At 33.8% G+C, this 72,089-nt stretch overlaps 5 protein-coding genes across 12 annotated transcripts; 3 read left to right on the forward strand and 2 right to left on the reverse strand.

Moving 5' to 3' along the window:
* Positions 1-3,046: 3,046 nt before the first annotated feature.
* On the forward strand, positions 3,047-6,171 carry LOC115710231 (probable inactive poly [ADP-ribose] polymerase SRO5). Its single transcript, XM_030638579.2, has 5 exons — positions 3,047-4,126; positions 4,550-4,791; positions 4,890-5,026; positions 5,145-5,240; positions 5,923-6,171. Exons 1-5 carry the CDS (start codon positions 3,600-3,602, stop codon positions 5,989-5,991), a joined length of 1,071 nt encoding a protein of 356 aa, XP_030494439.2. The 5' UTR covers positions 3,047-3,599; the 3' UTR covers positions 5,992-6,171.
* Positions 6,172-19,041: 12,870 nt separating this feature from the next.
* Positions 19,042-28,973, reverse strand: LOC115709708 (E3 ubiquitin-protein ligase BRE1-like 2). The gene is made up of 20 exons (XM_030637878.2): positions 28,953-28,973; positions 28,628-28,775; positions 27,270-27,431; positions 27,068-27,155; positions 26,720-26,950; positions 26,354-26,521; positions 25,878-26,071; positions 25,666-25,749; positions 25,270-25,389; positions 25,006-25,192; positions 24,735-24,895; positions 24,033-24,104; positions 22,119-22,195; positions 21,342-21,536; positions 20,677-20,749; positions 20,509-20,595; positions 20,281-20,418; positions 20,008-20,210; positions 19,635-19,797; positions 19,042-19,549 (listed from the first exon to the last, which is right to left on the reverse strand). The coding sequence occupies exons 2-20, from the start codon at positions 28,682-28,684 to the stop codon at positions 19,418-19,420; spliced, it is 2,592 nt and encodes an 863-aa protein (XP_030493738.2). The 5' UTR covers positions 28,685-28,775; positions 28,953-28,973; the 3' UTR covers positions 19,042-19,417.
* Positions 28,974-31,995: 3,022 nt separating this feature from the next.
* Positions 31,996-37,508, reverse strand: LOC115710191 (leucine-rich repeat extensin-like protein 5). Of its 8 annotated transcripts, none has more exons than XM_030638536.2 (9): positions 37,242-37,508; positions 35,818-36,142; positions 35,420-35,545; positions 35,249-35,288; positions 35,087-35,169; positions 34,218-34,295; positions 34,047-34,100; positions 33,748-33,882; positions 31,996-33,605 (listed from the first exon to the last, which is right to left on the reverse strand). In XM_030638536.2, exons 2-9 carry the CDS (start codon positions 36,073-36,075, stop codon positions 32,226-32,228), a joined length of 2,154 nt encoding a protein of 717 aa, XP_030494396.1. In that variant the 5' UTR covers positions 36,076-36,142; positions 37,242-37,508; the 3' UTR covers positions 31,996-32,225. The 8 variants fall into 8 exon arrangements, with proteins under 8 accessions (XP_030494396.1, XP_060967989.1, XP_060967988.1 ...); XM_061112006.1 differs by having other exon boundaries at positions 35,818-36,139; positions 37,242-37,505; XM_061112005.1 differs by having other exon boundaries at positions 34,209-34,295; positions 35,818-36,082; positions 37,242-37,503.
* A 9,057-nt stretch (positions 37,509-46,565) lies between these two features.
* On the forward strand, positions 46,566-50,660 carry LOC115710192 (uncharacterized). Its single transcript, XM_030638537.2, has 12 exons — positions 46,566-46,693; positions 47,546-47,882; positions 47,992-48,072; positions 48,272-48,367; positions 48,480-48,563; positions 48,652-48,721; positions 48,837-48,919; positions 49,392-49,471; positions 49,757-49,855; positions 49,947-50,049; positions 50,214-50,303; positions 50,398-50,660. Exons 2-12 carry the CDS (start codon positions 47,661-47,663, stop codon positions 50,434-50,436), a joined length of 1,047 nt encoding a protein of 348 aa, XP_030494397.2. The 5' UTR covers positions 46,566-46,693; positions 47,546-47,660; the 3' UTR covers positions 50,437-50,660.
* A 4,853-nt stretch (positions 50,661-55,513) lies between these two features.
* Positions 55,514-55,876, forward strand: LOC133036122 (uncharacterized mitochondrial protein AtMg00240-like). Its single transcript, XM_061112614.1, has one exon. The coding sequence runs from the start codon at positions 55,514-55,516 to the stop codon at positions 55,874-55,876; it is 363 nt and encodes a 120-aa protein (XP_060968597.1).
* Positions 55,877-72,089: the final 16,213 nt, after the last annotated feature.

A 72,089-nucleotide genomic window follows, 5' to 3' on the forward strand; every position in this document is an offset into this window, starting at 1 on the left:
GCTTAAAAAAATGTAACCATGATGGCTACAATAAAAATGTAACCATTGAAACCTCTTCCATATATATATATATATATATATATATATGGCTTTACTCTGTTTATATTAATGTCCATTAGTTTGTATTGAATTGTTTATCAAAGTTAAATTATTGATCAACAGTTTCAATAATCATAACAAAATTTGTTGAATTGATTTGATTTGATGACTTAGTATGGTTGTTTGTTCTATTATACTAATTACAATAAAGATTAACAAGAGCATAAATACTTATTATGTATAGTACAGTGAATTAATTAAGTATTTTCTTACTATTTCACAATTTTATTGTTAAGTCCATAGAAAATTAAAAACTCCTTCAATAATGAATTTTTTTTAATTTTTTTTTCCTTTTCATTTAATAATTCTTCTCTTTTAATTATCAAAATTATATGTTTCTTTTTAATTTTGAAAACTTCTTACATTGTTTTATTTAATTTAGCATTAATTTATATAAATTTATATCAACAATATTTAATTTTTATTTTATAAATTTATTATTATTGCTTTTAATATATTTTATTAACATTTTGAGTTTAATTTTTATTTCTCAAAACTTTATAAAACAATATATATATATATTTTTTTTAATTTTTTTTTTCAATATATTACAGAATTATACATTCTCTTTCTTCAAATTATTATTATTCTTTCTACAATTATCACTCTATATTAAGTATTATTTATTTTAAAATTACATATGACATTTGAAAAAAAATCATAACTAAAATCTAAAATAAAACTAACTATACGTGGCTAGGCACGTAACTTATGCCTAGTATATATATGTGTATTCATAACTATATATAGGAAAAATATTTTTTTTTATAAAAAAAAATTATTATGAATCAAACATTATGAATTGAACAAAAAAAAAAAAAATAGGTGTGAGATTATGTAGAAAAAGAAACAAGTGTGAGATTATGAATCAAATTTTTTCATAATGCATTATTTTTATATTCCAATCATATAAAGTTGATGTCATCATTGTAGTTCCTATTGATATCCTCAAATTTCTAAACTTAACACTCAATTTATCGTTCTGTTAGTTGATCAATAAAGTGCCGCATGTAAATATAGTATTGGCCAAACTAATAATTCTTTTAGAAAAAATAATTTTAAAAAACAAAAATAAATTAAAATAAATTCATATTATTCAAAAAAAATATATTATATACATATTAAATGAAATAAAAATTAATTTTTCCAGCTTCTTCCAGCCATATTATATATATATATATATCTTTAGAGATTAACAATAAAAAAAATTATACGAAAATTAACAATAACAATAAACTTTGATTCTCGATTCAAATGCTATTTTTCAATTCTATTTTCATATATTCAAAATTCTCATTTCATAAACTTTCTACTAATATTTTTCAATCAATACAACGAAAAGGCAAACTTTAATTCTCGTATGAAAAATCAAACTCTCAATCCCAATAATCAATAGAAACAACATCAAATTTCAAGTTCTTAAAATCTATAAAAATAAATATAAAAAAAATACAGATCTCATAAACACAAACTCAAACATTAGAACCTCAATAAAATACTAAAACTCAAACATTAAAAACACATACAATAAAATTCGAACCCAAAACTTAATACACACATCAAAAAAATAATTAAACCATGAATGAAGATTTATGCTACTATTTTTTAAATTCTGGTATTTATTAGCAACAAATTTAATATTTTAAGTATTTATGTCACAAAATTTTTAATATATAGTAAAGTTAAAATTTTAATATAATTTTACTACGTAATTATTATTAATTAAAATACACAATTTATTTTTTATATATAATTTAAAATATTTTAGGAAAATTCTACAATACACCCCTTTAAAATAGATATATTGATGCACCCTTATCTATTTTAGCACCCGAAATAATTTTTTAGTCAAATTTTTTCTTATGGTCATGTACGTTATAGTTATTTAAGACATTCTGTAAAATTTTAAGAAATTTGGAAAAGTTTAACGCGACAAAAAATACGTTCAAGTAGTGTGTTGCACGTGTGATTATTTTATTATGCGTGTAAAAAATAGACTGTTTGAACATTGTTTTCTATATTGTAAATTATTTTGAATTTCTTAAAATTTTGTAGGTTATCTTAAATATGTATAACGTACATGAATATGAAAAAAAAAATTAGACTAAAAAAATTTTTAAATGTCAAAACAAATCAAAAGTGCATTAATATATTCTTTATAAGGAGTACATTATAGAATCGCCTAATATATATTCACTGCGAAGCGCAGAATGTGTAGTAGTACAAAATAAGAATTGATACTTCATACAAGTAGCTCATCCATGCTATTTGCCTTGCCTTTGACTCTCTCCTACTTTTTCCTTCTCTCTCTGTCACGTGTATTACCCTATTATTATTACCCACCATGCTTAATAATTCTTTTACCAATTTTCGGGCTTATAACATCCACTCACAGCACACGTTTTGGGCACCTCCTGTTTTGCCCTTGTCCTTATCTTATCTTCTCAGATCATATGTTATGCCTACTCATTTTTATTACTTTTTACTATCAATAATAAAACAAAACAAATTAAATTAAATAAAATTACCCTTTGCTTCTTACTTATCCATTCAGATCTAAACAAACTCTTATTTAATTAGTAAGGTGATACAATCAAAGCACTTTTAAATTAGAGTGAATCACCCAACCCATGAACAAATAAACATAAAAATAATTTCAATATTACATATCTGAGTAATGATCTGTCTATTAATATCAACCCACCTGTTTTCAAAAAAAAAAAATATATATCAACCGACCACACGACTCCTCGTTATACTATAATAATAACAACAAAACAAGAGAGGTCGGCAGTGACATTGTTTAGAAGGCTAGTTTAGTAATTTCACAACAGGAAACCTTTCTTGGGAATTGGGTAACCGCCTTTGAAGGCCCAGCGCTGGGCCCGGTCCGGCCCATCCCAGCCCAAATTTATTATTTAAAGAAAAGCCCAATGAACAAAACGACTGGCCCTTCAAAACTATTAGCGCCCGCACCGCCATTTACATGAGGCGGTTCCGTTAGTTTTTTTGTTAAGTAAACCTGTAACCGCTTTTTCTTCTTCTTCTTTCTTCTTCTACCCACCTCTCTCTCCTCCCTCTTCTCCAAGTAACTCTCTATATACATATATACGCATATATACATATATACACACAAAAATACTACTAACTCTCATCACCCTTTCTGTTTTGAGTTTTTTTCTTTTTTGAAATTTGGAGCTTTTTCGTTGTCAATCTTATAGAAAGTAGGAAATCTTAGTTACCCAATAATGTGCATGAATAATTAGTATTTTCGTATACACAAATTATTGAACTAATGTTTTGCTTTACGAATTCTCAGCCTCATCATCATCTTCATCATAATCCCTGTAAATTCTCTTCTTCTTCTTCGATGTATACCAATTCGTCGACCTTAATTCAACTGACTGTTTTTTTCTTTTGTTAAATTCTGATAGAATAGATACTTTTTTTTTTCTTCTTCTGTAAATCAAATTAGCTTTTTCGATACTTTTTAGTTAGTTATGGACTTTAATTCATCAAAACATGAGATTGTCGTTGATGATCGATTTTCCGAAGAGGGTAGTGGAGATTCAGCATCGGAGACAATTCAAGATCACGAGTCATCGTCCCTTTCCGATTGCGAAAGTGGGATCTCCGGTGTTGATTCGGAGCGAACCGGGTTCATCAATGGAGATGGGTTGGTTCGGTTATTAGAAGGAGACAGAGTACATGGTATCATTAAGAAGAGATTCGTCTCGAGTTTGGGTTCGATTGGAGCGAAAACTACAATCGTAGCGATTCACAGAAACACCCATTCGAGCATTGTGGGAGAAGCTCGGCTACATTCGTTTCAGATATTCTCGAAAGCCATGGCAAGCAAATGTGGAGGTAATGCCAATGTCAAGTTCGGTTGGTACCAACCTTCTTCTAAAGATGAAATCTCGAAGATCTTCTCACATGGCTTCGCTCAATTCCACAATCCTCAACATAACTATGGATTGTACGGTCACGGTCTCTATCTTTCTCCAGATGATTATCCATTCGAAAGGTAAGCAAGAAAGCAAAGCACTATTTCCTTTTTTTCTTTTAATTATTATTTTGGTAAAATGGTACGAATTCTTTTAATTATTATTATTATTTCTATTTTTAAATTAATTCTTATTAAAAATTCATGAACAAAATATGGGTAACTATTGTTTATTAAAAACAATTAAAAAAAACTTTTTCATGATGTTTCAGAAAGAAAAAAAAATTCTTGCTCATCAAGTTTATTGCGTGGTTCATTGTAGACTAAGTTTAATAACAATAAATAAAATATAAATAAAAGCTTTGATTGATTTTGTCAACTTATTTTGGTCTAATTCGGCAGAGAATATCATTATCGCGTTGACCATTTTGGGTCTCAATTGACATTTTTTTTATTAATAACTAGTTATGAAATTATGTATGAACGTGTTGTAATTTGATACAGTGTGGAAGGTTCATGCGTTGATGAAGACGGCATACGACATCTTTTGTTGTGTCGTGTAATACTTGGCAAATCTGAGGAGGTGCGTTTAGGTTCTCAACAGTTCCTTCCGAGTTCTGATGAGTTTGACTCGGGTGTAGACAATCTCTCTTCACCTAAAAAGTACATTATATGGAATACCCACATGAACACTTGTGTTTTGCCTGAATATGTCATTAGTTTCAGAGCTCCCATTTCCTCTAAAGGTTGGTAGTTTCACATTATGTCATTATCTTTAAATTACTTCACGTGGGTTGGTGTTTATTTTGGTTTTTCTGAATTGGGCTTCTGTTATTTTTTGTAGTTTCTGATAGGACCCAAGAGTCTTTTAAGAGACCCACTTCACCTTGGATGCCATTCCCAACTTTGATATCAGTACTTTCCAAGTTCTTACCTCCACGGCCTATTGCTTTAATCTCCAAGTACCATAGGGATTATAAAGTAAGTACTCTTTTGCTTATTTTGTTATATTTGTATGTCTTTTTAGTAGTAATCATTGTTTGCTTAGTGTGCTTGAACTTGATATCTTATTCATAACCTTTTCTTTGTTCTTTTTCAGGACAAGAAGATAGCTAGGAATGAACTAATACAACGTGTGAGAACAATAGCAGGAGATGAGTTGTTGACTAAAGTGATAAAAACCTTCAGATCAAAGGTATGAAATATGCTCTGTTTAAAGGCATGCCGAGTAATATTATTATAAGGAAATAATAAAGTTGTTGAAAACATTGTCACTATATTTTATTTGTATAGAATCTCTATACATATTTAATGTTTGGTTTTCCTTACACTTCCACTCAAATAGTTGGTCACGTACACAAATTTGAGGATATTCAGGGAACTAAAAAGATACACAAGTGATGTTATTTAACTTTGTTTATAGCACTATGAGAGGCAGCCAGTCTTAAGTCAACTTTATCATAGGCCTTTTTTGACATATATGGAATCCCCTTTTTCTTTTGAAATACTTTGATGCTCGGATTAACATTTATGCTTTCGGTTCTGTTGTTGTGGCCGGTGTGTAAAGTTGGTTACTTACTCATCAAGATAACAGAGTTCTACTTTGTTCAAAAATCCCATGACGTAGGAAGATTGAATTACTATGGAAGACGTGTGTATCTAGAGGAATATAATCGCTTAACATCTTAAGGAATAACATTAATAATATGTATTAGAACAAAGTATTTTTTGTCTAGTTGGTTTTTTCTCCTCTTTCCTTTATTCCAAGCCATGTTTTGATATTGATGTCATGATTTTCTTTTTCAATCTCTTGTTGAAGGATTGTCACTTTGTGAGTCTCGTATTAATTAGTTATGTGTTATGTTTTGTTTATGCAGCAACCAAGAGTACAGCAGCAGAGTAATGTGGTTGAGCACAATCAGAGCAAGAATAATTTGGGCAAGTAAAGTGAGAAAGAGGGGGTCCACCAGATGCTAAGAGACAAATTGAATGGCTCAAAGTATTTTGGCATCTTAGAAAGGTTTACTTGGTTAATAATATTGAAAAGAAAGCTTAATATGTTCTGTTGTAGTCTTCTCTTGAAAGTGAAAATGAAAAATAAAACATTTGTTGGTTGGTTCTTGATATACTAGTTTGTATTAGTTGGGTGGAATCAGTCTCTACCCTCTTCTAGAGCTAAGTACCTTTTAGGTATTGCTCTTTATTTTTCTCCCCTTAATCCCTTTAACTTGCTATTGCTACTTCTCAAGTGAACGAAGCTAAAGAAAAAAAAGAAGCGGGGAAAAATGGAACAAAAGATAATAAAAAAGTTTGTTAAAAAAGAAAAAAATAATATAAGGTGAAAAAAGTTGGAGTGTGCAAAAAGTCATTCAATCCAATCACAATAGATCGATTTAATTTTAATCGATCCAATAGAATCGGATATCTAATTATAATTGAATTGGATCGGATGTAAATTTTGAAAATTCAATCCGATCGATTGTTGGATCGGACAATTCAATAAATAATCGACCAAACCGATCTAATTATCATTCAATGTTCATCCAATTATATTTATATATTTTTAAAATATATTTATAATTTAATATATTTAATATATCTTATTTAAAAATATATATTAATTGATTTAACATATATTTAACATATAAGATTAAAGAAAAAAAGTCTTAGATTTAAAATATTAATTCTTATTTTTCTAAACGCTAATAAAATTGTTGTCAATACGTATTGAATAAAATTTATTTTTTAACAATTTTATTATGAGATCATGAAAATTAAATTGAACTAAACTAATATTTATTATAAATGTTGGATTATTAAATTTCAAATTATGTTTTTTATATATAAATTTTTTTTAATGAAATTAACTTAAATGGTAATTAAAATGGATTGGATAGATTTAATTCAACCCAATAAAAAATCAGTCACTGCATTCAATGAGTGGAACCGATCTAATCTAATACATTCATTGGATCATGAAAAATCGTATTTTTGCAAATGTCAGTTGTATATGAGAAAATATAAAAACTGTAAGCGTTTGCAGAAGCAGAAAGTAATTCTGCTACAGCAAAACAGAACAGGCAGAATATAAAAATATTTGTAGAAAAATAAATAACTTGACACAAGAGATTTATACAGTCCACGGGGCCACGCCCAGAGAATGAAATCAATTAATAAAGTATCAAAATTACAAAGACAATTGACTTAAACAAGTTTAGACTCCCTCTAAAGTATTGCCGCAATCCTTTGTAATCCACTTTATGAATCTGACTTCTTGAAACACCTTCAAGCCCGAACTCCCTTCGTCTTTGAAGTGTGAGTGCTTACTTCCTCCCGAAGTAAGGCTTCAACAAGTCTTCTCCCGAAGACCAAGTGCTTACTTCCTCCCGAAGTAAGGCTTTATCAAGTCTTCTCCCGAAGACCAATCTCTTGTTCAGTCAAGTAGTTCTTCACAACCTCTAGGATAGAGTAAGAACAGAAATAGAACAACTAGAACCTAGATGAACAACTAGGCTCTCACAAAACAAAGAAACACTCTTCTTTCTAAAAGATAAATGCAAAAAATGAATAATGGAATAGTTGATTCGAATGGCTGCTCTCTAGGCTCTATTTATAGAACATAGAAACCTTATAGACAACCACGAGTTCGAATCTACAGCTGTACAAAAACTTTCCTAAGAAAACACGATCTGCTACAACAGATTCGGATGCTGACGCAGCAGATCACACCAGAATCGGGAAACTTGTCAAAATCGGGTTCGATCTTCTATCAATGCTTGATTCCTGCCAAAAACAGATTAGATATTCTGATTGTATCAAGATACAATCGAAATCAATAAGGAAAAGGAAATAATCAAAGTTTCCCTAAAAAAAGACAACTTTCCAAAAGAGAATTTCTTCTCTTTTAAGAAGTTTTCAACAAAGGAAAGTTCAGCTGAAAGTGTAACTTTCCTAACAAGGAAAAGAGCAACTAAAAACCGAATTTATAAGGTAAGAATCCGAATATGAATGCACAACAATCTTACCATAAAAGGAAAAATTATTTTGTCAACTAACTTGCCAAAAAAGGACTTTACAGATTAGATCGGATCAGATCAAATAACTCAATTCGATTGGATTGGATCGGATGATAAAATTTAATATCCAATAAATAGTTAGATTAGATCGGTTGGGTCCAAGCGTAGCTTAGTTCAACCTATGGGCATTGTGCCTTTATTTGAATATGAGAAAGGATGAACGGCACCCACGAAGTGTTGTATCGTTTGATGTTGTTAGGCATAATAGTGTGTTGCTTATTACAAATTTCTTGCATAAGTGAAGGTTTTGACATATTTTAAATTTGATGTTTTAGACAACTAAATGATCCTAAAAAAGAATAATAATAACTATTTATTTTTAAAGAAAAATATTAATCTTAATAAAGAATAGCGGTCAGCAGTCAACAACGACAACAAATCAAAAGGACAACTGACCACTTTAATAATATAGTCATGAATAAAATACTATGCTTGGATAAGCATGAGCACTATTAGAAGATTGCTTAGCAAAACAAAGATAAACATTCTCCAAAGAAAACAATAAAGACCTACAATCATAAATGAGTAAGCCAAAACTACAAAAACATTTCAAAAGAACTATGAATAGCTTTAACAACAACCTAACAATTTGTTTCTACTATTGCATGAAAATTTAGATTGTTATCAACCAACTCAACACCTCGATCCTTCACTCCAAGAGCTTCAACCATCTCCACCTGTGATAGAGCTCCAATAGAATCTCGATCTACAAAAGAGTAATTATGCTTGCCCTCATAATGAAATGTTGTAGCATTTGTATTAACTTTAATCATATTATTCATTAGCTCATACTAGTGCTTACAGTTATCTAAAGAAGTTTGTGACGAGCGACACACCATTAATCAAAGAAGCTTAAAATAGAAACAATACTACACATAGTCGGTTGCTAATTTTTCCACACCAGCTCATTCCTGAGTATCTATCAAACTGGTGTACTCAAAATATCTTGATTCATGACTTCTCCTTTTTTTCGAACCTTCACTTCGACTAGGATTCTTACCATACCTCTTGTTCCTAGAATGACTCACATATGATTCCAAAACTTCTGTTTGTTAACTTGTTTGTTCGGGGGCAACACTACATTCGATTCGTTCCACCCCAAAGCCCGAAAAATTGGTATGTGTAGTTGTCTATCCTAAGACAGCAGGTCCATACACTGTTATACACTTACGAACGGAGCAATAGTCGAAGCAGAGAATTGAGGAGCTTGAGTTGAACTACTAACAGTTGTTGATGGTGTTAGAGGCACTCCAAAAGCATGGATATAAGCTTCTTCTAAGTTTATGAAGCCTTGGGCCATGAATAAGAAATCAAACAAGGTGTCAAGCCTCTCTATTTGCAATTCTCCTTATAACAGGGATCTAGTAGATATCCATGAAGTTAATGCCACCAAATTCATATTATCATTGACCTTCTTCTTGGCTGTTGGATCCATCATCCTTTGGATGTAATTATTGAGGCTTTCTCCCATTTGTTGTTTGATATTGGTCAATGAATTGATCTCCATGTCATAATCCTTTGTGGCTATGAATTGCTTTTTGAACATGGAGTTTAAATCATTCTAGCTACGGATGGATCCGGGAGATAATTTTTTTTACCAATCTTCAGCAGATTTTGACGAAGTTAATAAGAAATAGAGGTATTTTGCATCATCGCTTGCTTTTTCCACTTGCATCAATCGAATATATTTAGATAGATGGGCCTTGGGCTCCGCCCTGGCTTCATATAGTTCCTTCTGAGGCATTCTAAAATATTTTGACAAGGGTACCTCTATTATTTTTCTTACACATGGTTTTGGATCTTCTTCTTTTGAGTCATATACGGCCCCACTTTGATTTCGGGCTAGACGTTCCATGACATTAGTCATTCAACTATTTGGTCTTCTAGAGGCTTAGTGTTTTTCTTGGAATTCATGCCCATGAACTTTGTCAATAATGTGATTTCTGAGATCGTTTCCATGAGGTCTTTCCTTCTCGCCTCTAGCTCAATCTTTCTTTCCGTTTAACTGTTTCCGGAGGTCCTATGTTGATATATAGTCTTCTGGAATTGGGTGAACTTTGTCTACCCCATCGCTCTAGTTAACAAAATTACTAGGGAAATTTTTTCCATCCCCAAACGTTAGGCCTTTGTACCTGAGCATCAAGCCTGTCGTTTCGTGCAACTCTGCCTCGCAAATCAATCAGGCGGCCTGGCTCTGGAGCATTGGCAACCTTTTTTTTCCTAGGAGGTTGGTTGGTTGTGTTCTTGTTGTGCCTTGGACAATTTTGAGCATTCTTTTTTGTGGGTTCTCTCATGATACCTTTCTTTGTCACTTGTGGGATCAAAAGTTCCAAGATCTGTAGGATTAGCCTTTATTTGTGGTATCATTTTTTGGAGTAGGTTCATTCAAAATTTTTCTTCAGGAGCCTCGTTTCTTGGTTCAATCCTGTCCTCCAATCTTGCTAAAGTTTCTCGCATTTTACGAGAGAATTCTTCATGTTCTGTCAATTTTTTTTTATTTATTTCATCAAGTTCTTTGGCCATTCAAATGACTTCGGATCTGACTCATAATAATCCACTTCACTATTTTTATTTTTATACTCAACATAATGACAAGTATGTTGATGAAAACCCCATCAAAGAAGAAGGTGACCAAGAAGATCAAGACGATGATCCTAATGATGATGGTTACGACAAACTGGTGTACTCAAAATATCTTGATTCATGACTTCTCCTTTTTTCAAAGCTTCACTTCGACTAGGATTCTTACCATACCTCTTGTTCCTGGAATGACTCACATATGATTCCAAAACTTTTGTTTGTTAACTTGTTGTTTGGGGCAACACTACATTCGATTCGTTCCACCCCAAAGCCCGAAAAATTGGTATGTGTAGTTGTCTATCCTAAGACAGCAGGTCCATACATTGTTATACACTTACGAACGGAGCAATAGTCGAAGCAGAGGATTGAGGAGCTTAAGTTGAACTACTGGCAGTTGTTGATGGTGTTAGAGGCACTCCAAAAGCATGGATATAAGCTTCTTCTAAGTTTATGAAGCCTTGGGCCATGAATAAGAAATCAGACAAGGTGTCAAGCCTCATTATTTGTAATTCTCCTTATAATAGGGATCCAGTAGATATCCATGAAGTTAATGCCACCAAATTCATATTATCATTGACCTTCTTCATAGCTATTGGATCCATCATCCTTTGGATGTAATTATTGAGGCTTTCTCCCAGTTGTTGTTTGATATTAGTCAATGAACTGATCTCCATGTCATAATCCTTTGTGGCTATGAATTGCTTTTCGAACATGGAGTTTAAATCATTCTAGCTACGGATGGATCCGGGAGATAAATTTTTTTACCAATCTTCAGCAGATTTTGACGAAGTTAATAAAAAATAGAGGCATTTTGCATCATCGCTTGCTTTTGCCACTTGCATCAATCGAATATATTTAGATAGATAGGCCCTGGGCTCCGTCCTGCCTTCATATAGTTCCTTCTGAGGCATTCTAAAATATTTTGACAAGGGTACCTCTATTATTTTTCTTACACATGGTTTTGGATCTTCTTCTTTTGAGTCATATACGGCCCCACTTTGATTTCGGGCTAGACGTTCCATGACATTAGTCATTCAACTATTTGGTCTTCTAGAGGCTTAGTGTTTTTGTCTTGGAATTCGTGTCCATGAACTTTGCCATTAATGTGATTTCTGAGATTGTTTCCATGAGGTCTTTCCTTCTCGCCTCTAGCTCGATCTTTCTTTCCATTTAAGTGTTCCCGGAGGTCCTATGTTGATATATAGTCTTCTGGAATTGGGTGAACTTTGTCTACCCCATCGCTCTAGTTAACAAAATTACTAGGGCAATTTTTCCATCCCCAAACGTTAGGCCTTTGTACCTGAGCATCAAGCCTATCGTTTCGTGCAACTCTACCTCGCAAATCAATCAGGCGGCATGGCTCTAAAGCATTGGCAACCTTTTTTTTCCTAGGAGGTTGGTTGGTTGTGTTCTTGTTGTTCCTTGGAGAATTTTGAGCATTCTTTTTTGTGGGTTCTCTCATGATACCTTTCTTTGTCCCTTGTGGTTTGGAGTAGGTTCATTCAAAAAAAATTCTTCAGGAGCCTCGTTTCTTGGTTCAATCCTGGCCTCCAATCTTGCTAAAGTTTCTCGCATTTGACGAGAGAATTCTTCATGTTCTGTCAATTTTTTTTTTATTTCAGCAAGTTCTTTGGCCATTCAAATGACTTCGGATCTCACTCATAATAATCCACTTCACTATTTTTGTCGTAACCATCATCATCAGGATCATCTTCTTGATCTTCTTGGTCACCTTCTTCTTTGATGGGGTTTTCATCAACATACTGGTCATTATGTTGAGTTTTCTTGGCAGGATAGCTAGTTACCTTCGATGTATCTCCACCAATGCCTGCTTTTGCATGTGCAGTTGGAGTGTTTACATCATCCATGGGAGTGTCCCCATCACAAAGGCCAAATTTACCGATATTGGTTTTAGTGGCTACCATTGTTTTAGTACACAACTTTGGTATCAAGTCTTCCTCAACTCTCAATGAAAGCACCAAAATATTTATCGAGTTTTTTGAAAATCGATTATAATTATACTAAAGCTAAAGAAATAAATCAAAATAAAGAACAAGACAAGAGATTTTTACGTGGTTCAAGTATTAACGAGCTCTAGTCCACGAATCAATATTATTCAGCTAGAAAAGCCTTTGAGTATTACATAAGTGTTTGCCAAGTTTACGAACCCTGAGATTTGTCTTACCTTGTAAGAATTGAGATTCAAACCCTTTACATGAATGGGATTTTCATATATTTATAGGCTTAGGGTTCTTGTATGTAAACATTATCTACTAATGGGGTAAATACAAATAACATATTGACTTTGAGTCTATCTAGTGAAACCCAACCCATGAAGTGTTGATCTTTTACTGACGTGGATGCCACGTCATATTGATAGTTGTCAAAACGTGTCCTATCTTCGTGGATAATAAAGACACATAAATGTTTGATTGGCAATTTACTTATTTTCTCATTCAAAATACCTAATTTTTCTCAAATATAATCTCATAAATAAAGTCTTGAATTGTGGGATTTAATAATAAATGTACAAGATACTAAGCTTGAGGAAATAAAGTCTTGAATTGTTGAATGGAAATTACAGCTCCAAAATCAACTAAAACTAGCCATCCTAGAATAACATTGTAGGTCGTAGCACAACCTGCTACCAAAAATGTGTAGTATTTGAAGGTTGAGATTATATTGCTTTCAGCTAAACCACCATTTAGCGTAGCTGGAAGTTGATTCATGTCTGAGCTGATTCTTGCCTCCGTTGCCACATTTGCCACTTTTTTTTAGTTTGGCGAACTTTAGAACAATGATTCTCCAACCAAACTAAGGCTCACCTACTACAATTGAAGGGCATGTTCTCTCATCTTCGGAAAGGAAACCTGTCAATTGCTGAATATGTCGAAAAGGCCCAGGCCACCGCTAATGCTCTGGCCATAGCATGATCGCATGTCACTACTCAAGATCTGGTTCTACAACTCTTGAATGGTCTTGGACCAGAATTTGATCTAGTTGTATCAGGAATTACTTCTCGTAGTGACCATCTTACCTTTGAGGAAGTTCAGGCCCTCTTGCTATCACATGAAACAAGGTTAGAACATCACAGCAATGTGATAGACTTGTCTCTCAAGATGCAAGCCAACTTGAGTGTTAACCCATCAAGAAATGGAAGATATAATGGATCTGCTAGTGGACAAAATAACGGTGTGGGTCGTGATTCTGGTCAATTTTTTGGGCGTGGTGCTGGATCAATATTATTGTGTCAAGTGTGCCTTCGGTTTGGACACACAACCATTGTTTGCCACTACCGATTCTACAAAAACTTTGTCACTCCCAAGTATGGTAGTTCTTCTTCCTTTCAAGCCTTTTTAACTGAAATTGATTCTCCTTTTTACCACTACCATGCTCCCTGACATTGGTGATGATCTCTGGTATGTGGACACCGGAGCTACGAACCATGTCAGTTGTGGCACAACTAATTTGGAATCTACTACACCCTACCACGGTACTGAAACACTGGTTGTTGGTAATGGTAAGCAATTACTAATTTTGTATATTGGTCAATCTACTATTTCCTCCTCAATAGATTCCTCTCCTTTACAATTAAAAAACATTTAACATGTGCCTTCCATTAAGAAAAATCTTGTTATTGTTTTCCAACTCACCACTGATAATGATGTCTATCTTGAATTCTATATATCCTGTTGTTTTGTAAAGGACAAGATAACAGGGACCTCTTAAAGGTAAAGTAAAAGATGATTTATACCAGCTTGGGGATGTGTCCAGTCCAGCTTTACAATGTCATCTTACCACCACTTCTAGGGAATACAATTCTTGTTGTAATTGTTCTTGCTATTGTTATTCTAGTGTAATATTAGAATCTTGTAATCTTCAAGAAATAAATAAAAGAACTTTTGATTTGTGTGATGTTTCTCCACAAGTTTTTTCTGTCTCTAATTTAATGACATTGATTTTTAGAACTCTAAAATTGCCATCATACTGAAAATACTTTGGTCAAATTGTTACCACATATTCCTGGCTCAATAAATGCATTACAGTTTTGTAATGCTAGTCACCAAGGAAAAAGTCACAAGCTCCCATTTTCTATGTCACACAATAGGGCCACTCAACCTTTAGCACTCATTCATACTGATCTAAATACTATTTCCATGTTGTGTCTAAAGATGGATTAAAATACTATGTCCATTTCCTTAATGACTATAGAAGGTACTGCTGGATTTTCCCCTTTACACAAAAAAACCAAGCCTTTGAAGTGTTCATAAAATTTAAGTCTTGTTGAAAAATAATTTAATTTTCCAATCAAAAGTGTTCATGCCGATTGGGGAAGTGAATATAGACCTTTTGCACGCTTCTTAGCAGATCAAGGAATTCATTTTTAGCATCATTGCCCAAGAACAAGTGAACAAAATGGTCGTGCTGAGCGCGAACCCAGACATATTACAAAAATGAGTCTCACTTTATTGGCTCGTGTCGGTTTAAGTATGGACTACTGGTGGTATGCCATGGCTTATGATGTCTTCACTATCAACAAACTTCCCACACTTGTTCTTGGCAATATTAGTCCATATGAATGTTTGTTTGGAAAAAACCTGATTATAACCACTTGAAATCCTTTGGTTGCAGCTGTTATCCACATTTGCGACTCTATAATGCTCATAAACTTGAACTGAAGTCTCAACAATGCTTGTTCTTGGGGTATTCCTCTCATCACAAGGGTTATTTGTGTGAACACCCTAATGGCAGAGTTTATATATCAAGACATGTCACATTCAATGAGGGACATTTTCCTGCATTCTCAAGCAGCAACAGCTTCTCACAAAACTAGGTAAACCCGTTATCTCAATCCCCTAGCTTCAGTTTTCAAACTATTGTTGCTCCTACATATACTAACTCTGGTTTTGTGCATCCTAATGCTACAAATAATGATGTGGTTCACGAGGACAATGGTTTATCAATTCCTACTGTTACACACCATACAATGACCATACCTACTATAGCTCCCACTACTTTAAACACTGACACCCATACCCCACCTATACCTATAGCACCACCAAATACCAATTCAATACTTGCTACAACCATAAACACATTAGCCAATGACACGCGTACTCCACCTACACCTATAGCACCACCAAATACCAATTCAATACCTGCTACAACCATAAATACATTAGCCCATGACACTCGTACCCCTACTCCACCTATAAAACCAACAAACACCAATTCCATAGTTGCCAATGTCATAATCTCATCAAACATTGATACACATGCCATTCCCATAACTGTTTCAGTCAATACAACTACTCCAACACCCGTTGCACAAACCAGCAATCCAGCCACAAGTCTAATACTTGCTGCTGAAACCAGTTTCCCTGTGCCAATCTCTTTCAATGATAGCACCTCCATACATGTCCCATCCACTGCTGTCAATATTGAAGCTGCCAACACATCTACTACTACTATTCAAGCTTCAGCAAGAACACATACTATGCAGACCAGATAACTAAGTGGGATAAGGAAACCTAAAGCCTATAAATAATGCCACAAAATATCCCTTACTCGAGTCTTTCATTCCCTCTGAACCTAAGAACAGAGCTGCTGCTCTCAAAAATCCAAGTGGTTCAAGGCTATGAACCAGGAATTTGAGGCATTGAAAAAGGCAGGAACTTGGACTCTGTTCCCTTATTCTCCACACATGACTGTCATTGGAAATAAGTGGATACACAAAGTTAAACTAAATGCAAATGGCACTCTTGACAGACTCAAATCAAGGCTTGTTGCTAAAGGATATTTACAAACACCAGGGATAGATTATGAAGAAACTTTCTCCCCTGTTGTTAAACCTGGCACAGTAAGAATCATTCTCACTTTAGTTGTGTCTCTTAATTGGTCTGTGAAGCAATTAGATGTCTCAAATGCTTTCCTCAATGGGAAACTACATGAGACAGTGTTTATGAGTCAACCAGAAGGATTTGTGGATCCCACAAAACCATCTCATGTGTGTCAACTCCACAAAGCTCTTTATGGCCTAAAGTAGGCTCTTCGTGCATGGAATCAAACATTAAAAGATAAACTTCTGGAATGGGGGTTCTCTGCATCAAAGTCTGATACTTCATTGTTCATCTATAGCTCAAGTAACAACCTAATCATCCTACTTGTCTATGTTGATGATTTCTAGTAACAGGACCCAATACTCTTCTCATTACTCAGCTTATTTCTGATCTCAACAAATCCTTTTCTCTAAAGGGTTTAGGTCCAGTTCATTATTTTCTTGGAGTAGAGATATATCGTGATTCCTCTGGCATGTATCTCTCACAAACCAAATATATCACATACTTGCTTGTTCGACTTAACATGGAAGGAGCCAAACCAAGCTCCTCTGTCAAACTATCCCTTACTAAAGGAGAACCATTTCATGATCATACTCTTTATAGAAGTACTTTGGGTGCTTTACAATATCTCACTCTAACAAGACCAGATGTTGAATTCATCATAAACAAATTGAGTCAATTCATACATGCTCCTACTACTATCCATTGGGAAGCTTACAAGCGACTCATGAGGTATCTCAAAGGCACTGTTCATCACGGCTTACATCTCACACCAACCTCTGCTTTGAGCTTAGAAGGCTACTCGGACGCTGATTGGGCTTCTGGTATTGATGACAAACAAAGTACAGGGGGTTATGTGATGTTTTTTTGGAAGAAATCTTGTGTCATGGTCTGCCAAGAAGCAGCAGGTTGTTGCACGGTCCAGCAGTGAGAGTGAGTTCAGGGCCTTGGCAAATGATGTTGCTGAAATGAAATGGTTAGTATCTCTCCTATCTGAGTTTCACATCTCTTCTCACCAATGTCCAATATTGTGGGTTGACAATCAAAGTGTCGCTGCCACTGCTGCTAACCCGGTGTTCCATGCTCGGTCCAAATATATCGAAATTGATCTACATTTTGTATCTCATAATGACAAAGCAATTATCCATTCGGTATGTTCCAGTTATAGACCAAGTTTTCAATGCTTTAACAAAACCTCTTTCAACAGATCGATATCACTATCTTCGGTCCAAACTCAAGATGTCTGACACAACTTTTCGTTTGATAGGGGATGTTAACAACCTAATTACTAATGATATCACTTAACTGCTTTTGTTAATTAGCTGTTAGCTATTACTATTGCTTAACTACTTTCTGTTACATTTTGGATTGTATTTCTTGGTCTATAAATAAAAGGTTTGCTACCCTTTTTCAGGTATACTTTTAGCTCTATTTTTGTGCCCTGTTTTTCTTCATCTGCTTTTAGCTTCTTTCTTGGTTTTACCTTCCACAATACATGTATTAAAATTTAGAATAAAATTATTAATTTTATACAAATAAATTTATAAACTATGTTATATTTTATTAATATATAATTATTCCCACACGATACCAGCTGGTTTTTTACTTGAAGTGCAACTAAAGGTAGAATAGGTCGTGGCACTTTTATTTTTCTCAACTGGACTACATTTGGCTAGCTAGCATGAACAACAAAAAAACTAAATAATATAGGCAGTTATGCGCAGGATTACTACATTTACATGGACGTTGATGCTAATCACCTATCTTTCCAATTGGTCGAGTCGTACCACCATCGTCCCTTCACTTTAGGGCTGAGAAAAAGGGTCCACACCATTCTTGGGCTTTTATAAGAGGCTCGAGATATTTCAAGGCTTGCCACAAGAGAAAACTTCGTGCAGTATGGACTATATTCGTCCGGAGAAGCAAAACAAAGATGTTACAGAAGGTAAGGAAGTCTCTTATGAGTGGATTATGCCAAATAAAAGGAAAGTTGTTTGAAATAACTCAAGATCAGCTCCACCTGCTCTAGCTATTCAAATTAGGGAATTTGTTGAGGAAGCTATCTGTCATGTTGTACCCATTGTTGCAAGAAAAAGGAAGGGGGTTGCCGAAGAGATGTCTGCAGGAGACTTAATTATTTTATAACAAATTAAAAGTTATTCTTAAATAAAATATTTTTAAATAAAAATTTTACTGTATTGTGATTCTTCCTGTTGTGTCTTTTGGAACCTTTTCAATAAGTATATTTTTTAGTACGTAAATGCAACAAGTTATTTTAAACTTATTGTGATTCATTTATGTTTAGATGAGTGTTAAAAAAAATTATGAGCATAAACTACTTTGTCAAAATAACATGCTGAAAAATCGATACATCTATTCAACACCTCCCAAAAGTTATACAACAAATCTAAAAAAAAAAATAGAATCATAAAGAAATTATTTGCACCAATTACTCTATAAATCTTTTAAGGGTTAAGCTGAAAAAACCAATCAACTGACATTGGACAAAATCCTGAGTTCATTTATTTGAAGTTAGGTGGGCAATTTCACCTATAAGAGAATTCTCTTAGATGATTGTGTATTATAGTAAGGAAGCAAAATGATGTTTTGGTTGTGAAAAACACCAGCCTTTTTCTCCTAGAAAATTACCACAAACCAAGAAAACAAAATAAATTTTTGAGCATTGCTACAAGACACCCTATGGTGTCCCAAAATGCTATGACATGGCACACCGTCATCGGGTGTCCCTTAGCAATTCTCTAAATTTATTTAGATAAATACCAACACAGATATGCAGAGTCTCCGAAGCAGTTGGCTAGGAAATATGAAACTAAACTGCAGTCAACCCCGCCTTAATCTACAAGACAAGGGTATGATCATATTTTCACAAAACGAATGTCGTTTTGACCGAATGCAGTTCCACAGGCAGGACACTTTCGATGGCGAATCTCCAAATTCTTTTGGATACAAAGATTGCAAAACAGATGAAAGCACTTCACAATCACAACCTGAAGATTGATTGGAACTGTGTTAGCATACTAAAAAAGACCAAACAAGAGACAAAAAAATGATGGGGTCAACAACAACTCTCACCTCCTTCGGCCTATCACGACATACAAGACACTGTAAGATAGACTTGCAAAACTTGATTTCCTCTTGAAGTTTCTGTACTGCTGCCTCTCCTGTTTCAGAACTCATCTCCTCAACACTAGCTTTCAATTCCTCAAACTCTTCCTGGAGGAGATTCCGGGAGTTTCTGCACGATAATAACTAGTGAGTTAGTGAGCACAAAAACCTTACTTCGGAAGTGTTACCAAGGAAATCAACCCAATGGAAGATTCAAAGAAAACAAAACTTAATGTTCACGTGTGAAAAACCATAAAATAAGGATCTCAAATTGGCAAGAGTTGCCAATATCTTCCCAAGTACAGCCATTGAATTCTAATGAAATGTATCAGAATACCACCTTTCATTGTCTAGTTCACTTTGGACACTGTCGATTTCCCGCAGAAGTTGTTCATATTCCTTTTCAGAAGATGACAGAGTAAGTTTAGAGCATTTCGCCTCCTTCTCAGCATCAGCTAATTCCCACTTGGCAGTTTCTAGGTTGACTTTAATATGTCTCTCTTCTTCAGTAACTTTAATCGCTTCACTCAGAAGAACCTTGACCTGCATTCAAACAATTGTTAAAAATGACTAATAGATGCAAAATTTGTCCACAAGACAAGTGAAACTATACCTGCTCTTCACCCTGAACAATTCTCGTCCGCAAGGACTCTATTAATGTATTCATTTGTTGAAGCTGTTTAGTCAATGCCTGTTTCTCAGAGTGTAAAAGACTATGTGCTTGTCTCGTCTTCACACTTTCAGAAACAAGCTGCACAAATAACACGAAAGAATTAGACCAAATATCCAATTGTATTGAAGAGGGTGGCAACGAAATATGGAGTCAAACAATGACAATAACCTTAATGTTATAGTCATCCCTCTCGGCCACTTGCTCCAACAGATGCTGATGCTGCGTCTGCATGTCTTCATATGCTTGGCCAATGGTCTGGAGCATAATGTGAAGTACTTTAATATAATTATAGTTCAAGACCAGGAGGATAATATGAAACTGAAGAATATCAAGTACCTCAATTTCAGATATATAAGCATCTGCTTCAGCATCTTTAATTTTAATGGCCTCTTCAAGCTCCAGAACATCCCTACAATGCAATGTGAAAAACATTACAAAGTAATACAAATATGTCATCATACATAATATTCTTCTTTTGTAATAAAAAAGAAACCACATGAGTTATTGACAAGATAAGTTCTCTCACATTAAAACAATATAAAAGAGAAACACTAACTCTTACAGCTCAATGCATTAACTCAAAATTTTGAAATAAGAGAAAAAAAGAGCTACATTATTAACAAGAGCTTCTGATAAGAAGTTCTCAACTCCAAAAGTAAAAACAGAACTTTGATATATACATATTAGCAGCCAATGAAAAGATATTGTCAACTCTTGTCACAACAAATAACATCCCTGTGTGAGAGAGGGAAATGAAAATCATAAGTACACTACAAATCTACCATAATTTCCTCTTAGAATCATCAGGTGTTATACACCATGTCTTATGCACCAATTTCAATTGCACCATCTTCTAATGGACATTTATGTAACGTAAAACCTAAAATTAATATGGCAGACCCACTTGTGCACCCAGTAAAAGTGAATAACGTTCTTAGTTTTTTTTTTTTTTTTGCTCTAGGACAATTTATGTAACAAAATCCTTTGCTTTAAGAACACACCTCTCTGAAGAATCCAGTTTGGCACGCAAGTCAGTTAGCTCAGCTTCAGCAGCTGACAGCCTTAATTGACAAGCAGCTGCAGCTTCATAGGCAGCTTTCACTCTCAACTCTAAACTATGTTCATCCAAAGCATTTTTCAGTACTTCAGCTTGAGCGTGAGCCCTACGTTCTGATTCTTTGATCTCCATCAGGTCACTGAAATTAAGTTTACAAAGTCTGTAAGAGTTGATATAACAAAACAAAGAATACTTGATAAAGAAGACAAAAGACACCAGGAATGGGAAAACTAAACTAAAAAAACAAGAAAGAAAAACCAAAAAATAAAAAAGATGGGACAGAACTCATGAAGTATGTAATTCAAAGTTTATGTTTAGTGAAGCCACAAGCCAAGAAATAACATTTCAAAATACGATATGCACAATGAGTGTTTTCTTAAGATGTTTTCAAAATACAACATGTACCCTGTTATATGCCAACCTAGATGCTTAGCTTACAAATTCCAAGTACTATAAAAAGCCCTTAGATCTGCAGATCTTCAGTTTAAAAGTGATCATTTTGTGAGCACAAATATGATCCATAGACTTGCTGGAGTTTTAATTCACTAATACCAGCATATTAATGATTCACAAAAGCCTGCTTTGCTTCAAGATTAATATTCAAAATCCATACCACCCTAAAATTGCAGAGAAACTAGTAAGCAGGTAATCAGTACATATAAGCCTCGATCAGTGACCACAAAACAAACCATCAATCTCTTCATCATCCAATATCTATTACCTGTTGTCATTACTTTCCTGTCCATACATGTCCAAGAAAAGTTGCACCTCTTGTTGCTCCTTCTGCAACTCCTCAATCTGCAAAATATATTCACACATCAATGGCTGGCTCATAAAGTTCAGATTTACAGTGCATAACAACCGAAAACCTTCTGCTACAATTTTCACAAAGTTCAGTGATTAGCCAAAAATTTATGTGATATGCATAAAAGATGTTTAAACACATAAAGGTTGTTTTAGAGGGGAGGAACGCGTACAAAGGGGGGGAGCATTGCGGATCGATGAAAATGAACAGTGAGAAGAGAAATAAGAAGAGGAACAAAGAGGAACACGACTACAGTGGAGAATGAAACAGAGAAGACAGCTAGCAGATTTATAACTGACCAAAATATTTGTCTTTGCTTTGAAAGAAATTTAACTTAAATTCTTAAGAGGACAGTTTTGTTATCGCTATCGATAGAAGAATTCATTCTTACCATTTGATTTTAGTGTAATAGTCATAGTAAATTAATTTTATTGATAAATCATTAATTTCAATAAATATTAAATACAACTTTCCATACACGTGAAAAACACGAAATCCCTATCAAACTGACTCGCGATATTGAGAAAATACCATGTTGATCCCGAATTATACTAAGCACACTCATTTTACACAATCAAAATGCACACAATGATGTGACATACATTTTAAACCGTTATTAAGGTTAATGCATGTTACATCATTGTTTGCATTATGAGTGTTTTCAGTATGTAAAATGAATGTCTATTTAGTATTACTCTTAGGTGGCGTTTGGTTGGAGGTAATGAAATGCAATGGAATGGAAAGAAAACAATTTTCATTCCATTTCTTTGTTTGGTTGCATTTTAAAGTATTGGAATGGCAAATGGAATGCTCTTTCTACCATTTTGGTGGAATGACTATTCCATTTTAAAAAGGAAGGAAAGACCATTCTAATGTAACGAGAGAAAATATTTAATGATTTTTTATCAATTTTTTATGCATTTTAAATTTTATTCCATTCCATTCCTATTCCTATTCCCATTCTCATTCCCATTCCTATTCCTATATTTTCATTCCTCCCAATTTAACGTCACTTTAGGTCTCTCATGTTTCAGCATACTTGACCCTTTGCTTTAATAAATCTAACAACATTTAATCTACTTAATTTTGGTCATACTATTTTCAATAGGTTATTTTTCCCTTATTGTTATTTTTTAGTTTAGTTATTTTTTAAATAATGATATCTTTAAGAAAATGTATGACACTTCTTTTTTTTTTTTTTGATAAAACAAAGGTGAAATGGTCTTATTTTTTTTTCAATAAGATATTTTTGCCCTTGTTTTATTATAATAAATACATTTAGTTATTTTTAAACTAATATCTTATATATATACATATATATTTTCAAATTCTAACATGTAACTTTATATAAAAATGAATTAAGTTTCAACATATAAATAAATAAATATATTTTATTAATTGAAATAAAACAAAGGTAAAAAGGCTAATTATTAAAAAAAAGTTTGACCAAAATCAGATGTAGGATTAATTTTGGTACATCATATAGAATTGAAGGATAGCATACTGGATTTTTTAAAAACAGAGTCACGTCTATAATCAGTTTAAACATGGGGACTAAAATGGTATTTTCCCATATACGTATGTTAATATTAACAATTGAAGTGCAAGACTACAATTCATTTACAATAAAGCTGAACCATATAAAAATACTAAACAAATTGGGAATGAAATAAAATGACAAGACATCATTCAGTACATAAATTGATATATAACAATTAAAATACTACATTGAACAAGGAAAGAAGAGGAAAAAAGAAAACATCCATGGAGCAGAGGAAATGGAAGAAACAAAAGGATGAAATGCATCAGTTAAATGAGCACAAATCTTACCATTTCCTTCAGATCCTTCACCTCTATCACTTGTTCAGCACATTTTTCTGCTAAACTCTTTTGTTCAATTGTCTATAAGATACAAAAAATAAAAGAATCAACAACTGAATATATAAAAAGTAGAGGACCAAATTGGCAATGTTTGCAAGATCTCATACACATGGAATGTGATATACATGAGAATTGGGGCTGGAATCCTATAATATTACTCTACTTCAAAATAATATTACTTCGAAATTCAAACAAAAATTTAAATTTTAACTTCAGTTTTTATCAACTGATTCGTTCATGTACATGTTTCCAAATGAACAAGAGGCGGAAAGAGGAGTTCAAACAAGAGAGATTATGGCAGTTTTTTCCATTCATTCTTTAATTTTCATTAAAAGGAAACTGTAGTCATAGTCCGTGGACAATAATAAGATTAAGAAATCAAACTTAAATGAAGAAGTGGCCAAGAGTCAGGTGGTAAGAGGTGTGAAAAGAAATCAGATATAGACTAATCAGTTTTCTATAACACACTGATTTCAAATGAGTTCGAAAAAGAAATCAGCCAGACTCTGCTTGTAGAAGTAACCATTTAGCAATTCCCCCTACACTCAGCTCAAGGTTGTAAATCTTCCTTAAATTACCACTTTCATGGCCAAAACAAAATATGCAACTAACAAAGGTGAATAATAAAAACAGTGGAGACTTCAACCACACCTTCTTACTGAGCAAAAGTTTCAAAGATTGGGCTTTCTCACGTAGAGAAAGTGTTTCATCAGCTGTCTCCTGCCATCGTTTCAACTGAACTTCCATCATTTTCATTTCCCTGGACAAAGCTGAGGCCATGACATGGAACTCTGCTTTGATATCTTTTCTACCTGCAGAAGGGAGACCATTTACAAACCAACAGTTGAAGTAAATCTTTTTTCAAACAGTTGAAGTAAATGACCACTAAAAAGAACAAAGCTCAAAAGATATAATATTTGACCTAAATCCTGGATAGTTTCTTCCATTTTAACTTCAAGATCATTCTTTTCATTAATACTCTTCTGTAGCTGGAGCTCAAGTTCTTCAGTTCTGGAATCAGCAATCTCAACAGCATTCCTCGCTGCATCTGCTGATTCTACTTTAGCATTCAGCTCCTTATCCCTTCTGATGACAAGAGACCTGTCAACCTGAAACTGTACTTTCAGAAGATGCCGAAATATAGAAGTTGGATAACCTACAAGGAATTAAAAGAAAGCAATCTAACCTGCAAAGCATCAATCATAGCTCTGTATCGCTCAACTTCAGCATTCCAATGTTGGAGTTGATCATTTAACAAAGTATAAAGTCGAGATGAATGTATGTATTTGTCATCCTTCAATTCACTCTGCAAGAAAGAACATATCATAGATAGATACAATTCTTTATGTGATAAAACGAAATCTAGAAAAAGACCAATAGTTGTTATGGGTAGAAAAAATACAGATTTGTCAAGAAAAAAATACAGATTGAAACAACTAACTATCGTGGTCCAGGATCAACAAAATAACAGTTTGGTGTGTTAAAAAAACAATTATCCATAGAATTATAAGAGAAAAGAATACAGGTCTCTGAGAAAGCATCAATAGCAATAGCAAGCTCAACAACATTAAAGAGTACTGACCTGGAGAGCCTCCACCTGTTTTGACAATGTTAGATTTTCGTCCTGTGCTTCAGTAAGCTCAAAAAGACGGTTTGTTGCTAGCATCTGTATTAGATATTCAAATACTGTTATAATATTAACTGTATATTAGTTGTAAGAATTAGGGTAAATTGCATTTTAGTAGTTTCCTATTTGTATTTAGTAGTTTCCTATTTAGTCTACCACATGTATACCTTTGTTTCCTCAATCGAAATCTTCAAATCACGCAAACTTATTGTCCTCTCGGCAGACTTCTCAGGTGACAAGTGTCCATTTACTGCTCCTGAAGGAAGAATAGGAATCCCAGATGCAGCATCCTTTTGCATTTTCAGATTAATTAATTTTCTTCTACTTTCTTCAAGTTCAGCCATAGTATCATCAAGCTCACCTTTTATCAATAACAGAAAAAGTATACATCCAACAGATTTAAAAATCAATAACAGAAAAAGTATACATCCAACAGATTTAAAAAGTATGTCAGAAAAATAACAATAACAATAACAGTTGAGGAACAATTCCTTTTCATGAATTTAATAGTCTCTGGGTAATTCTAATTAGCTGACAAATGCATGGCCATAATAGAGTTGGCATATATGATCCATCCATATAAACTGCTAACAATGTACATATTTATAAAATTGCACTCTAATTTGATAACCATCTTAATTACCTGCGAGACGTTTAATTTCAGATTGATCAGTCGATTGATTGCTTTTATAAGTTGCAATCTGTTCTATGTATACTTTATGCTTTGAATGAAGAGCATCAATCACGGAACGCAAATTATTAGCCTCCTCTTTCATCATATCATCAATCTTAGATAGCACACTGATGGCATCTAAATTAAAAAATAAACCAAAAGAAGCACCATTTAATAAAAATGCACAAACATGCTTACTGTTCATCAGTGGAAGATAAGAGGTTTATTTATTTCTTGATAAAACTCATAAAAGATAAGAGAAAATAACAAACTCAGTATATGAGATTAATATGAGAAAATGGACTACAATTGAACCTCATTATGATATATCCTGACCTTTTGGAAATAAAACTCCTCCTAGAGCCTGATATAAGCTCTCAGTTTTCGCCATTTGAGCGTTAACACTACCTTCCACGCGTGTCAACAATGCCCGAGTAGACGCATGGCGAAAAGAAAGGGCTTCTTCAATATATTTTATAATACCATCATTGTCATTAGCTTCAATGGAATCTTTTTGCAAGAGCCTACACAGAAACATCTCCTCCACAGGACCTGATGGAATTGAACCTAACGTGTACACCATCATGTCAATCCATCTTGTGTGATGTAGAGAAATTAAAGCTCAAATTAATCAAAATATTTGAGCAGAGAATAACTATTTACATAAACATGAGATACGGATACCTCTAGAAATATCAACACAATCCAAGGTCTGTAAAGCATTTTGATCTCCACCAACGCATGCTCCGAGAAGGATTAAATCATCAACCAGCTAAATATAAATTTTTACATATACTTTTCAGAAAATTTTAAAAAATATATATCATATTTTGACTGGAAATTGGGACTACTAGAACAACACGCGCTAAATAATACATCCAATAACCTGATTCCATAGTTGATTCACTGCAATCAACATGTCATCATAAGAACCTTGCTTTTCTTGTGATTTTTTTATTTTTTCTTCAAGATCATGCAACTCTTGCTTTTGTTTCTCTATCTGCTGATGGAGTTTCTGATTTTGGTAATGAAGAGCTTCTGCATCAACCTAGACAAAAAGAAAAAGCCGAATCCTTCAAATAATTTTCCTCCCATACTGAAGTGATTATAAGCAGAGCAAGTCAGATCAATGCCTACGTATAACTCCAATTTCACTCCACCGAAGGCAATCACAGCAATCCATGTTCATGTATGTACATAGAAAGAATTAAAACAATACTGAAATTCACACCTTTATGTGAATTTCTACTAAAGTTGGGGGGTCTCCTAAAACAGAATTGCAGTCATGTCATTTCATTCAAACAATCAATTTTCAAGATTACTAGTGGAATCTATGCCAGTGTATTACATGTAATCAAATTCATTTATTTCTTATATTTCCAAGTGTCACACTAGATACGCATAGTGTCACAATTTCTTGAGCCTTGTGATTCAACTAAGATATATTCTAAAACTCACTTAACATATGTTATATTTATTTGTGTTTATCAAGCCTAAAAAAATTTGCTTTTGATCTAAACCATTCTAGCCTTGCCTAGAATTGGATTTGATCATCAAATTCTGTTTCCATTCTTCTCAATTCTCTCAAATAAGCATAGCCCCATTCTAAATGAGTCAGTATTCAGTTATGTTAAGTAATCTAAAGTGAGTAGAAGTTCTTCCCATTTCCAAAACCTCTATTCTAAACCAAATTAGAATTCAAAGTGAGTATATGGATTTGTTTCATGCATTGAGAAATACCAAAATGAAGTCTCTGCACCCATTCATCTTAAAATACAAAACACCTGAATTTCATATATATGACAATATATATGATTGGAAATTCGCTCTATACAAAAATTATATTCCTAAATGTCGTTCATTTTCATTTCTTAATATTTCCAAAATTCACTTTGATGCATGTTCTGCAAACATTTCAAAACTTGCATATCTAATAACTACCAAAACTTCAGCAAAAGAATAACTAACTACCAAAATTTGATGGAAACCCTAAATGGTTTCTCTCACTATATCTGGAAAAACTGTTATTAGAACACTTTGAAATCCCTAATTACATCAAACAAATCCCCACTAACAATCCCTATATAAGATGAACAAGCATAAACAGAGTAATAATGCGACGAAATTCAAACTTTTTGAAACAAAATACTCACAAATTGTAACACTTTAAGCAATTCAATAACTTCGATAAAAAGAATAATAAGGAAGATTTTGTAAGTGTCAATGATTGATGAAGAAATTGACCTGAAGCGGTTCATGATTTTGAGAGAAAATATCCTTATTAATCCCATTACCCTCCATTATCTGACTCTTCTTCCTTGTAGACTAATCGAAGTGTATGAGCAATAGCATCAGTTGATTTTGGTCTTTTTCTTTTCTTTTCTTCTCGTTTCTGTATTAATTACAGAATAATTAAATAAGAAATAATTATAATGGAAAATAAATGAAAAAAAAAAAAAACATCCAAATTTTTGAAATAATAAATAAATCATTTCAAAAAAATAATAATAAATAAATAAATAAAATATAATGTCAAGTAAGGGAAGAATAAAAGTAAAGAGAGAATTACGCATTAATTAGAAACGTTTTTAGTAAAATCCTCATTTTTTAAGAAATAACGTATACAGCTTTCAAGAAGTGCTTTTTAAGAAATAACAGCGTTTTTCTTTTTTACTGAAGAGTGGTTTTCATTCTTGAGAATAGTGGTGGGGGTGTTCGCGGTCTCGGTGGTGCGGTTTTTAACTATTTTTTTAAAATCAATTCGCACATGTGGTGTTTTTAATTTCTCAAAACTAAAAAACTGTAAAAACCACACCGCAAAAAATGGTGCGCTTTGGTTTCTGCGATTTCTGTAATTTGGACTATTACCAAATAATTAAATTATCACAAATACAATCAAACTTGAGCAACACATGTTAAAAATATCATAAGACTTGAAAATAAATATAAAAAAAAAATTCAAGTTTCAACAATACAATAATTAGTGGGTTTTGGGTTGGGTCTTCACATATTGGACCTAAATATATGTAAAAGTTGGTATTTTTATATGCGGTGCAGTATGGTTTGAACCGCATATTAACAATTTAAAACCACAAACCGCACTGCACCACGCGGTTTAGGAAAAATTCAAACTACAACCGTACCGCAAAGAATTTTAAACTGCATTTTTTTTACGATGCGGTGCTGTGCGGACGGTTTGAGCGGTTTGATAAACATCCTTACTCCGAATCCTAGCAAGATTTTTCTTCTTTTTTAGCCTTAGTCGGAGAAAGGTTGCAAGATTCCAGTGCAGTCTTCTGATTGACTCTAAGATAACTAATTCCATTTTGTGTACATAAGTGAAAGACAGAGGTTACTACTTTTAAGTCATACAAGGTTGGTCGGCCTAGCAAAACGTTAAAAGCAGGAGGAATGTCTACTACCAGAAATTGTGCCACGATCGTTGTTGTAGCTGGAGATTTCCCTACTGTGAGTGGTAGGAAGCATGTTCCAAGTGGTGCAATGCTCTGGTCAAAGAATCCGTAAACTAATTGCGTATAGGAAACTGAATCTTTGAGTTGAAGACCCATTTTCTCATAAGTAGACTTGAACAAGATGTTAGATGAGGCCCCATTATCAATCATTGTTCGTGTCACTATTTTGTTTGCAATATGCACGTCCACTACAAAAGGGATCGTTCTATGGGTAGATCACATTATTAGAATTTTCATCACTGAAAGTTATGATTGGATCTTCCCTACGTGGTTGTTTGGGTTTTTTCTCTTCTACAGTCAGAACTTCCTCGCCTTGCTTATACTGAAGAGTTCGAGCATACTTTTCTCTTGCATTTTTAGAATCTCCAACAATATACGAGCCCTTTATAATAACTAATAAATGCCCGTCCACAGATAGAGGCATTAAGTGGTTTTGGTTATTATCGGGTTAGGTGACCCTTTGATCTTGGTCAGCCTTTACATACCTTTGAATGTGTGGATTATTCTTTCTAATGTGAAATTCAATCGCTTCTTTTAAGTTTTTGCACTCATTGGTATCATGGGCAAAGTCTTTATGAAAATGGCAGTACTTTGAATGATCTCTTTTGCTTACATCCTTCTTCATTGGTGGAGGTCTTTTGCAAGGCACTACTGATTCTGTGGCCATAAGGATAACTTCTATATCTTCGGTGAGGATAGAAAAGTTGTGAACTTTGGAGCTTTCTCACGAGGATATTGGTGTTCGGGAATGTTATTAAACTTTATATTTTTTTCCGTTTCCTTTGATTGTTTCCACCATTTGACCTTTTCCCACCCTAATTATTTCTAGCTTGGCTTGGAACAGACATACCAGAGGCCACGTTGGGAATTTGTTTTTGGCTAGTTAAATTTACTCTTCGAGCAACTGTCCAGACTACTTCTAATTTTATGAATCCATCTGTCCGGCCTAAAAATTCTGCTATTGACCCCACTGTCAGCCTCTATCTTTCCATAAATCTCCTAATGGTAAAACTCCTCCAAGTATGGTTGCTAATCTTCCTTCCTCGGTCAACCACTTTACCCTTATGACCTCGGTCATAAATTGACTAATATAGTCTCTGAGAGGTTCATCTGGTAGTTGTCTAACTCCAATCAAACCTTCCAAGTGAACAGGGAATTGCCTAGAAGATGAGAATTGTGCATAGAATTATGATATGAAGGTGTCCCATGAATTAAACTTTCATGGAATTATAATTTATGTTTGTATTTTTTTTAGTATATTAGTATCTGTTTATGAATTTTAAGTTATATTTTAAATAATAATTAGTTTATTGAATAAAAATTAATGTAATTTTTTTAATTTTTATTATAAATTTATTTTTTATTAAGGGATTCCCTGCCCCATCCCGGATGGGGAATAAGCAAGGATAGGGATTAAAATTCTTAATGGGGATGGGGATGCAGGGAGCACTTCCCGCCAATTGCCCGCCCCATGTGCATCCCTACCCTACTTTGTAGTTGCTTTTATGTTATCTTATAGTTGTTTTTTTTATTGTTGTTGTTTAGGTGCTCTATAATTATTTTTTAGTTGCTTTAGTTATTTTTTTTTTTTTTGTTTTATTGAAACATAGTATTTTTGTAATTTTGAAACTTTAAAACATTATTTTAAAAACTAAAAGAAAAGGAAAAAAACAAAGTATGAGGTATGCTTTTAAAAACCCCAAAAAAATTTCTCCGTATTTTTGTAAATTTCCATATTTTAAAAGATGGACATTTAGGTAGTTTGTAGATATAGAGCCATTTTGCATCTCTCTCCATCTACAAAAGCATAAAAAAAGTCTGAAAATATGCCATAAAAAGTGATTAAACCTAAAACTACCATATTTTTCAAACAAAGATTAATTTTAAATTCTACTAAATAGAACTAATGATGAAATTAAAAAAAAAAATAGAGGTTCGGAACCTAAGTAAAAAAGTTGGTGCAGGTTGGACATTTTTGTTTCAAATAAGCCTAACAATGTTCAAGCTTAAGTAGTAATTGATAATTTTGTAAATGAAATTTGTTTAAGCACATCTCTAAATGATCCAAAGTAATAATATGTCCACATACATTTAAGTAAGTAATCAGAATTCAGAAAAGATGATTTTGGTCAGGCAGCAAGTCAAATGGTAATAGAGCCTAATGGATTCAAAGACTAGACCAGTAAATTACAATAAGGTGAATATGCTCTTGAAAAGAAAACAAAAAACATTTACTCCAGGAATTGCATTACAATTTATCAACCAGTAACTATCATATCAGTGTTTAGAAAGCATCACATAAGGTACTGTTGGACTAATCTAATTTTCTCATTCAAACAAGACCATTAAATCTCATTGTCCTGGTTTTTTCACCTTCTAGGGAATCCTCCCTGGTGTTGTGGTGTAATTGACATTGATGTCGGTGAGAATGGATCATAAAGTTGATGTTCTCCAGGAGCTTGAGCTGATCTACCAGAAGCAAAGGAGTGACTTGCTCGAACAGGATAATTCTGATGCTGGCCATGATTTCCTGGCCTGGGAGGGAAAGGACCAGGAAAACTAGGAATTTGGGGAGACGGGTTGAAGTTCCACGGCCCAGGTCCCCCTGGCATCATTTGATTCCTAGGTGCAAGGGCACTTCCATCTGGAAATGTTGGAAGCCTGGAAGGAACTGAAATCCCAGTTGGATCTCTGACAAAGGGACTGCCAGAAATATGAGATTGAGGTTGGCCAGTGTGGTTGCCAGGTGGCCTTGCGAACCCGTGGTTGCCAGGTTGAGACAAATTAGGCATTGGCATTCGTAAAGGCTGGGATGCTGGACTTGGTAATATTGAATTGGCAGGTGGAGCATTTTGAGAGAAATGAGTGTTCGGTCTGAGTCCTGCCTGAGAGGGTGGATTTTGTGGACGGTGAGGTTGAAAAGTAAAACTACCAGAACTTGGACCTGTTTGCAATTGTGGTTTTGCAGGAGTAAAATTTGCTGCATTTACAGAATTTATAATTCCTGATTGCATAGATGGGCCTGGTGGAGGATTTGATGCAGATCCTAAAGTAGGGTTCCCAAGAGAACCATACATAGGTGCAGGTGCATGTGGTGAAACTACAGGATGCAAATGTGTTGGAACCATCCTTGGAGCCATATTGCCAAAACCTGCAGGTGGTGGAATATTGGCAGGTTGAGACCCCTGTGGTAATGAAGGCATTGACGGCCTGGTGAAGCTCATTGGTGAAAGTTGGCTTCCTGTAGATGGATATGGAACCAAAGCATTACTTGCTGGAACTGAGGAAAACTGTGGAGCCATCAAAGAAGGATTTCTCGGCTCAAAAGGACCAGGACCTGTCTGAACCATGTATTGATGTTGTAAAACTTGTGCTGGTGGCCGTGATTCATGGGAAACAAGATTTGGGTTTTGGGGAATGGAGTTGAATCCACCTTGAACTGGTGGCCGGCCAAACAGTGAAGGCATGTTTGAATGCATGTGAGCAGGGGTGTTCAGACCAAGAGCCGAAGAATTTGGTGGATTGAAGCCGGAAGGTGGATGTAACACCATGTTAGGTGGTGGGCCTCCAGGAAACCATTGACCAGGGTACTGAAACTGTCCTTGTGGAGGCATTGATGTAGGTCCTTGCATCGATTGCATTGCAGAATTAAGAACTGGGTTAGAAGTGGCCACATCCTGGCCTAAAGAAACATGGGCATCAGCTGCAGAAGCTGAGTTAGAGGCTGCAGATGCAGAAGCCAAGTTACCCTAAACAAAAGAAAAGTATAGTCCCAATCAATCCAACTATAACAGGAGTAATGATAGTGAAACTATATAACAGAATGGTTAAGATGACTGGAAGCTAAAACACAGCAGATCAGTTGTAAAATAACAACTGAGGTGAACTCACTTTTACTGAGGTGATTAGGAGCTCAATGACAGTAACAGCAGCATCTACTTTCTCAAACGTGTCAGCTGATATATGGACGTATAAGTCTTCGTAGGTATTGTGGACTTCATTCCCATCAGACTGTTTAATCTCAATCTGCATATAGTAATCGAAAATATTATGGATAAAGCAAGTGCTAACACCAGAATGAAACACACAATAAAAACAAGATGCTCCTGTAAAATGATTGAGTGAAGATAGTAAGAAATGATGACTAATCTCTAATAATTTTATATTTTCTGCTTTTGTAAAAAAGATACCTTCTGTTCATTATCTACGTTGGTTCTGTAGACTTGAATCTTAGCTCCAGTTTCCTGATTCCCAACCCAAAGATGTAATGGAGATAATTTATCAGTATATATATACTAGTGAAATAATGAAATTTCTAATAAAAGCTCCTCTTTTAATACTCAAAAACTTACTTTTCTTACCTTTTCCAATCGTTTTAAGTTCTCACCTCCAGGCCCAAATATTAGCCAAACAAAATTATAACCAGGATATTCTTTAACCTGAGAAACAGTGTAAATAGCATGGAAGCATCAGAAGATAATACCAATTCTCCATTAAGGAAAAAAAAAACAGGATACTTGATAATCCAACAGTTTACATATGCATCTTATTGTATCCAATCCAGAATATTCATTAATCTTAAACAGCTGGAAAACATAAGAATGGGAAAATTCTGATAGAAACTTAATTATTTTAAGAGACATTCAGAAAGAAACTTATATGGAAAAAAAAAAATCCCTCTTTACGTGCTTTAACAACATATTGACATCGTACTAATAATAGATATATTATGGCATAAGGTTGTAAACTTGTAAATCTATGATAGTTTCTAGGATGATAAAACCAATAAATACAATCTAATTGGAGTTCTTTATCCCCTTGTATTATCCTTTTACCCTTCCCACATTTTACTACTTCACTATCAGTCACCCATAAGTATTTAGCCTTCCTTTCAGATGCCTAGTTTTTAATATTTTCCTTCACTGCAATGAAAACGTCTTTGCTTACAACTATTATGCAGCTTAAGATTGATTGTAAGGTAATCAGACCATTATTTTCACTTTTTTATTTTTTTAAAAAAGAGCTAGGCTCCTCACCTAACCTACAGTATTTGTGGACTTAGAAATATTTTATAAGTGTCCAAGTGGGACTCGAACCTCATACCTCGTGGGATCAAATCAAATTACATATTTTTGTTTTATGTGGAATTTCTAATAAATATGAATCCTTAAAAACAAGCCATGAACTCAAGTTAGAAAAACTCGTAGAAAGTTGGAGAAGCGATACTTACAGGTATGGACACTCTGGCCTCTTTCATCAACGGTTTATAATCAGATGGAGCCTTGTAACTTGGATTTAATTTTAATATTTCACCTGGAAATCATCAACAAAAAACATAAGCCATGCCAGAGACAATATATCCTCCATCAATCAAAGAAAAGCGTAAACATACCTATTGCCTCCCGCTTTTCAAGCTCCAATTCTTCTAACTTCTATGTCCACAAACAGTAATTTAAGGTCAGATTCAGAAGACTTTAATATATATACACACACGTATTTTTTCCGTGACAATTGAAGAATGTCAAACAAATTAAGCCAGAAAACTGTTAAATATAATCTTTACCTCAATGGCATTTTGATGACTGGACAACTCATGATTTGGACTTTCAGAATCTAGCACTGAGTTGCCACTGAGCCCGGTCTCTGATATTCCAGATTTGAGTTGCTGTGTAATTTGATCAACCCGAGTCTGGAAAAATTTGTGCCACCACACAGGTAGTAATATCACTTAGTGGCACCTGGAAGGGGAAGCTTCTATGTGAACCATTCACACAGAAGAATACGGAAAGGGAAATTTCAATTTGTTTTTTCTTTTGGGGAGTGGGTAGCAATTCTCTAGATTTATTGTTATAAAGCCCAAGAGCAAGGACTGATACATATAACCCTATTATAAAAATCTTCAAATTCAATTTGAAGAACTATGAAGCACAACTTGCAAAGTACAATTAAGTAAGAACATACCTGAAAAGCAAAAGCTCTCACCCTCCTAACAGAAGCATCCTGAGTCAGATCAGGTCCCCACTTTGTTTTCCTTGGAGTCAGTTTGGTACTTTCTCCATTCAAAGTATCAGTGCCCCCAGGATTTTTAACTCCTCGGAATATGGGAACCAATGAACCAGACAACTTGTTTTTTGGTATGACAAAACCAGCCTTTGAAGCAAACATAGGAACTTTTTGGCTAGTACCTGTTGATGTCGATGAAACAGCTGCTCCAGACATCGTACTACTGTAATTTTCAACTGCAGATGTTAGGTCAATCCTTTAACTCGTTCAATTCCTCATTCTACTGAAAACAAGAGTGAAAAATACATCGAAGATTGTTACTCGTTAAGACTATTACTGAAAGAATGAACATTCAAATATCATTTATCACTTAAACTAGTGGAGAAAAGCCAAACAAACAACCATAAAATCAGCAATTTGTTAAACAAAAATACAGATACATAGACTAAGTGAAGCCAATGAATTGGTTAACTGATGTGATACCACTAGAGAATAAGGTACACTTAATGAACTATATTGAAATCCAAGGAATTGAACATTTCCTACTTAAGCTGATGAGGTGAAAAAATGCAAGCTCAGGACACATTTCATCTTTATATAAGAACATTGCTCTATCTATTCCCAGAAAGAACAATAGAAAGGGTGTGGAAAATTATATACCACTTCCAAGAAAGCCATTTAATAATGTTGTGCTTGGGGTCATGAAATAATATCTTATTCCACCACCTATAGTCGCCCCCTTTAATTTTAATATTGCAAATATTTAATATCTTTCCGAAAGATTCACCATGATAGAAGCCCTTCTCTCTTGCAAATATTTATTGGTATGCAAGGGAACAATATCCAATACAATGTTCAGTGCTAGATAATCATAACTTAGAAGCAAAAAACACAAAGATGAAAATAAAATACAACGAAAAAAGACATGGCCATCAAGTTTAATAACTACATATTTATACTATCAGGTATTCCACCACTTGGGTATATGATCATTTAAATATATATATATATCTATATCTATATCAAATTCAGTACATGGATGAAATATGCTATGAAATAGCCTTAGATGATAAAACTAACTAACCCCAAAAACGCATCCCAAAAGATTTGCCTCATAGAATAAATACATAAATCCAACTTCAATCCTAACATTGAAGAAATGGGAGTAACAATCAAAAAAGCTCAAACGATAAAACTTCAGCATAGAAGTCAAACAATGCTAGTTTTCCCATAATCATAAACAAGAAACTGATTCGAAAACTCAAGAATCTATCTTTTTCATGATAAGACTTCAGTCTTCCCAGAAACCAGGGGAGAAACTACGAAGGGTCCAATGAGGGCATTTATAAAACATATAAACAAATTAAAACTAGCAAAGATACCTGATAGCGATGAAAGAATAAAGAAACTGCGAAGTGGGTTGGTTGGCCGGAGGACCCAGCTGTGGAGCAGCGGAAGAGAGAGAGAGAGAGAGTTTTTATTTAAGGTTTTTGAGTGAATTTGGGAAACAAAAGCATTAGGTTTAGTTCAGACACAATCAATCGAGGAAGAAGAAGAAGAGTAATAATGAGAAGAGATGCCATATGCACACTGGTTTTCTCTATGTTTTCATTTCCATTTACAATTTTGTTTTGTTGGGCAAAATGGTCATAATAAAGTTTCTAAAATGGAAGATTTTAGATTTATTTCACAGTTTTTTCTTCATGAAAAATAATGAAATTTAGGATTTTTGCAATTAATTAAGAAAATATGGATTTTTTTTAATTATTTAGTTTGTAAATGTTATTTTAAAATTGTAATAATATAGTTATAATTTTGAAAATTTTAGTTGCAATTTTTTTTGAGAGAATTTTAGTTGCAAATTAATAAATTAGAAAAATATATATTTGAGCCCTTTCACTAGTTTTTCTATTTTATTTATCAATATCTTTATATATTTTTTTTTTTTTTGGTGAAAGAGAGGTGCGTAGCACCCATTCATTAAACAAAAACAAGCAGATACAAATAAAACAACCAGTAACAAAGGGCGGCTCTGACCAAGAGACTCCCCAAACTCAAGAACTACAAACTAAAAACCCAAAAACTAACAACAAACAGCACTAAACCAGTACATGCAGAAGGATAAAAAATTGAAAAGAACCCGCAGGAACTTCCAAGCACCAGCAACATTCTAAAAGAAAATCCAACATTGTGGAGCTTGAGAAGACCTGCCAAAGAAAGAAAAAACTAGCCAGCATCTGGAATCCATTCCTTATAGTCATCGAACACCGACGGATCCATAAACTTCACATCAATATCCCCAACAGCTGCATTGAGATTAGCCCATTTAGCCGCGTTGTGAGCCATGAAGTTCTCCTTCCTATTGATATGTTTGAGTTTCCAACGCCGCAGCTGTGTAGAGTAGCTTCGAAACTGAGCAGAAGTGCCCTCAAGATCAATGCATCGCTGGACACCTTGTGTTTCCAAAATGTTGGAAATAGCGCATACATTGTCCGAGAAGAAATTAACACAAGTGAGTTCCAAACGCACAGCATGCTGGACTGCTCGTACCAGTATCAAAGCCTCAGCCAATGCTGAATTTGTTGCTGAAAATCGATCTGCAATAACGCTCCATATCCGATTTTTTGAGTCCCTGAAAACTGCTGCACCAACAGAGTGATCAATTCCGATAGAGACATCAGTACAACATGTCATCCACCCCTCCAAAGGAGTAAGAATAGTAGCTTGCTTTAGGGGGCGATCTATTTTGCAAGCCAAATGATCATTTAGCCGCCTACAAGCCTGTTGAATAGCCACCATAATCGGTCCCAACTGACCATTATGAATAAGTTCATTCCGCATCTTCCAAATCACCTCAAAAATGCATAAAGCCCCTGTCATGAACTCAATGAAACTGAGATTGTGGGGTCTATTCCTTATACATCCAAACCAGTCCATCCATTCCTCCCAATTCTGAGAAGGACATAAATTTGTTCTAATGCCCCAATGGCTACCAAACCAAGCAGCTGAAGCATAATCGCAGTTCCAAAACAAATGGAAGGATGATTCCCTCTCCTTGTTACAAATTGGGCAGAGTGTTGATTGAAGATTCAGAGCCATTGCAATTCTTTCTCGTGTAGGAAGAGCGTTAGTAATGATTTGCCACCACAAAAATTTCAGTCTCGCATGAAGAGAATTATTCCAAATGATTTTCCAAATTTCACTAGGAGGGGCAGCATATCTGCGCCTAGTGATTATGTGGTAAGCAGATTTAATGGAAAATAAGCCATTTGCCTCACCTAACCATCTCCACGAGTCCCCTTACTGTGAATTTGGAAGACCAATGTTTAGAATATGTCTCGCATCATCATGGTGGAACCATTGCCTGACCCTTCTTTCATTCCAAGAATGATTCTCGTTTAAGAAATACTCCACCAAGTTGGCCCCCTGTGTAGCATCCCTTATAGGTTCAGGTTGACTGTTGCCGGTTGGGACCCAAGGGTCAAACCAAATTGATGTAGACCTTCCATCTCCAATTCTACGGCATATCCCTTCTCTCAAAAAGGGACGAGTTTTGAGGATGGCTTTCCACAACCTCGAATCCGATCCCTTACTTTGTGCATCCCAAAAACTATTTCCCCTTAGATATTTACGTTCCATAGTCCGAGCCCACAAACTTGTAGTCTCGGTTACCATTTTCCAGCCCCAACTCATAAGGAAAGCCTTATTAATGTCCTTAGTTTGTCTGAATCCCAGGCCTCCATGAAGCTTAGACTTACACAGATTGCCCCATTCAATGGTGTGGATCGATTTCTTCTTCTCTGAATCACCCCACCAGAAACTTCTCAAACTACGGTCGATAGTACCCGCGATATGAGAAGGGATTACCTTTGCTGAGGCAGTATAAACAGCGAGTGAGTTTCCAACAGATTGGACCAAACACGCTCTCCCTGCTTTTGACAACAACCGAGCCTTCCACCCTTCTATACGATGCCGGACCTTATCAATCAAGAATTTCAAATTTGCAGCCCTTTTGCGAGTTTTAAGGAGTGGCAGGCCAAGATAGAGAGCGTCCTCTTTCATCTTCTTCATTCCCAGTTTACCAGCAATTGCATCCGCGCGAGATCGAGGGACTCCTTTCGAAAAATGGATAGTAGACTTTTGGAAATTGACAGATTGGCCAGACCAGGAACAATAGATCTGAAGGCACTGAAGGAATGCATCTGCTTCCTTTAATGAGGCCTGGCCGAATAACATTACGTCATCCGCAAACATGAGATGAGTGATTGGAGTTGCCGATCTTGAAGTTTTGAACCCTCGAATCTTTCCCAAGAGATTAAATTCAATGATCACCCGGGATAGAAGGTCAGCTGCTAGGATGAACAAGGCAGGTGAGAGCGGGTCTCCCTGCCTTAGACCACAGGAAGAAGCAAAACGACCTTGTTTAACACCATTAACCATCAGATTTAGTCTTTTAATTTGAATACAGCTTCTTATCCATTCCCGAAGAGGACTTTTCACACCATGAAAGGAAAGAGCTTCCTCCACAAAATCCCAATCCATTTTGTCATATGCCTTTTCCATATCTAGTTTTATCATCATGAATCCTTTTGATCCCTTTTTCTTTGCCATGGAATGAACAATTTCATGAGCCATCGCTATATTTTCCGAGATGGAGCGACCCTTGATAAAAGCAGTTTGAACAGGAGAGATTATCTGTGGCAGAATAGGTCGTAGTCGCAAAGCCACAATCTTAGAAATGCATTTATACACCACATTACAAAGTGCAATGGGCCTGAAGTCATTCGCCGTCACTGGATTGGCCTTCTTCGGAATTAGCACTAAATTTGTATCATTGATAAATTCTGGTAACTTTGCCGTGGTGAAGAAGTGGTGTATCATAGCCATCATATCACTTTTGATTGTGTCCCAATGAGACTTGAAGAAAGCTGCAGGGAGACCATCCGGTCCCGGGGCTTTATCTGAACCCATCGCCATAAGTGCACTATGGACTTCCTCTTCATTTGGCATGAGATAAAGATCCTCCTCCAGTTGAACATCTGACCCCGTGAAGTGCCATACAAAATTCACCATACTTGTACGATTCAAAGCTTTGGAAAATGTCTTGTTAAATTTCTCAATGAAGATTGCAGCAATATCCTTAGGATCCTCATGGTTCTCCCCCTGATCATCTTTCAAATATTCAATATAATTCCTTCTCCGTCGAGTAACCGTACTTGCCATAAAAAACTTTGTTGCCCGATCTCCTTCTTTCAGCCACGCCACTCTCGACTTCTGTCTCCAAAAAATTTCCTCTCTAGCCAAAGCCTCATTAAGAGCCGCTCTAGCCTCAGTATGAGCAATTTCATCAACTGAACGGTTACTTTCAATCTCCTTGAGTCTGCATCGTGCCTCAGAAATTTGGGAAGATAGTTTCCTAAAGTGTGACTTATTCCACTTCCTTAGATGGTCTTTAGTCGTTTTGAGTTTTCGATATATATTCACCATTGGATTTACATGTGTTGACTCCATCCACGCCTTCTTGACCACCCAGAAAACTCTAGGATCCCGTTCCCACATCAGTTCGTATTTGAATTGGGGTTTAGTGCAATGTCTTCCTCCATTTGTATCCAACAGTATGGGGTTGTGATCAGAACTTGTAGATGTAAGGTGACTAACAATGGCATTTGGCCATGCGAGTCTCCATTCCACCGAAGCCAGTGCCCTGTCAAGTCTGGCTCTTTTCAAACAAATGCCCCCAGTTGAACTCGATCCCTTTTTAAACCATGTAAATTTGACTCCAAGAAAACCAAGGTCAATGAGCCCTGATCTATGCACCGATCTTCTGAGATCAAACGAGTACTTAGCAATGTTACTCCTCCTCGAGTAGTTTAGACATTCTGAATCCTCCATTGTTCCGTTAAGATCGCCCATCAGCACAAGAGGGAGTTTGCAATTGCAAACATAATCTCCCAGCTCCTTCCAAAATCTTTCTTTCTCGGCATAAACAGGCGGTCCATAAATTCCCATAAACATCCATGGCTTATCCGGGGGGTCCGAAGAAATACAGGCAGTAATTTTATACTTGTCAGCGCTTTCAATGTTGCACCCCACGCCATTCTTCCAACACAAAGCAAGGCCTCCCGCCGTACCTATTGGAGGGACATAATAGAAAGATTGGAAGTGAATTCTCACCAAAATAGATTTTAATTTAGCCTCCGTTAATCTGACTTCTGATAAAACCAGTAGCTCGGGATTCGACCTCCGGATTAGCTCCTTCAGTTGTCGAACTGTCGCTGCGTTCCCGAGACCACGACAGTTCCAAGCAATAGCCTTCATAATGCTTCGGGAGACTTTTCCGGGCAAGTCTCCGCAGCCCCAAAACGAAAAACCTGGTTTGAGTTGATCTCTTCTTCTCCATTCGACTCTTTCACTTCCTCAATTACACAAGAAGAACTTGGTTTCGAACTGCAATCAACAACGACAAAGTGGTTGTTTAAGTCTATCTTGAGATCAAAGATGTTCTTCTCCCAGCACGATTTGATGGATGTATGTCTTTTTCTCAAAGCATTAGCTTCCTTGCTTTTGAAAGATTTGAATTTAGGTCCTTGAATGGCGGCTGATTTGGGCGGTCTACCTCTACGTTTTGGCAAGTTGACATTACACTGTATCTCCGATTTCAGATCAAGCTTGCTTGACTCTTTAGTACTTGGTCGTCCTCTTTTCCTTCTCGGAGTAGAATTGCCTGAGGATCCCGGGGAGAAGGTGCAATCTTGGATCAAGGTGGGAGGATCCTTTATTTCTTCAGAAGTCGTGTTGGGATGCAGGATAGGTGAATCAGCCTTCAGTATCTCAATTTCTTGATTTTCAGAATTCCCTTCAGTATTTTTTAAAGGTTTTGGTTCAAAGCATATTCCTTCAAGGGCTTTTCTCTTCTTAGGCCCAAGGTCATGCTCCATGGATCTAAAGTATTCAATGCCCAAGAGTGGGTTAAATAGAGAAGCTTCCCTCATATATTTATCCACTGTACCAAGGCCCGTTAAAGTTTTAAAGCCCAAATTCCACAACTCATTGGATGGCCATGGGATCGAATGGGCCTGGCTACCCAAAAGGGTGGAATAAGGCCCCAAATCTTTTGAATGGTTTTTACCCCACTTGTATTTCCCTCCAACTCCTTCTTCGGCAGAAAGGTAAGACTCAGAAGTCTTTGGGACAGCCACAGTGTTTGTCTTACCAATCATGGTAATATCAGGTATATCAGCAACGCCTTCATCACTGGGTTGATTATTTTCTATGGTTGTCTGCATGGTTGAGGATGAGTCATTTTCATTATTGTCCACTAGTGCGCTCAAATGGGGAGGGAGGACATGTACTTTCGGTACTATCAAATTGGCAGTATCCTGAAGAGGGCAAACTTCTCCAACACCGGGTAGAGTAACCATCGGGAATCTGCTTACCCTTTCTTCCTCCGTCGCCGGAAGTTCTTCGACAACTTGTTCTACGAGTCTCCTCTTCCCCGTAAGTTGGCGTCGATTCTCTCTGGCTTCCCAAGCATCAACAATCTCCATTGATTTTTTCATTTTCCATTGTTGCTTGAATTTATCATCAACTGTGAGTCTCTTTTGTATTATCCACTCTTGAAACCACACAGGCAGAGCCGTGGAAAACGGACATTTAGCAGGTTCTTCATGTCTCATCCAATTCCCAAACATGGGAAAGAAAACACCATTTGGGTCTTTGATGACCGTAGGGGGTTTGAAACAGAATTTTTGATCATGCGATATAACTCCGCATTTCAGACAGAGTTTAGGCAGTTTCTCATACTTATACTGGATCCATAAATCTTTTATGGCCGCCCTTTTCATATAGAATCCAGAGAATATCGGTTTGTCGATATCGATCGTTGCCCGAAATCGAACTGTGCCCATACCGAAAGACCCGTTCTCAAAGTCTATATACCTTGGCAGCTTGTAGTTAGGGGAGACTTTAGCAACTAGCTCTTCAAGGTTGGTTTTATTCCAGTAGAAAGGTGGAATACCACTTAGCCTTACCCAGAACGGAGACTTATCAAAGATGACCTCCGAAGGGGCGAGCCAAGAGGGCCAAGGCATGACTACTAGTAATGCACCGCAAACGATCCACGGTCGTCTTTGCAGAACGTTCCACGCATCCTCCTTAGTCGCAAAAGAGAAATGGAGTATACCTTCAGCATCTTCCTTCCAACTCCAGCCTTTGAAGGAGGCCCAGGCTTTCTTCAAAGTATTGGCAATGGCATTTCTCCCAAGTTTTCCTTTACATACAAGTTTTCCCAGCAACACTTTGCCTTGGGGTTCCTGATTGTCAACTTCTCCCGGATCCAGTCTATAGGTGAGATCAGTGGTGGTCACCTGAACAGCCTCCTCAAAGAGATGACTTAGACTATTATCAGCCATATTGTTGCACTACACCAGTACACAGAGGAACAACTAAGAACACGAAGAGACAAAGAATACTTCACCTCTTGAAAGTTAACAGTCCAAGATTGCTGGATGCAATGTTGGTAATACCCGATACTGGGACTCTCCTAGAGAGAAATCATATCTTATTAATTGAAGTATTTGATAAGGAAACTGAGTCCAACTATAATTTTGTTGTTGTTGTTTCTATTTTAGAAATTTAAGAAAGAAAACTTAACAGGTCGGTATTAAATTGTTAAATTAATGTTAATATCAAAAGTGCTTATCTAACGGCATTTCTTGGTTTAACAGAATATACTTAAATTTTGCAGATATACCAATTCTGTCATTGACCCACTTTTTAGCTTTATAAATGGAGATGTTCATATAATATTAATACTTTACAGAATATTTATAGATATAAACTTACATTACAATGCTATGTTAAAAAAAGAACTAAATAGAATAATCTACTACTCCAATAATAAATTTATTTACAATTTTATAATTACACTAATATTATTTTTAATACATTATTAAATAATATTTCAACTATAAATATTTAATTTTTTCAAACAAAAAATTTGTAATCTTTAAAAATAAAATACATTCAAAATCTTAAAAAGACCAAAATCTTAAATGAAATTAGGAATACGTGGCTCGGCACGTACATTTACCTAGTATATATATATATATATATATTTTTGAGATAAAATACTTCAAAATGTATTTTTAAAATTATAATTTTCTCAAATTTAATATATTTTATTAATTTTTAAGCTATAATAGTTTTCAAAGGAAATATAATATAAATATTTACACATAACTTTACATATATAAAAAGAAAAATTTAAATTAATAAAATATGTTTATAGCAATATAAATATAGCACATAAATAATAAATTTTGAAATAACTTTAAAATAGAAAAGAAATTTAAAACATCTAATATATCTAATTTTTTGTTTGAGAAATGTTAAAGGGCACTAATGGTTCCTAACACTCTTGTGATGTAACTTAATATCGGGTTTCACTTAAATAAATATTATAAAAAATCGCTAATAAATTATAGGGCGACACTTTAATATCATGGGTAAGCATTTCCAATGAAGGCAACATTTATAGTTGATAAAATACGCACATCATCTTAAAACATTTTTTTTTTATTTTATCTCTCATCCACATAAGATTTGTCACATTTTCTTTAAAAAAAAATAATTAATGGTTGATAACTCCAAAAATTGTCCACCATAGTTCCACATCACATTAAATTAATGATTTTTTTAGGTAAGAAAATAACTCTTTTTGAATAAAAGATTGAAAGAAAAGTCATATGACCATTGTCTGTATTAAGCAACACTTCACATAAAATTAGTCTTAAAAATTAGAACACAATACATGTGTCAAGACCACTTTAATGAGCAACCTCCATTGAAGATTTTAGTTTAGTTGTTTAAATATTCTAGAAATTTTCTATTTTAATGCATCAATACCATTTGAGTGCACTTGTAAATTTGTAATTTTTTATTATTAGAAAATAAATTTTACAATTATTATTTCACCCATTTTGTATTTATTTTTTCTATTTTTGTAACTTTTTGTAATTTTGTATTTTTTTTTAAAGTAGTGAAATCACTCATGAATTAATAATGCAGCAATTCACAATTAGTGGTAGAACTTTTTCAAACTAGCATAGTTCATCGTCTAACCGAAGGGCATGCTTTACCAAACCATAAGTTGCAGAATTCTTATTGCAAGTCACATGGGACAAAACTGCCTCTAGAAATTTAAATAATAAAGTTATATCATCCTCAAACAGCACCTTAGCACATTAAAGGACACCCTTTCTTTATTGATTGTGGTCACCAAATAAAGCAAATCTAAATAAACCTCTTTAATTGAGATGTTGCACGAATGAGCTCAATTGAATCCTACCAAGAGAGCCAAAATTTAAGCTTGTAATATTGAAATACTACCTAAAAACTAAAAAATAACACAAAAAATTAATAGGTATTAAAAAGAGAATGACAAAAATAGCGGCAAACTTAAATTTTATTCCATTCCTATTTCAATTCTTATTCTCATTCTTATATTTTTATTCCTCCAAAACAAACACCACTTAAATCTCAATATCTTAAACAGTACCATAATTGCTAATCAAATCAAACACCAATAAAGAGTATCAAACAAATCAATCCCAATAAAGAAATTTCCTATAATAATTTTAAACCATGAAATTGGTGGTATTTTTGATAATTCCACCTCTAAACTCAACCTAAGCCCAATCCAGCAGCCCAATTTCTATTATGTGGCCCATGTTCCCCATATGGAGCTAAACTCTCATAGAGAAGCAAAACCTCTTGTCTCTGTATCGCCGTCTTCCTCTCTCTTGCTCCCCTCGTCTTGCAGAGAAGACCAGAGGTATGTTTAGCTCTACTCGTATGTGTTCACCTTGAGTTTGGTATATCTTCTTTAACTGTGATCGCACTCTAATGTGTCATAACTTTGATTTTTTTTTCTTTCTTTTTTTCGTTGTTTCGATTTATTTTGAACTGTTTATTGGGGTTTATGACGCTGTGAAGTAGAGGGTTTTATCTCTCTCTCTCTCTCTCTCTCTCTCTCTCTCTCTCTCTCCCTCTTTTGTTTTTTATACTTTGTTCAAGTTTTGTTGTAATTTTTTTTTTGAGTTTTGAAGATTTAGCTTCTACAACAACAGTAATTTTGAAATCAAATCAGTACTTTGTGGTTGTTCAAAAAAAAAAAAAAATAGTCAGTAATTTGTAGGTTCATGGTAATGAATTCAATTCTTTATCTTTTGAATTTTATTATTGTGTGGATGATAACAAGTGCTTTTATCAGACTCGTCATTTTCATTTGAAATTGTAACTGAAACTGAAACTAAAAATCAATAGATTTCGACCCAACAGATAAACAAAAAAAGATGATATATGTGTTTTTTGACCCATTGCTAAGATTTGAAATCTTTGTTTTCTTTCTACATCTGATTTGATTCTTACTCACAGTAGGCATTAATTAATATTCTCCATCTGTTTTAGAACTTTTCAAATCTGATTATTTTGTTTTAGACCTGAAATTCCCGAGTTTCTTCTCTGTTTCGGGTCTTGTTCTTATGTTCCTCCTTGAAATTACATATAGCCTTCACCTTATTACCCACCTAATTTATTATATAAGAAAGTACTTAATTATACATTAGTTAACTTATATGTGTTATTCTGTTAATTATTAATTAGTTCATATATTTTTCTTTGGAAGGCTACATAGCGTAAAAGTCCACGTTTCCTTAGGCTTAAAACCCTAAACCCTGCTCTTTTCCACCCCACGCTGCAAAACCCTACGTCTTGATATCTTCTTAACACTTCGGGAAACAATGGTTGTGAAGAGAAAGAGGAATGATTCTGGAGGTGGAGATGAAGAGGAACTCGAGGCAAAGCAGTTTACAAAGAAAGAGATACTACCATCTACGATAAAAAACAAGGATAAGAGATCAGAGGTTCACGCCAAGCTTAAGCAGCAGAAGAAACTTGAGAAGCGAAAGAAAGTTAAGGCTCGTGATGCTGCCATTTCCCGTGCTTTGGAGCTGGGCGAGGAGGTTTGTTGTATTTATATATTTTTGAGATATGTACCTATGGGTTGGTTGCTTAGCCTTATTAATGTAATTTTTTTTACTCTTTTGAATTGTTTCAATTTGATTTTTTCAGCCTCCAGCGAAGAAGATCCCTCGGACTATTGAGAACACAAGGGAAGTTGATGAGACAGTATGCATGGCAGATGATGAAGAGGTTAACCCTTTTTCTTATTATGGTTTTATGCTTTTTATCTGTTTGTGGGAAAATTCAAGTCATAAGTTTAATCGGTTGAAACTGCACAAAAGTTAGAGATGAAATAATATTTTGATCATTTTCTTTTGAACAAGTTTTTGTTGGCTTTACTTTGTCTATTTTAAAATTGGTGAAGAGAATCGATTGAATCCATTTGCAGTTATATGCTGGAATTGATGCCGATGAGTTTAGTTCAACTTTAAAGCGTGAAACTACTCCAAAGATATTAATCACCACATGTCGTTTCCATTCTTCGGTATCCCTTGCTTTTTTTTTTTTTTTGTCCGTTTCTTACCATACTTTGATTTTGTTTGTTGCTCTTATTCTCTAATATGTTTAGGTTTTATTGGTATATGTTTGGTTTGTAGAGAGGTCCTGCTTTCATATCTGAACTACTCTCGGTGATTCCAAATGCACATTATTACAAGAGAGGAACCTATGACTTGAAAAAGGTGTTGATCTCTATATCTTCTTGAATGTGATGAACGACGAGTTAAAAAGATATTTACATTAATATTTCTTTGTACATTTGGGTTGCAGATTGTAGAATATGCTAATAAGAAGGAATTCACTTCTATTATCGTTGTCCATACCAATCGAAGGGAGCCGGGTTGGTAGTGTTGTCTAAATTGTTTGATGTTCATATTTACCATCTAGTTTTGAGGGTCATCTTATAATACTTTTATTGTCAAGATCTAACAGTCGTTTCTCTTGATCATCTATAGATGCTCTCCTATTCATTAACTTACCCGAAGGTCCTACTGCTCATTTCAAACTATCCAATCTTGTTTTACGCAAGGATATCAAGGTACTAACTACCATGTTTTACGTATAGAACAGAAACATTCCATTATTTTTAGGCACTAGTACATGAAATAAATATGCACAAATCAATATATTCATTTGAGACCAGCAAAAATAACGATGCACTTCAATTTGGTCGGGTAGCATGAAGTTACACTTACATGATTACATTGATGAATGCATAAGAGCAGTGGAAACTTTGTCTAAATTTTATACATATTTCATCGTTTACTGCTTGAGCTTTAAGCTGTGTTATGATTAATGAGAACCAGATTTAATGGTTAGTCATATGGCCATTCTATTAAAATTGGAAGAACATTTGAGATTTAAGGATTTTAAGCTCTCATACCATTGTTGGTTTCCCATGTTAAGCTCAATTTTCTTTTCTTTATACTGCTGGAAGGTAATTTATGAAGGAACAACAACGAACTAGTATTACTTAGTGTTAAGCCTTTTACTTTTTATTGTGCTTGCAGAATCATGGAAATCCAACAAGCCACGAGCCCGAGCTTGTGCTGACTAACTTTACAACTCGTTTGGGTCATCGTATTGGAAGGTTGCATTCCTTACTGCTCATTTTATTATGCTTTAGTAATCATATGAGATTTATCCGTTACTCCAAAATTGAGATGCAGCTTTATGGTATACATTTAATGTAATCTTTCCTTTACCTAGTATAATGATCATTATGAATATTCTTTAAAAATAAAAGGTAAAAGGAAACGACTTTACTAATTTTAAGATTTAATTTCAGTATAATTTATTCATGTAAATTTTAAATCTGTATTGGTCACCAACCTTTATCTTCTAATGCGATACTTTGGTAATGCATTTTCTTCAGATTGATCCAATCAATTTTTCCACAAGAGCCTAATTTCCGTGGTCGAAGAGTCGTTACTTTTCACAATCAGCGAGACTTTATTTTTTTCCGACATCATAGGTGTGTCTCTATTCTGAATAATGAGTAATCCCAACCAGAAGAATAGGTTTCCTTATAAGTTAAAAATTTCTGACGGTGTATTATTGCCCAGGTACATTTTTGATTCAAAAGAAACTAAGCAGGCTGATTCGAAAGGTAAGTCAAAGGATGCTAAGGGTGAGGTCCCTCAACAGAAAGTAATTGCTCGTCTTCAGGTCAGTACAAGGAACAATGATCATCTACTTTTGGCGATTATTATCAAGAATCGTGTTTTAGTGTGTAATGTTATTGGCCATATAGATATGCTGCTTATTTTTCTTGGAGCTTATATGATTTATAATTGTTGATGCAATGCATTATCATCTTATCATACACACAGGAGTGTGGACCTCGTTTCACCTTAAAGTTAACCAGCCTGCAGCATGGAACATTTGATACCAAAGGTGGCGAATACGAGTGGGTTCACAAGGTATTCTGCTTAAGCCAATTTCTTTTTGACTTCCTCTTTTGGTTTGGTTTATTCAACTTTTGGTCTGACCCTTCTACTCCTTGTTGAATATTAGCCGGAAATGGACACCAGCCGAAGGAGATTTTTCTTATGATTTGGTTTGGAATGTTGCTTTCAAAGTATTTGTGGTGAAATGGCGGACGGAACTAAGGTGAAGTTCCATCATGTTGCTGGAGCATTTTTGACTTAAGAGATTTATATATTTATGTAGTTCCATTGACTGGTTGGTTAGTATAGTTATGTATGGAATAGTGGAAAAAATAAAACATGATTTTTTCCCCTTTACGAACTATAATGATCTTCATCTATTTCAATTTTTTTTTTGTGCATTTATATTATACACGTCTTTTGATATGAGAGGATACTTTCTTGAGGCCATGAGGGCGAATCAAGAGAATGATGCCTCCAAATATAGAAGCTTACAGAAATTAATCAATGGTTATAGTGATCCTAGCTGAGTAGTCCGATACATAGAAGATTAACACCAACTAAAAATGTGGTTAAGGACCACCCTCTTTTGTAAGAACTTGCCTAATTTTCTTCCCACATTCGAAGGGTCCTTTTGACACACTCGCAAAAGTTGACATCTTTAGGGCATTGAAATCTGTATATTATGGTAGGAGTACAAAAATAAAATGCAGGTCCAAGCTTGAAGAAAACAAAACATACTTGAGGTCCTTGTTAGTTTTACTCTTGAAGCTGAGTAGAGAGATGTGAACCAGCTGAAGGATTGCAGGGTCGGTCAAGGACAAAGGTAAGACTGTTGATCTGGTGTTGGTTGCCCACGACCAAGAAAATTAGTGGAAGAGAAACCACACCCGAAGGTGGAAGACATCTGTTTTCCATAGTATTTGGTTTGACTTATTTTGAAATTGCAAAGTAGGAAGCAGTAGTGAATATTAATTGAATATCCACAACCACTTGAGGCTAGCTCAAGTGGTTATAGGAGAGTGCGTGTGTTGAAAGTCCTGAATTCGAGTCTCAAGTTATGCATTGTAATATATATGCTTAAATAATAATAAAAAAAAATATCCACAACAATTGAATAGTTACAAGGATAGGTACTCTTCAGTGCTCACAACAAATAATTATTTCTAAATGAATAAAAGAATTCTTGTTCCAAAAAAAAAAAAGGAGAGAATTATTTATAAAAAAAATTAAATTTTAAGGAAATCAATTTCGAAGCTCTTGACAATTAAGGGAAATATTAAGTTCTGTAATGTTGATGCCAGAAGTGTCTAAATATTAAATATGCTATCGTTTTGGATTTATTAAACTTGATTAGTGAATTGGTTAGTTAGTTAGAAAGTTAGTTAGGTGGTTGGATGTTGGTTAGTTAGTTGGTTTGTGTGTTTGTTTCTTTTGTAATTCCAGTCGGTATCTAAGCTGTTAAACACTTTGTATCATTTCAGTTTCTGATGAATAATAGTTATGTTGATTCAATTTTCTTCTCTTTCTCTCTTTCTTTCTTACTTTGTTTTCAGCTCACTCGAGCTAATATGGTATCAGAGCTAGCAAGCTCTTCTTCCTGATTTGGATCTGGTTTGTTGTTGATCTGTCATGGCACAAGGTGGAGGAAATCAAGCACGAGGAGGAGTTCATACTCGTGCTAATCGTGGATCTGAAAACAATTCTAATGACTCGAACATGTTCTCTGTCCTCGGAGAAAATTCTTGATCGACCAATGCTAATGATCTGTCGAATTCATATTTTCTCTCCAATTGCGATAGTCCTGGTATTGTTCTTGTTCCTAAAATCCTCAAAGGGAGTGAGAATTACAGTACCTGGAGAAGAGAAATAAGATTAAATTCGTCAATGGAAAGCTTCCACAACTTGATGAGGATCATGAAAACTACGATAGCTGGTATAAATGCAATAACACTGTCATTTCTTGAATACTTCATGCTATCTCCAATGAAATCGCAGATAGCATAATGTATCATGACAATGCTGTTGAAATATGGACTGAACTACATGAGAGATTCAATGAGAAGAATGCACCTCGAATCTTTGAAGCTAAAAAGACAATGCAGAGTCTTACTCAAGGATCGAACTTTGTGACTACCTACTATACTCGATTGAAGGCTCTGTGGGATCAGATCAGGGAATTTAGACCACAACCTGCATGTACATGTGGTGCAATGAGAATTATTTAGGAATATCAGGAAGAAGATCGATTGCTGGAATTTTTAGTTGGTTTGAATGATTCGTATAGCTTTGTCAGATCTCAAATCTTGATGTGTGATCCTCTTCCAAGTGTGAATAAGGCTTATGCTGCTATGGTTCAAGAAGAGAGGCAAAGAGGATTAAGAAGTTGATTTAGCAACTCATCTGACTTGGATAAATCCAGATCGAGCAATGCTGGACAGTTTGCTGGAGCTGTTCAACCATTTCGATCGAAGTACAATTGTACTCACTGTGGTATGAATGGAAACTCGATTGAAAGATGTTACAAACTCAATGGATATCCCCCTGGTTACAAACTTCATGGCAGATTCCCCAACCGTGATGCCAAGGGACCCTAGGCAAGTTTGTTGGTGTTAATTTCTCTGGTGCTAATGAAGGAAAATTTGAGGAAATGCCACTGGAAAGAGACCTTGTCTCTAGCTTGTCAAGTGTTCAATGTCAAAAGCTTATGGCATTACATGTACGGAAAACCAATGAGATAAGCAACAATAGTGCTCCCAATACCTCTGATGAACAACCTGTGGTTTCCCATTTTTCTAGTAAGAATTCTTTTGTTCCTAAAGATAGTTGGATCATAGATACTGGAGCTACACATCATGTGTGTTCTGATATTTCTTTGTTTAAAACCACTCATACTGATCCAAATTTAAGAACTGTTCTCTTACCTAATGGTCTGCATACTAAAGTCTTTTGTCTTGGAACAATTAATTTGACATTTGATCTTGTTCTTGAAAATTTTCTTTATGTGCCTAGTTTCAAGTGCAATTTGCTATATGTTAATTCACTAACAGCTACAACTGATTGCACTTTCTCTTTTTCTAATGAAAAATGTGTCATCCAGGACACTTTGAAGACCAAGGTGATTGGGATGGGTAGGAAAATTGGCAACTTGTATTACCTGCATTGTAATCAAACCAGAAATAAGCAAATGCTTCTGTTCTTTCTTCCATTTCTGATTCCAAAGTTACTTATGACACTGTATGGCATTACAGATTAGGTCATCCATCTTGTATAAAGACTCATCTTTTGAATAAAGCTTTAAAATTTCATGCCAATTCAGATTCTTTATTTCATTGCTCCATTTGTCATTATGCAAAACAAAGAAAGTTGCCATTCATTTCTGATCACAATATTACTGAAGGTTATTTTGATCTTATTCATATTCACATTTGGGGTCCATATAACACCAAGACCACAGAGGGATGCAAGTACTTTATCACCATTATTGATGATTGTTCCAGATACACTTGGATCAATCTAATCAATAAAATTATAATGCCAAAGTGCTATTCCTCAATTCATAAAACTTGTTCAAAACCAGTTTAACAAAACCATAAAAGCTGTTAGGTCTGACAATACCAAGGAGTTGCAATTTAAGGATCTTTTAATGATCTAGGGATTATTCATTATCAGTCCTGTGTTCAAAGACCCCAGCGAAATTCTGTTGTTGAAAGAAAACATTAGCATTTGCTCAATGTTGCTAGAGCATTGCTGTTTCAGTCACATATACCACTGGTTTATTGGGGAGATTGTGTTGCTACTGCAGCATATCTCATTAACAGAACTCCTACACCAAACCTAAAGAACAAGTCACCCTTTGACATACTATATTCCAAGCCACCAGCCTATGAGCATTTAAAAGCTTTTGGATGCCTTGCCTATGCATCCACTCTAAGCCAGTCTAGATCAAAATTTGCTCCTAGGTCTGTTCCTTGTGTTTTTCTTAGGTATCCTATTGGCATGAAGGCTTATAAACTTCTTGATTTGAATACAAACATGACATTCATTTCCAGAGATGTCTACTTCTATGAACATATCTTTCCTTTTGTTCATACTGATGTGTTTCCCTCTGGACATGAATCTTTCTTTTTTGATTTTTCTCATACAACTGAGCCTAATAATTCACAGGATGTAGGTACATCCTCACCTGTTTCTGAACCTAATATTCCTAGTTCTTCTAATGCTATTCCCACTCATAATGTTCCTCATTCTACAAGAACAGGAAGACAAATCAATAAACCTTCCTATCTTAATGAATACCACTGTTATTTGGCCACTAACAACTCTGCTATTTTTTCTTAGGCATCTTTTGTCACTGGTCATCCCTTGTCTCAGGCTCTTAGTTATCACAGGTTGTCACCAGGCTACAAAGCTACTGTTCTTGCTATTTCAAGCCACTTTGAACCAACCACTTTCAGTCAATCCCATGGAATCCCTGTATGGGACAATGCTATGGATACAGAAATAGAAGCATTGGAGAAAAATCACACTTGGATTGTAGTCTCTCTACTGCTGATCAACATGTAATTGGCTGCAAATGGGTCTATAGGATCAAAATCAATGCTGATGGGAGTGTGGAGAGATTTAAGGTCAGGTTGGTTGCCAAGGGATACAACCAGCATGAGGGGATTGATTATACAGACACATTTTCTCCAGTAACTAAGTTAGTTACCGTCAAATTGGTTGTGTCCTTTGTAGCAATCAAAGGTTGGCATCTACATCAACTAGATGTCAACAATGCTTTCTTACATTGTGACCTCCATGAAAATGTGTATGCGTCTCTACCTCAAGGGTATAGACCTACGGGGGAGTTGCCACCAAATGCAGTATGCAAACTGGAAAAATCATTGTATGGTTTGAAGCAAGCTTCAAGACAATGGTTTGCCAAGTTCTCAAGTGCTTTAATAGAAGAAGGATTTCATCATTCAGCCATAGATCACTCCCTATTCATCAAGCACTTTAATGAAAATTTCATTTTCCTACTGGTTTATGTGGATGGATGATGTCATCCCGGCCAGCAACAACTTGGATGAACTTGAAGCATTAAAAGTCAGATTGCATGCTCGATTTCAGCTCAAGGATTTGGGAAAATGAAGATATTTCATGGGGTAAGAAGTTCATGATCAGATAAAGGTATCTTTGTTTCCCAAAGATCTTATGCATTACAAGTGTTAGAAGATTTTGGGTATTTAGGGAGTAAGCCTATGAATACACCAATAAAAGCCAATCTCAAACTTAGCCTAGATGAAAAAGAGAAGTTAGCTGATCCTACACTGTACAGAAAGATTATTGGGAAACTTCAGTACCTAACAATCACTAGACCATACATTTCCTACTCAGTGAACAAACTGAGTCAGTTTTTATCCACACCTCGAGTCACACATATGCATGCAGCTCAAAGAGTTCTACAATATGTTAAAAGCTGTCCTGGACAAGGAATCGTCTTTGTTGCCAACACAAAAGTCAAATTACATGCCTACACTGACTCAGATTGGGCAGCATGCCCAGATACAAGGAGATCAACTACTAGTTTCTGTATCTTTATTGGATCATCTATCATCTCATAGAAAAGTAAGAAGCAACACACGATTTCAAGGTCTTTTGCAGAAGCAGAATATAGAGGAATGGCTAACACCACTTGTGAAGTGGTTTGGCTTCTATCTGTTTTGAAAGAATTGAAGGTTGAACATGAAGGGCCTGCTCTATTATACTGTGATAACAACTCTGCCCAACACATAGCAGCTAATTTAGTGTTCCACGAGAGAACAAAACACAGAAATCGACTGTCATTTGGTGAGGAAAAAGGTTCAACAAGGCATCATCAAGACAGTTCATGTTTCCACAAAAGATCAAATCGCTGATATTCTAACTAAACCTCTCTTTTCTAATCAATTCAACATTTTCAAAGAAAAGATGGGATTGAAAGACATCTATAATCTATCCCCATCTTGAGGGGGAGTATTAAACTTGATTAGTGAATTGGTTGGTTAGTTAGTTAGTTGGTTTGTGTGTTTGTTTCTCTTGTAATCTCAGCTAGTATATAAGCTGTCAAACACTTTGTATCATTTCAGTTTCTGATGAATAATAGTTCTGTTGATTCAATTTTCTTCTTCTTCTTCTTTTTCTTTCTCTCTTTCTTTCTTACTCTATTTTCAGCTCACTCGAGCTAATAGGATTGGAACTCGTCTTCAATCTCCAATAAGATCATCATACTTGTTAAGACCATAGTAAGAATTTTCAATTAGGGAAGAAAGTAGGTTATCTTTCTTGGATTGTGATAATACTTATTATATCCAATGCTTTTTTGGAAGGGAATTGTATTTGATACGTCTCTAAAAAGATATTTATATTTTAAATTATTAATCGTAAAATTAATTGAGAATATCATAAATTTAAGAATATACATTATTAATTAAATAAAGGTAATTTTTTTAAATGATCTATTTATTTAAGAGATTTTCACATAAAATATTATTTTTGACTTTTAATTTCAACATTTATATTGTCAAAGTAAAAAAAATAATATTAAAATAATATAATTAACATGAAGACAACAATTTGTATTTTCATAAATAAAAAAAAGAGGAAATTACACTCTACACTCTTTTTATATTGTCCTCTTTTATTTTTACCCTCTTTTTTAAAATCTATCATTTTTATCTCTTTTTTTAAACATTATACCAATTTTGTCCCTGTCACTTCAAGATACTCTCTATGTGACTCTCTTATGTTAGGGTATTTTGGGTACAATACACATAAAAAGAAGTATATTTCAAATAAATATAAAAATAGAGGTAAATTTGATTAATTGATTAATAAAAGTAGTATTTTTCAACTTACCAAAAAAAAAAAAAAAAAACTGTTGAATAATTCTCCACTTAAGCCATTAATTTGGGCTCATTGCAATTACAACTTAAAATGAGCTTCCCTCACTGTCACCTATCTAAATGATATCTGTAAAAGGGAGAATTTTCATAAATGTAGAAAAATAAATTAAAATTTACTTTTATATGACATAATAAAATAATATTTGAAAATATAGGATCATAACATAATTACTATTTAAAATATTAGATAACCAGAACATATATAAATCAAATTACGATAAAAATTGCCTAATTTTTTCAACCAAACCTCTTTTCCAAAACGATCTCTTTTGATTCTCTTCAAAAACATAAACTTAGTTGGCGTTTTGTAATACTTTTTTAATCAGTTTTCTGTTTTTAAAAGTAGAAAAGTGAAAATATTTTTCAAAAATATATTCTATAAAATTGTTTTTACTTTTCAATTTTATAATTAGAAATCAAAATTTTAAAAACAAAAAAATCACTTTCAATATTTTTTTAAATAGTTTTTTTTTTCTTAATCAATCTTTTAGATTACAACCCCGGACCCAAATCTCCTCCCTACGGCCCTGGCACTAAACCCGGCTTTTGGCTTGAACCCGAATCCGACCCCGGACCTAGACGCGACTTAAATAAAATCAAAAAATAAAAATAAAATTGAACTTTACAGAACACACTTTTGTTTTATGTTTTTAAAATTGAAAAACAAAAGTGGTTACAGAACGCATTTTTGTTTTTTAAAAATAAATTTTTTAAAAACAATAATTTTACTTTCATTTTGTGATTAAAAAATTAAAAAACAAAAGTGTTATCAAACGACACCTTAATTTTTTTTTCTTGCGGTTCTTCCACAAATTCTCAATCGACTACTGTCGACAACCTTAAACTAGCAAATTCACCATCCTTGAGTCACTGTCAATTGTCTTCCTTAGCTCCGGTGGCTTCGCTAGGTTCTAATTAACTGTCGATCATCTTCTCTGACACCAGCTACCTGCAATTGCATCAAGATCGACAACAAATCAAAAGCATTCAATACATGAAACGAAGAAAACTCATAAAACATCAAAACAAAGCACTCAAGTCACGAACAAATTCAACGCTAAATCTCCAAACTCATCAAGACAGGTATATTCAACCTACTATAAAAATTATATATAATCATAATGATATAATAAACTAAGATCTCTTAGAATATATATATATCATCTGAAAATTGAATTAGAATTAAAAAAAATTTAATTTCAATATATATATACAAATATTGAAAAATATTCTAAATATATCAATAAATCAAATCCGGTTAAATTAATAATTGAAAGGGAAAAAAATAAGAACATTGTTATGAACAAACTTAAATTAATGATGCATTCCTATATATAACAATAATAGAAAATCGATTACAAACATAAGAATACAAAAGTAAAACATCAACCATAAATAACAAAATTAGAACCAGAACAAGTTCTACTTTCAAATAAACTAACTACGAAACCAATTTTAAATGTAACAACTGAAACAATGAAATGAAACAAATATAAATACATATTAAAGAAATCGGTTCCAGTGATCAATTCATACAGAAGTACTAATCTTAATTTTCTTTTTTAAAATGCAGGAATAGAATAAATCATGTGTGTGATCAAGTATGAGAGCCAATGTACAGACAATACAAGTTATGATGACTACAATATGACTAGAATACTAATTCCAACTAATTCTTCACTAGAGAATTGGTTGAGCTGATAAAAACCGAGATAAAATGCAACAGAAACAACATTAATATATCCTACCAGATTTCACTAAGAAAAATACTAATGAAGCTACTAAGTGGCAACTCCCTCATAATCTATACTGAGCTCTGAAAGACACAAACACTAGTAACTGATTCTCCATTATGCATCACAACAATATAACATACAACTACACAAACAATAGAGAATCCTTCATTCGAACAACAAATGTAAAAACAAAACAATACTGTTGAAGAACCAGTTCCACAAATACACAACTAACCATTCAACCAACAATCTGAGAATGAAGGAGAGGATTCAACTGAGTACAATCAGAAAGAAAGCTCTCCAGACATGTTCAAAATATTTAGAGAAGTTGCTAATTTTATAATAGAGAAAACAAATGAAGCAACTAAAACAAAAAGGGATGAAGAAATGGAGATTATCACATATTATTGTTGAGATTTTATGCCCTAAATAAAATCTAATTTTATTGTAATCTTATTTACTTTCAATAAAGAAAAGAAATTATTGCTTGACCTTGTCATATGCTTTGTTCACATGTTTTATACATGATTATATGTTTAATATATATGTTCTATTAAATTTTGAACATATAGTTATTCATAATTAAAGTGATGTCATCACAGTGGAAATGATTCTATGTTTAATGTATATGTTCTATTAAATTTCGAACATATAGTTATTCATAATTAAAGCGATGTCATCACAGTAGAAAATAATTGTGATTATATGCTTCAAATTATTATGTCCTATGATTTATCAGCGCACTAGATTTACACTGACGTGATAATCAATGATAAGGTTTACTTACACTTGGATAAGTAGAATGTCTTATTCAAGGGATTAGTAAAGTAAACTAGGATTGGATGTATCAGCTATATATCGGACTTGACCGATATTAATAGTAGAAAAGATATTATGAACTTACCGTTATATCTTTTTTAAGTCAATATCACTTAGTTGATCATAGATAATTTGATCTCAATTCTAAGATGGTTAAACTTTAGCTTAAATATATTGCACGAGTTCTTTGAATTGTTTGTTTCCAGCTTACTGTAGAACCAGCCCAATACTTACATCTTAGGAACTCGATAGTGCAATGAGTGGGAGTGTTAATCATAGATATAGACATCTATAACTTTTATGTCTATTAGAAGTAAAACGATAGTTTCTTTAGAGTTTAGCTTTACGCAATAAAAGATGGATGCCTCATTTTAGTAATTATATTAATTTTTTGAAATATTATTTAGAAGTAGCTAAGTATTTTAAGAATAAAGTACATTGAAGTGTAATTTTGTCCCTACTCAATCAAACCTTCTATAGAGAATCAATGATTATTGTGATTGAAATAATAGATAAATTCATAGCGTATCTATAATTGGTGTATATTCTAAATCTATAGTGGAGTCAGGAAGAATTAATAAGTTAGGAATTTTACTCAGTAAATTTCAAAATTTACTTTTTATGAGTTTGGTTACGTAGGCGAATGTTCCCCACATTGTCTGAGTTAATATCATCTTATAGACTCAACTAGTTGATTTAATAAGTCAATTAGAATTTTAAAATAAACTATGTGTTATAAATATTAATAATTATGTGGATGTCCAAATCTTTTATTTATTACCATTAATTGTAATCAACATTCCTCTTTTTCTTAGTTTCTTAATATTTCACTCTTGTATTTGTATAAATAGGGGTTCACCCCATTGGAATAAACAACTCAGAAATTCTCATTCACTTTCTCTTTCTCTCTTCATCTTCTTCTTCTTTCTTCTCATCTATTTTATATTATGTTATATTATTTTATAACACGTTATCAGCACGAGTCTCTGCCCAAGCTTCAAGCATGAGTCTCTGCCCAAGCTTTAAGCATGAGTCTCTGCCTAAGATCCAATGTAAGTATTTTGTTAAAGTTCTTGAATTGTTTCAAAGTCACGATACACTAAATATATATTTATATATATACTCATCTGACTGAAACAATTTCAAGAATCTTTTTTTTTTATTTTATTTTTATCTATATATCTATATATTATATATGTATGCATATGCTTTTATATGTTTATTATTGATTTCATATATATATATATATTATGTTCTTATCATTTATAATATTTAAAATATATGTGTGTCAATGATGTGATAGAGAAAATCTGTATAAAATATTGCATATATCCTGAAGATTATGCGTCATCGATAAAATATTGCATATATCCTGAAGATTATGCGTCCTCAATAAAAACTTGCATATATCCTGAAGATTATGCAAACGTAATATTCATTATATAGTTGATGGATATATAATGAAAGAGATGAATACATATTTATATATATGTTCTTGTATTCTTTGAGGACAATGAAAAGTAATCTAATATCGATATAGATTTTGACAAACATTTTCTGAAGTAAATGTTTTATATTTGTCAAAAAAAAAAAAATGATTCTATTTATGTGAATACAACTAAAGAATCATTAAAAATGATTATTATTGATGCAATTTTATAGTGGGTTTTGAATACCTAAAAAGAATGTTAAGAAAATTGCATTGAAACATCAAAGTATAAGAATAACAATGAGCATGACTAATGTTATTTAAATACATGAGGCATGTATTTATTGTTCATCATTCCCTGAAGAGAATGATACGAATTGAATTTAACTACTTTTAAAGATTGTTCGTATTAGTCATGTTACTATACATTGTTATTACTTGCAATGTTGGAAATTATTGAATCTGACATATATTAAAGATTAAATTTTGCATATATCTTGGAGACTATGCAAAAATTACATTTATATATTCTTTGAAATATCATAAAAGAAATTGCTGAATAATTTCTTGGATGAACAAGTAATAAATTTTTAAGAAATTTATAATAATGCTCTACTTGTTCAACGTCATTCCCCGAAGTGAATGTAATGATTTTAAATAATCAATGGCATTGTTTGCTACTCAAATATTTCCAGAAGAAATTGGAAAAAATCAAAAGATGAAATACCACACACAATCAAAGTGCATAAAATCTATATATCATGTGTGGAATTGAATAATAGTAGTCGCGTACCTGTAGTACGGACACACTTATAATCAAGATAAAAGTATGTTTGATTATTGAATAGAATGTGAATTGTACAAATTTATTGTACATTTAGAATATTTAAATATCATTCCCTAAAGAGAATGAATAGACATGAAATTCTATTTCAAAGAATATAGATTTCACATATATTGGCAATGCCAAAAGCAAATTAATATATACATATTTTATTATTTCTTGAAATCAATAGTTTCAAACTATTGTTGGTACAAGATATGTATATATACAGTTACTATTTAATTCAGTTTGCATATTCCCAGAAGTGAATATATAACTTACTAATATTTGTTAGTGATCTAATATAATCAAAGTGATAAAGAATCACAAAATGATTATTTGAAAAGTTTCCTGAAGAAGTCTTACATACAATTGCTACTTGGAGTAGTAAAATATATTTGTATGTACCTAGATGTATAACTTTTATCTAGTTATGAAAGTAATAAGAAATAACTTATTATATGTACTGGTTGTACATTTAAATATATAATATATCAAGTCATGATAATTAGACTAATGAATAGTCTATTAATAAATTAGACGACTTGTTAAAAAGATACAAGGAAAAATGAATGATATATTATGGTTATATCTATTTGACCATTACAATAACATGATGAAGTTGTCATGTATCTTTAAATTATACACATCATTAAATTGATGATAGTGATTCCTGAAGAAATATAAAGTTTGATAAACACAATAGTGACTCTTGAAGAGTGTATATGTTTTGGAGAATAATATAATTATATTATTCGTGTATATAAAAATGAAACTTTTTATGATTACTTATATGTTGTAGTGATTTTACATTACCTTGTGAAAGTTTCATTGAAATACAAATTATAGTGAACCTGAAGTTCATGAATTGAGTTATTTTGACATGATCAATCATATGCAATAAATTGTCAAATGATTTGACTAAATTTTGTTGAAGAACCAGAAGATTCTTCTCATTATTAATTTATAAGGCTCAAAAGAAGAATGTGCATATATTTGTACATAGAAAATATTTAAATTATATTTCTTTAACAATCTTGAGCCATTGTTAGATTTTTATTGCATAGTTTCTTATCGATGTGATAAGATTATATTATCATGCATTTACAAAATGTGTAAATTTATGTATTTCTAATTATACACGTGTGACTCATTCTTAGAATTGAATTAAGTTCATAAGTATTGAACTTGAACCTGAAGTTTATTGAACCTGAAGTTCAATGTCATATAGTATATATGAGTTTAAATAAATATTGATTCATTGTGATATATTGAAATCCCTACAGGTATATTAATATTATTCGATATCACATATTTAAAAAATCTCTCGATCAGGGGGAGAGAAGCAGTTGGGATCGATGATTTTTTTTGAAAAATGATCCTTGCACAAAGTATATAAGAACAATATAGTTCAAAATGATAAATACCAACTGCAAATCAATATTATTCAAAGTTGAGTTAGAATGAGTTGAAAACGTCGGAAGCGTAAATGAACAATATAGAAATTATTAATAAATGTTCATTTGATTTATCCTGAAGTTGTTAAATATAGAGGTACTCATAAAGATACCTTAATGTTATAAAGTATTGATGATTAAAATGATAACCGTGATGAAAACGGTACTTGAAGAGACTCCCAAGAGAAGTTAGACATAACACATTTGATCATAATTGAATCCCTAAAGTGATTCTATATAGGTACCTATAAATGATAAACATATTTGAAAAATATGTAATTTAAAGAGATCTCTATAAATTATGTCAATATGGGAGGAAATTATCATTTATTGAAATTTTTGTCAACAATAAATATTGAATGTGTGCATATGCAATAAACTAACATGAGATAGCAAGGATCATGGTATTAGATTTGTCGAGAATTATCGACATACATTTTGTTTTTGGCCAAAATATTATGACGCAGTCCAAGCAAATTTACTCACATAAAGTGAAGTAAGACCTGTAGGGTGTGCAAATAAATATTTCTAATGAGAAATTTGCATATATGTATTTGTACATAATGAATTGTTGTACAAAGTTTGCATAGACATGAGATTGATTGAAGTAAGGCTTAAATATTGAAAAAATATAATCATGATTTGATTATAGCCTGGAATATATTTTATGAGGATTTATAAGCGTCACATAAATATTGCAACAAAAGTTATTCATTTGGAGCTCCTAATATAGTGAGAATTTGAAATAAGCCTTATCTAAAAATTCTAAAAGAATTTAATACATGTCTTAAGTGATATAAATTCTAAGTCGCGCGCACTATATGACAAAGATCTTTGTATGAAATAAAGACATGTAAGTAAATTATTGTTTGAAAAATATGTATGGTTGTCTATGCAGTATAAATACGTAAATTATACGTTGTGATAGACTCTTGAAGAGTTTTTGATTAATTGAAGAACAAACTTTTATTTCTTTTGTATTTCGAGAAATATTAATGTATAAAATTTGTTCATTAGTATTGAAGTCCTGAAGTACTTCATATGTATCAAGAATTATAGATATATGATCATTTGATATGGAAATTAAGATCATACAACAAGATGGAACAAATATATGGTCTTGGAGTACCATCATTGTCACAAATAAAAATTTATAGTACCATTAATGTGTTATGTTCATATCTACTTGAAATTTTAAATTTTAGTATGAACAAAGTTGTGTACACACATGAATGATACAATTAGTTGGATAAAGATTAATGTTCCACGAACCCCTCATCTATAATTTAGAAGTCCATACATACTATGGAAGAGTTATAGAAAATATATGATCAAAGATTATATATGGTGATATTTTAAAAGTGATAAGAATAATCTTATGAGATTTATTATCACCAAAAGAATTATGGATCATATGTGCATGAGGGGGAGACATATTTATGTTGCACTCTTTTTTCCTTAGTTCAGGTTTTGTCCCACTGGGTTTTCCTGGCAAGGTTTTTAACGAGGCAACTTGCAAATAATTATGAATATGAAATATACATTGTACTCTTTTTCCTATCTCAAATTTTGTCCCACTGGGTTTTTCTGGCAAAGTTTTTAACGAGGCAGCTATAAATCATGTTAACATACTTGCATTTTATGACGCAAGTAGAGAATGTGTGTGAGTGAGATCATTGACATAGCATATTCGGGAAACATAAGGATTGCACTCAATAAAGAAGTATCAACCCAAGCAATTCTCTATGGATAGTACTGCTTGCATCGCTCAACTAAAAGGAGGTACATTGAAGGAGATAGAGTTAGAACACATTTCACGAAATTCTTCTTTATACGCTTCAAGAAAATGCATATTGGTGTTCAACATATTCAATGAAGTGTCAATCTTGCAAACTTATTCACAAAGTTATTACCAACATCAACATTTGAGAAGACGGCAGACAAGATCGAAATTCGTCGATTAGAAGATCTCCACAAATGCCTAAATGAGGGGGAGTTAGTTTACACTATACTCTTTTTTCTTTGATAAAGTTTTCAGCAAGATTTTTAATAAGGCAGTTATTATGAACATCCAAGGAGGAGTGTTATAAATATTAATAATTATGTGGATGTCCAAATCTTTTATTTATTACCATTAATTGTAATCAACATTCCTCTTTTTCTTAGTTTTCCTTTTTCTTAGTTTCTTAATATTTCACTCTTGTATTTGTATAAATAGGGGTTCACCCCATTGGAATAAACAACTCAGAAATTCTCATTCACTTTCTCTTTCTCTCTTCATCGTCTTCTTCTTTCTTCTCATCTATTCTATATTATGTTATATTATTTTATAACACTATGTCTTATTTGAGAATTTTCACCAAGTTTGAACAATTTTGAGAAGGAAAAAGAAATAGGGGTTTATTTGTTAATTATTACACTTTTTGGGTGTAATTAATAAATATATTTAAATTATATTTTATTTGATAATTATTAAAATAAAATTAGTATTAAATAATCAGATGAGAAAAGTGCTAAAATTAGAAAGTCACTTTTGTTTCTTCAGTTGAAATAAAGTGGAAAAAATCAAACTCTAAAGCCAACGATTATATTTTATGCCCTAAGAGATTAGATTCAGCCCAACTCTTTATTTTAAGCCCTATCTCATCTAACCTAACCCTAAGTGAATGCATATATAAAGAAAGTGATGAGAAGAGAGATCTAATCTAACCTAATTCTATGTCAAACAACTCTCTTGTAAATACCGCTTAATTTTAATATAAAAATTAGTAGATAAATAGGCTTTAATTCAGAAATTAGATTTTTAATTTTGATTTATGAATTGGTGATATATTTGAATTCTAGGTGTGCTATTTATGTTATATATAAAATTTCATGTTTTTCATATTTTATGCCCAACAACATTGGAACGCGATGTTTGGCCAATAGAATCATATTTTTGTATGATTTAGTATTTTAGTAATAGCGGGAAAACTTAGATAGACATTAGAAATATCGAAATTATTTGAAGTATTATATTTAACCAAATTACCCCTAGGTGGTAAGGATACATTTTGGCTTAGACAAGGGCAAAATGGTCTTTCTGCCATTTAGGTTATTTGCCCTTTAGTGGTTTTATTTATGTTAGAGAATTTGAAGTTAAGTTTTAATTATTAGATAAAAACTTTACTTTAATTCATTTTATTTCAAGTAAGGAAATAAGACCAAATTTCATCTCTCTTCAACTTTCTCTCTCTCTCTCTCTCTCTCTCTCTCTCTCTCTCTCTCTCTCTCTCACCCTTGAGAACCAGCAACATTTAGAGGTTTTCTTCAGCTCAATTCAGGGTTTTCTAGCAAGTATTTTGTGATTCCAACCCAAGGTAAATACTCAAGCTTCCCTCTTTGTGATTTTTTAAGTTCAAAGCTAAGTTTATGCATAATTTTCTATGGTTATGGTTCTGTAAGTTTAATTTGGTTTTGGATTATGTTATGATGTTGTGTTGAAGTTATTTAAGCTGATTTAAGTAAGGTTTGTTGGTTGTTATGGTGTTTGAGCAAGGTTTGAGTTTAATAACTCAAACTTTGCTCTATAATGGTGAGTTTTGATTTTGAGGAGTTTGTTTGATTTTATTGCATGAATTCTTCTTGTCGTGGCCTGTTTAGAAGGTCTGGAAAGTTTGGTAATGTTTGGGGTTGATTTGATTTGCTTAGGAGGATTTTGGTGTTTCCTGCACTAAATCGGTCGACCGGTTCAGTGGGACCTTTATGAACCGAAATTTTGGTTGGTCCCTAGGAAGACTCCATAGAATCGGTCTTCCGGTTGGGGCATTTTAAGGCACCGTAGTTTTTCTTATTTTTGCAATATTTAGGGTATTGCCATGTTATCCATCGATAAGGAAACTTTTAGTTTCGATTTTAAATCCCCAAAAAGTGATTTAGCATGTCACTCATCATTTTTACGAATATTGTGATTTAGGGGCCTGTGAATCGTCAAGTAACAGTTCCACTCAGGTTGACCGACACACCTAAATTCGGAAACGAGGTAAGATTAGTATAATGATATGAATATGTATTTACATGTTTAACGTACATATTTATTAAGCCTATTAGATTATATTGATAGCGGTATCAATACACGTAGAGTTGTATTGGATACCGATAAATGTATGTTTGGCTCAGATACTGATCAAAACTATCACATCAGTACGACTAGAGTACCAAGTATAGGCTGATAAATGATCGATAGTATTGTCGTACGAATGTTCTAGACTCAGTACCTTCTAGGGTGCAGGGATAGGGTTATAGTTTGGTGTATGGGTGCTTAACTGTAATCTGGGTTATATTTATGATTATGATTATGCTTTTCTTATTGAGTCTGCCGGCTCACAGATATTGTTTGCATATGTAGGTAAAGGCAAGGCTAAAGTTGAGCAGCTGTGAGAGCGAGCGGATAAAGATTGTACATGTCGGGGTAATTAGACTTAGAGCATACGATCTTTGGAACAGCTGGTTGCATTTTGTATAGTTGCTAGGCGACAACTTTTGTGTTTAGTATTTTGAATCAGTTGTAAATATTTTAAACTTGGGATCCCAGATATATAAAAGTTAGTTTATTTTAATATTGTTAGTAATTAAGTAAAGTTTTAATTATTCACAATTTTTAATAAACTCGTTGATTAGCAGCAAACTGCACAGTCAATATAAAATCACGATAACACGCCTAAACTGGTATGGTGTTACAATTTTGTATCAAAGCTGCCATGTTGTGTTTTGAAGATCGTCACGACATGTACAATCATCATCAGAGATAAGCTCGATTCACAGTTCAGTAAGCCTTTATTGCTTTAGTATTTTATTTTATTAGTATGTTATAAGAAAAGCCTGATAGGAAGCATGTTAGTGGCCTAATAACTGAATAGGCATATGTTTTAATTTTTAAAATAAGCGGTAATTAGTAAATTATTCTTGATCGCGATCTTAGGGGTGAGCATAAAATCCAAAAAACCAAAAAAACCGTTCAAATCGACCTACCGAACACCGTTGGAACCGAAACCGACGAAACCGAAAACCGAAAAAACCACTAACAGTTAAAAACGCCATTGAACTAAAATTTTTTTTGGTAATAAACCGGCCGAAAAAACCGAAACCGACCGTTATACATATATATATTAATTTATTAAGTTTTTTTCCATGTATTATAGTTACTTATAATATATAAAAATAATATATTACTTTTTTATTAATATTAAAGTTAAAAGAATAAGATAATTAGTTTTTGAACAATTAATTTATATGTTTGTAGTTGTAAAATGTAAAATAATGTATTTATAGAATAAATTGGATTATTTTTTTTTTTAAAAAAAGTTCGGTTTGGGCGGTTTAAACCGACCAAACCCCGGTTCAAAACAGTCGGTTTTAAAATAGATTCTGGATTGGTCGGTCGGTTTTCGGATTGCACCAATCCAGACCGAAAACCGAATTTTAGATTTTTATATAGAAAAAAATCGACCAAACCGACCGATTCTCAGCCCTACGCGATCTGACCAGGCTAGCTCTTGGTTTCCCAGACTATTCTATTAGAATGGACGCTAGGCATAACACGAGGAGCTAGGGTAACTCGGTCAGATCTAGTGGTGGTTAAGGAGCTCAGTTTCCCCTGAATATACGTGGCCGAGGCAGAAGCCAAATAGGCAGGGCACACGGTCAGGCAAATGCTAACCCACCACATGCTGCCTAGGATTGGGAAAACATGTTTGCAGCAATGCAAGATAGAATCAATGAACAAGAAGAAGAGATCAGATGGCTAAGGCAGCAGGGTGCTCCTGCAATGCCTGCTCCTGAAATGCAGGTGGCTCCCGCCCCTACTATGCAGGCAAGGCCAGTCGCTACTATGAACCAGATGGAACCACTCTATGAAAAGTTTCGCAAGAAGGCACCTCCAGTCTTTCTAGAAGGTCCCGATGTGATGAAAATCGAATAGTGGCTGACAGTTATTACACGAATTCTGAACTTTATGGGTGTTACCGACAATAACAGAGTGGCTTGTGCCACATTCCAATTCTAGAAAGATGCCCTGGTTTGGTGGGATATGGTGGCCCTGACTTGGGATGTCACTACCATTACCTGGGAAGAGTTCTAGGAATTATTCAATGCAAAGTATTATAATGAAGTAGTTTGTAGCGCAAAATGAAAAGAATTTACTCAGTTGACTCAGAAAGATAATATGACCGTTACTGAGTATACAACCCAGTTTGATAGATTAGCTAGGCTGGCTTTGGGAATTGTGCCAATCGATTTAAGTAAGAAAGAAAAGTATCTGGATGGATTAAATCCCAAAATTAAACACGACCTGATGATCACAATCGATGATAACACCACATATGCTGATATAGTGTGAAAAGCACTGTGAGCTGAGGGCACAATTGAGTGGATCAAGGAGTCTCGAGGGACTCAGGTTGTTGGTGGGGCTACTGTTGGAAATTATTTTACCAGGATCTAGATTTACTAACAAGTATGTTGGATTAACAACCTAATATGAATTCTAAAACAATGAAAATAAACACATATAAAGTTAGAAAACCTTACAGTGGGTGCAGCGGAATAATATGACTCCTTCCGTTCAGATCTCTAGCCTTTGATTCCTTTCTGTAGCAGAGCATCACCAAGATCTGAACCTGGATCTTCTTTTCTCCTACTTTGATGTAGAATTTCCATAGTCTTCCATACTATGATTGAGATACCACTTGATGTGTGTGGGCACTACTCATCTCACAAGGATTTCGAATTTTTCTCTCTTTTTCTCGCTTAATTTCGTGGCTTATCATCCATTCAAGAGAAGAGAACAAGGTTGCTTTATATAGGGAAAAGGGAGAGCACAACTTTCCAAATAAAACAGTTTCCTTAATTACTGTGTAATCAATTAACTGCCTTATTTAGTGTGATCAACCACTTTTCTATTTTTGCTAGGCTTTGATTAGCAATTACATGGCAATTAAAATTGAAAATAATAATTGGGAAACACACAAAGAGGTGCCGGCCATAGGGTGAAATGGGCCTCACTTGGATTTTGCAGTTTCCTCAATTTTATTTCAATTTCTCCAAAAATGCCATTTTTCCAATTCTAATCATTTAAATGCCAAAACTAATTATTTAATAACTAAAATAGATTATTAAATAATATTGTCATTTAAAATAATTATTAATTAGACATACAAAGTCTCTTAATTAATAATTAAACCTAGAAACCCTTTTCTTTACGATTTCATCCTTAAACTGTGAGAATTCATAAAGTAGACATAGTCTAACTTTTAGAATTATAATTGATTAATTAAAATTAATTAACTGAGTCTTACAAGCAGTATGGTCTCAACTAGTATGGGGACCATGGGTCTATATAACCGAGCTTCCAATAAGTCGAACCGAATTTACCAAGTAAATTCCCTAACTTATTAATTCCTCATTGAATCCACACTTAGAACTTGGAATGGCACTCTCAGTCATATAGAAATGCTCTATATGCTCCACGATATAGACACGTCATTAGTTATCCATTGTTATAACCCTAATGTGATCAATGATCCTCTATATAGATGATTTACACTGTAAAGGGATTAAATTACCGTAACACCCTACAATGTATTTTATCCTTAAAACACTTAACCCTGTATAAATGATATTTCACCTAAGTGAAATGAGATCTCCACCATTTATCTTCGTTTGGTTAAGCTCGAAGGAAATCATCCTTTACTTCTATTTGCCAAATAGAAGCTATAGATTCCATATTTATGTTAGCGCTCCCCCACTCAATTGCACTACCGTGTTCCCAAAATGTACGTATTGCCCAGACTAAAGATTAGGCTTAACTAACAAATAAAATAACACGAATAATACTCTTGAAATTGAGCCTAACCATATCAGGATTTCGATCATGTGATCTAGGATCAACTTATGATATTGAATTGAATAGATGTTTACGGTAAGTTTCAAAATCTAATTCAAAGTTCAATATCGGTCCATTCCAATGCATACTCCATGCATCCGATACTGTTAAACTTTGCCAATGTCCTGGAAAGGACATAACACTTTTCCAAGGTGTAAGAATACCTATCGCTGATTATACCATGTCAGTCTAAATCCAGTGTTCTGACAAATCAGGGAATCTACTTTTGAACATATAATAAAGATTATATTCAACTGTGCTGACAACACTATAATCTTTAACCAACTCATATGTTATGGACTTAAAAATAATTCATACATTATATACACATATTGTCACACCCTAACTAACTTAGGCGTATTACGTGATTAATTAAAATTTTGCTTTTTAATTAAACTTATAAACCATATTACAAAAGACTCGGGATCCCGATTTATAAAATCATTTACAAAAGTTTTAACTGTTTAACTATTACATCAAAATAAAAGTCGTCTAACGACCAGTTACAAAAATTTAGCCTTGCTGTCCCGAGGATCGTACGCTCCAGGCCTAACCGCCCCGACATGTACAATCTCATAAGCTCGCTCACGGTCCATCAGCTATAGCCTTGCCTTTACCTACACATGAACATAAACTGTGAGTCGACAGACTCAGTAAGAAAAGCATAATAATATCATACATAATACTAACTGCCGTGTCCAACACGATACT

Source organism: Cannabis sativa, chromosome 3, assembly GCF_029168945.1.
Source record: "Cannabis sativa cultivar Pink pepper isolate KNU-18-1 chromosome 3, ASM2916894v1, whole genome shotgun sequence".
NCBI lineage: Eukaryota > Viridiplantae > Streptophyta > Magnoliopsida > Rosales > Cannabaceae > Cannabis > Cannabis sativa.

Bases quoted from the DNA above. Each gene is read 5' to 3' on its own strand.
- LOC115710191 (XM_061112005.1), bottom strand. From the start codon at position 36,075: ATGTCTGGAGCAGCTGTTTCATCGACATCAACAGGTACTAGCCAAAAA. The intron at 35,546-35,817 runs GTATGTTCTTAC...AAATTTTTCCAG, and splicing joins TGAGAGCTTTTGCTTTTCAG to ACTCGGGTTGATCAAATTAC. The intron at 35,289-35,419 runs GTAAAGATTATA...TTGTGGACATAG, and splicing joins GTCATCAAAATGCCATTGAG to AAGTTAGAAGAATTGGAGCT.
- LOC115710231 (XM_030638579.2), top strand. From the start codon at position 3,600: ATGGACTTTAATTCATCAAAACATGAGATTGTCGTTGATGATCGATTT. The intron at 4,127-4,549 runs GTAAGCAAGAAA...AATTTGATACAG, and splicing joins GATGATTATCCATTCGAAAG to TGTGGAAGGTTCATGCGTTG. The intron at 5,241-5,922 runs GTATGAAATATG...TTGTTTATGCAG, and splicing joins TAAAAACCTTCAGATCAAAG to CAACCAAGAGTACAGCAGCA.
- LOC133036122 (XM_061112614.1), top strand. From the start codon at position 55,514: ATGAATACACCAATAAAAGCCAATCTCAAACTTAGCCTAGATGAAAAA.
- LOC115710192 (XM_030638537.2), top strand. From the start codon at position 47,661: ATGGTTGTGAAGAGAAAGAGGAATGATTCTGGAGGTGGAGATGAAGAG. The intron at 49,856-49,946 runs GTGTGTCTCTAT...ATTATTGCCCAG, and splicing joins ATTTTTTTCCGACATCATAG to GTACATTTTTGATTCAAAAG. The intron at 50,304-50,397 runs GTATTCTGCTTA...GTTGAATATTAG, and splicing joins AATACGAGTGGGTTCACAAG to CCGGAAATGGACACCAGCCG.
- LOC115709708 (XM_030637878.2), bottom strand. From the start codon at position 28,684: ATGGAGGGTAATGGGATTAATAAGGATATTTTCTCTCAAAATCATGAA. The intron at 27,156-27,269 runs GTTATTGGATGT...ATTTATATTTAG, and splicing joins TGAATCAACTATGGAATCAG to CTGGTTGATGATTTAATCCT. The intron at 20,211-20,280 runs GTATAGTTTCAC...GTTTGAATGCAG, and splicing joins TTGTTCAGGGTGAAGAGCAG to GTCAAGGTTCTTCTGAGTGA.